At 39.3% G+C, this 72089-nt stretch overlaps 1 protein-coding gene across 1 annotated transcript; it reads left to right on the top strand.

The window, feature by feature from the left end:
• The first annotated feature begins 46492 nt into the window (after positions 1 to 46492).
• On the top strand, positions 46493 to 57027 carry LOC133805277 (protein PSK SIMULATOR 2). Its single transcript, XM_062243411.1, has 13 exons — positions 46493 to 46912; positions 47085 to 47376; positions 52810 to 53132; positions 53255 to 53347; positions 53430 to 53520; positions 53841 to 53934; positions 54458 to 54555; positions 54981 to 55050; positions 55523 to 55623; positions 55732 to 55848; positions 56020 to 56096; positions 56205 to 56249; positions 56358 to 57027. Exons 2-13 carry the CDS (start codon positions 47131 to 47133, stop codon positions 56848 to 56850), a joined length of 1848 nt encoding a protein of 615 aa, XP_062099395.1. The 5' UTR covers positions 46493 to 46912; positions 47085 to 47130; the 3' UTR covers positions 56851 to 57027.
• The last annotated feature ends 15062 nt before the right edge of the window (positions 57028 to 72089 follow it).

The following is a 72089-nucleotide window of genomic DNA, read 5'->3' as shown; positions in this document are numbered from 1 at the left end:
ATGATCCCCTAACCACAAGCTTTCCAAATCCCAATCCCAAGCCTTCAATTCTTTGGTTTCTAGCCAAAATCCTTCTCAATTCTTCAAAGACTAGCTTAGGGAAGCTTAGAGAGAGTGAGTCGGTTCAGTGAGGAGTGTTTTTGTGTATGTCTTTTGTTTACTAAGGTTAAGTTTCACTTTAGTTAATCCCGAAGCTCGGGGTACCAAAAACATCCCCAAGGGAAAAATGGTCAAATTCCCTGATATTCCCTCCTAAACTCACTAACTCCAAATATATCCTCAAATATTCAATCCCATTACTTGGTAACCCAACTAAATGCCAAATATCCAAAATACCCCTTGACTTGCCCTGAGTCAGGTATTGGGTCCCGTTGTGACTTTCCCGCTAACTTGTTCGCTAGGATCGTCTCGTGCCGAGTAACTTAAATAAACCCATATAATAATGTGGTATCACACATATATTACATATATGCACATATATATACAATTATGCCCATAATAGGCCAAGTTACGAAAGTTATCATTCTAATAAGAAACGGGCCCACATGCATATTTAATATCCCTAAACATGCACCACTAGTTATATTATCATATAACTCACATAATCACAAACAAATATATCAAATAAACATATAACTCCATATATTGCCATCCTAGCCCCCTAGTCAAGGCCCTAAGCCTTATTAGGTAATTTTGGGACGTTACACAGATGGTGTAGGTTCTGTTAAGATCTCGATGCTGCTCGATTGTGGCTCGATATATGGTGCTCGATAGGAGCTTGATGAAATGTTTGGTTAGGGTTATGTTCAGTTTAAAACTTGTTGCTCGATGTAGGATCGATAGAAGCTCGATAGGAGCTCGATGTACGCTCGATTACAACTCGATAGATTTATTTTTAAGACCTGAAAAAAAATTATAATTTTTTTAACAATTTCTTGGTTTTTTTTTCATCACATGTTCCATTGTTTATGTTTTTGTATCTTACAATGGTGTTTGGGAAATAGAAAGGAGGAGGTAGATTTTTAAGGATGCTCAATGCATGGATACCGATGGAGAATGACATGACGTACTTGCAACTTCTTGACATATTGCACAAAGAACTTCGTGTTGAAAAACAGATGTATGGGTTAAAATTGGAGGTTCCTTACACATGCGGCGACCAACCGTTTACACTCGTTCATGTTGAAAGTGATCTTGGTGTCCATGCATTCGTAGGAGTAATAGCAAAAGAAATGATTGTCTTGTGTGTCACTCATGTTAAGAAGATTGTCAATTCAAATCCATATTCCACTCCCAGTCCCAGTGTTAATAAAGTTCGTAGTGAGGTGGACATTTTTGTTCTAGAAAGAGATCTTGTGGGAGATCATGTGGGTACTGTTGGTGTTGATCCTGTGGGTACTGTTGGACCTGAGGGAGATCCTGAGGGACAACCAATATGAATACGACCCCTATGTGAATAACGATCAAATAGCTAAATTTAATGAGGGGTCGAGGTACGATTCAGCGGCATATTATAGTTTAGAAGTGTCGATTGACAGGTCTGATAATTTGTAAGTCGAACAAGTACAAGAACAGGCAGTACATCCTATTGCACGGGCGAACCTACCAAGTCAAGGACTCGAGACACTTGGGACCAGCTCTAGTCATCCTGGTGGAACAGAATATAACATTATAGGGAATGTTCCAATATTTTCAATAGAAGATCACAGAAGATGGAGTGCTTCCATGTTTACGAAAGAATATATTATGGCCTCTGGTCGATCACATACCTCCTCTTCCGGTGCATCGATGGGAGAAATACACCTTGGGAATACTTTTGAGAACAAGATGGATTTGAAAACCAAAGCGACTCTATTCACAATGATGAATAATTTTGGGTTTGTGGTGAAGAAGTCTGGTACTGATGTGTGGTATATCACATGCAAGGATCCTGACTGTGGTTGGAGATTAAGGGGGAAAAAGTAGTGCGGTCTTCCATGTTTAAGATCACAGTTTACAATAGTGTACATATGTGCTCACTAGAAGTGCGACAGAAAGACCACTATCAAGCAGCACCTTGGGTCATTGGACACCTTATCAAGAACAAATATGCTACTAATGGCACTAGCTACGTGGAAAACAACATAAATGAGGATATGAAGAAATCTATTGGGATCGATATGAGTTATATGAAGGCATGGAGATGCGGAGAGAAGGCACTCAGTTATGTCAAGGGGACACCTGAAGAATCCTACTCCAAGTTACCTTCTTACTTTCACAAGTTGCAACAAAAGAATCCAGGTACAATAATCAATTTTGTCACAAAGGATGATCACTGTCTTTACTACTTCTTCTTAATTGGATTTTGTTGAAGGGGATTTACATCATGTCATCCTGTGATATGTGTGGATGAGACTTTCTTAAAGACGAGGTATGGTGGCCATATGCTGTGTGTTGTTGCATTGGATGCGAATAGCCACATTTATCCAATTGCGTTCATGTTGGTGGACAATGAGAATCACAATTCTTGGAAGTATTTCATGATGAAATTGAAGGAAGCCATTGGAGTTGTTGATAATCTAGCTTTTGTATCAGATAGGCATGCTAGCTATAATGCCATGGATAGCCAAGACCATTACACTATGTATTTAAATAGTGTTAGACTTGCTAATCGAGTCATTTGGCTATAAACGTGCAACTAAATGTGATTAACAACTTAGGGTTAAAAAATTTGGACGAAAGGATTAGACATTTTATTAAAACGTTAAGTTCGTACATGAGATCCCATAATAAACAATTACAAAGTCGTTTACAGTTCCAAAAGGGTAATTACAACTTAAAAGTCACAAACAGTCGACCTAAGCGGAAAAATATGGTTTGACCCTAGTTCCTTTGAGAAACCCCGGCCGTGGTGGTCGAGCAGTCGTATATGTACATGTCGCCACCGAAGTTCTCCAACTCATGGCTGGTCCAGCTTCTCTTTCCCCTTACCTGTACCACGTAGCACCCGTGAGCCAAGGCTCAGCAAGAAAACTTAAACATGCTCATAAGCAATTCATAACATATTACAGAATCATAATAAGCATGCCTAGCAGTAATAACTCTACTCATGCATGCACTCTATGCAAATAAGTGACTACACTGTGACACAGGGGCTTGCTGCCTTAAATAAATAACTAATAAATCATACCGCGGGTCATGTGCCCTAGGATATGGGACTAATAAGTCACCCTGGGGCCCGTTTCCCTATCCTCTGTATAACCAGCCTTGGAGCTGACCCAGCGTACCTGACACTTTAATTTTCTACGACCATTGGGTCGGACAAGCTGTTTATCCATAAATCAGTTGCTGATGACGTGGCAAGGATTTTTGACACGTGGCGAACACGTAGCAGAGATACGGCTCGCCTATCGACCAGCATTATTTCCACACGAAAAGATCAAGTTTTATATACGACCAGCTTGGTCGTATATTTCGTTTATTTATGTAAAGATCTGTATAGTTGTGATGATATCCGAGAATATCTCTTCATTATGACCTGCAGATCCGATCATTAAGGATATATATTATTTCCTAATTCATGTAACTCTTCCTGAGCCTATTAATACACAGGAAATAGCTCAAGGAAGGGGATGGGTCTTTTTCTTTCAGAATTATATTACTATTATCCATCATTGTATTGTTTTCTTCTTCTAAGGTCTGTGAAACTCAGGAACCCTAATTCTTTGATCACACCTTGGGAGCTTAATACTAATAATAGTATCAAGTAGACGTAGGTCATTACCAATCACTGGGGCCAAACCACAATAAATCTCTGTGTTCTTTATCTTTCCATTAGATCATTTTCTCAAGCTCTTTATTACTTTCTTGTCGTTTTCTAGACTCCGTGTCGTTGACCAAAATCAGGGTCAACATTCTGGTGCTTTCATTGAGAGACTTGAATCCAAGAAAATCTAATGGTAAAGACTACCAAGAGAATTGGACAGGCTGCTGCTGCACCATCCCAGCCTCCTCCCTCAAATATGGCTGAAGACGAACCTCATTTGGAGTTCGATGAGGAGGAAGTGGACTCTGAGGCCCTGAAGACAACACTGGGGGTGCTGCAAGATGAGTGGGCCACTCTGAGGGCCAATCAGGAGAGTGTCGCCGAGATAATGGTGTCACAACAGAGGGATATAGAGCGCCAGCGCCAAGAGCTGAGCGAGAGACAAGCGGAGATGGACCATCTTCAGAGGGATGCCATGGCAGCCCTTGAAGCAGCCGTCCAGTTGGCTAGGAATCAGGCTGCACCTGCCTCGCAGCCTGATCAACCCCCAAGTGGGCAACCTCAAAGAGGTCCCAATCTTAGCCCTCCGCTCCAGCCAACAAGCCCTCAAAGGCCGGAGCAGCCACCGATGCCTCAGGATGATATCCCACCTAGGGACCCTGAGACGCAACCTCCGTCCCAGGCTGGTCGAGGCAATCCCCTGCGCCAAAGGCAGAATAGGGCCGGGCAACAGCCCCGCAGCCCTAGACGCCCAGGGGGTGAAGAGCCGCACCCACCGAGCAGGGGGCAGCGTCCTTCTGCCAACAGAAGGAACTCAGAGACAGGCTCTGCGGTCAGGGGCCCTCCACGGCATGACAATGCACGGGGACCTACCGACCAACGCAGGCCTCCCCCTAACACTCGGGAAGTTCCAGCCCAAGGAGGCAATAGAGTAAACAGTCAGTCCCACCATATCCAGTCAAGGTTCAGAGATGGCCATGGCTACAATGAGGCCGACTCAGGCAGAGGGAATGCTGGTCGAAGGAACGAGAAGAGAGGTGGAGGCAGAAGCCCCCCACCTAGAGAAGACCGACAAGCAGGTCATAATGCTGAGGGGCAGCCCAGAAAAAATAATGTCTTTAGCTGGCTCGGAGCCAGCGAGCAGCGGCGTAGAGACGATGACTTGAGAGATGTACTCAACGACCGCCAAGAAAGGCACGATGAGTACTGTTATCCAAAAAATAGGCATGGATGACGTGGTAGGCGATTTCTGAACACGTGGCTGACACCTGGCAGAGTTCTGTTAAAGTATCGACCAGTAAGACATTATAGGCGCGGCGGTTGAGTTTTTCTTACGACCAGCATGGTCGTACACTCCGCATATTTCAAAATGATCTTGGGTGAATCAAAGTCAATCCCAAGATTATCTCCTATGATTCCTGATTATCCGATTAATTAGGAGAGAATATCTGTAACAAATTCATGTAATCCTCCTTGAGCCTATAAATAGAAAAAGATAGCTCAAGGAAGGGACTTTTGGCTATTAGATGAATGATTGTACTGTTTATCTCTCTCAGGTCTGTGAAACTCGAAGAACCCTAGTTCTTTGACCACTCCTTTGAGATCTCATATCAATAATAGCTCAAGTGGACGTAGGTTATTACCAGTTTCTGGGGCCGAACCACTATAAATTCTTGTGTGCTTTACTGTTTTTGTCATTATATTCATTCAAACATATCTATCCACATCAAGCATTTTGACTTCGTGTCAGTTGACCAAAACAAGGGTCAACATTCTGGTGCTTTCATTGAGAGCTTGATACGATATTGTTGAAGCATAAATGGCGAAAACAACAAAGAAGACTGGGCAGGCGATTGGCGCTGCACCATCTCAACCGCCTCCTCCTCCAAACGTGACCAAAGATGAGCCACATTTGGAATTTGATGAGGAAGAACTGGATTCCAAGACGCTAAGGAATACCCTGAAGGGTATTGCAGGATGAACTGGCCAATCTGAGGGCCAGCCAAGAAAGTGCTGCTGATATTATGGCGCGACAGCAACAAGAGATTGAGCGATAGCGCCAGGAATTGAGTGAAAGACAGGCGGAGATGGACCGTTGTCAGAGGGAGGCCATGGCAGCCCTCTGAAGCAGCCCTACAGTTGGCTAGGAATCAGGTTGCACCTGCCTCACAGCCTAATGAACCTTCAAATGGGCCACCCCAAAGGGGCCTCAATCCTAGCCCGCCGATCCAGCCCTCGAGCCCCCAGAGGCCCGAGCAGCCACCAATACCTCAGGAGGATGTCCCACCAAGGGATTCTGAAGCGCAGCCTCCATCCCAAGCTGGTCGAGACATTCCCCCGCAGCCAAGGTAGACTAAGGCCGGATAGTAGCCCCGTAGTCCTAGACGCCATAGGGGCGAAGAGCCAAACCCCCCGAGCAGAGGGCAGTGTCCTTTTGGCAACAGAAGGAACTCAGAGATAAGTTATGCGGTTCGGGGCCCCCCACAGCATGATAATGCATGAGGACCTACCAACCAACGCAGGCCACCTTCTAACGCTCGGGAAGTTCCAGCCCGAGGAGGCAACCGAGGGGACAGTCGATCCCACCATAGCCAGTCGAGGTTCAGAGATGGCCATGGCTACAATGAGGCCGACTCAGGCAGAGGAAATGTCGGTCGGAGAAATGGAGAGAGAGGTGGGGGCAGAAGCCTGCCACCTAGGGAAGACCAACCCGAGAGACGTGACGCTGGGGGGCAACCCAGGCAAAATAACGTCTTTAACCAGCTCGAAGCAAGCGAGCAACGGCGAAGAGACGAGGATTTAAGAGATGTACTCAACGATCGGCGGGAACGACATGACGAGTACATTCCCCCAGCACCAGAGGCCTCGGCGATTCCCGACACCGTGCAAGCCCAAATAGATGCCCTGAACCAGGCAGTACAACAGCTGGTCGGGGGAAGAACGTCTCATATCGAGTACGACTGGAGAAGGGGCACTCCTTTCGTTCAGAGGATAGCTGTGGCAGAAACTCCCAGCAAGTTTAAGATGCCCACGCTTCCGAACTTTGACGGGTATGGTGACCTGTTATCTCACGTCAACAAGTTTGAGATACAGATGGACATTCAGAAAGTGTCCGAAGACGCTCGGTGCAAGATCTTTCCTGCAACACTTTCTGATGCTGCATAGGAGTGGTTTTTCAAATTCCCTCCTACAAGAATTGTTTCTTGGGAGATGTTCGTAAAAGAATTTTATGGGCAATTCTACGCGGGTCGTGTGCACCCAACTGAGGCGAACCAGCTGGTGGAGATACGCTAGCAAGAAGGAGAGCCACTAAAGGATTACGTCCAGCGCTTCATGCGAGCAGCAGCTGGAGACAAAACAGTGGGAGATGAGGGCAAGATGATGGCCCTAACTGCAGGAGTTAGGCGTTGTGCACCTTTGTGGAGTAGCCTCAGGAAGCACGGAGTTAGGACTACCCAAGAATTTTTGGATAGAGCTGATCGGTACATCAAGCTCGAAGATGCCATCGCCGGTGAAGGAAAACCCCCAGGCAAGGATAAGGGGACTGCCGATCCCGCCAAAGCTGCCAATGGGTCAAAACCCAACGGCAACGGCAAAGGTAACGGGAACAACAATGGCAATGGTAAGAATGGGGGGAAACGGCCGCATAATGAGCCTTCCACCTCTGAGAATAAACGCGCCAAGGGCAATCGTTATGAACCGTGGTTCACTAACTACACTGCCCTTATTGAGTCTCGGGGAGAGGTGTATCAGGTCACGAGTTCTAGTGTGCCTTATAAAAAACCCGCTCCCATTCGAAAAGATATTTCGAAGAGAGATACTACCAAGTTCTGTCGTTATCATAACGACTACGGACATGATACAAATGAATGCAACCAGCTGAAGGATGAAATCGAGTTCCTTATCAGACAATGACACTTGAGAAGATACGTACGGGCCTCGAGAAATTCCCAACGAGAGGCTCCAGGTGGCAACGAGCAGGCGCCCGCACGCCAACGCTCGCCACCTTTGCAGCTTGACCCCGTAGCTGGCACTTTACTCACCATCTGTGGAGGCCCGCACCTCGCGGGAAGCAGTGGAAAGGCAAGGGAACGATATGCTCGGACCCTACGTCACGACCAGGACATCGAGATGATGACTGTGGAGGACAGGGCATCAAAGAAGGCTCGATAAGAGGATTGTGAAATAACCTTCTCTGATAGGGACGCCCAGCATGTCCGGTTCCCACATTCCGATCCGCTGGTCGTGGACGTTCAAATCGCCAACATGATGGTGAAGAGAGTATTGGTTGATACAGGAAGTTCAGTGAACATCCTGTACAAATCTTCGCTGGAATGCATGAAGTTGTCCGTCAAGGAATTGGAGCCCTGCAACCAAACAATTTACGGCTTCTCTGGTGAGGGACTCGCCCCAACGGGGTCAATCAGACTTCCAGTAACAGCGGGTACATCGCCTGCTACCAGGACATTACTCACTACTTTCATAGAAGTCGATTGTCCTTCGGTGTACAATGCTGTAATTGGAAGGCCCATACTGGTTGACCTTCGGGCCATCACCTCAATATGGCTTCTGGCCATGAAATTCCCAACAGACACAGGGGTAGGACGCATGTTGCGAAATCAGAGAGAAGCAAGAGAGTGCTACAATGCCTCGATCACGAAGGCAAAGAAAGGAACGGTGAAGAGCACTCCCCTAGAAAGGTTGTAGATGGCCATTGATACACAAGCCCAATCCGGTGATAGAGTCGCCAAATAGGGTGTTGCCCAAAGTGAGGATAGAGATTTAGATCCTCGCTTTGGGGATTTTGAGGAAGATTTTGGACCCATCGAGGAACTTGAAGAGGTGCAACTTGACGAAAAAGACCCGACCAGAGTTGTAAAGGTCGAGAAAAATTTAGAAGCAACAACGAAGCATGCACTGGTGGAATTGTTTAGAAAGAACCAGGAAATTTTTGCCTGGTCACACAAAGACATGGCTGGGATAGATCCTGCAGTTATCAGCCATGTCCTGAACGTTGACAAGAGTTTTCCACCCGTGCAACAGAAAAGAAGGCTGCTCGATAAGGATAGATCGAAAGCCTTAAAAGAGGAAGTTGAAAGACTGAAGGAGAATGGGTTCATCAGGGTGGCTTTTTATCCATCGTGGGTCTCTAATCCAGTACTATTTCCCAAGCCTAATGGAAAATGGCGAACCTGTGTGGATTTCACAGACCTTAATAAAGCCTGCCCAAAAGATTGCTTCCCACTCCCAAGGATCGACCAGCTGGTCGATGCAACTGCAGGACATGAGATCCTCTCTTTCATGGATGCATACTCAGGATACAATCAGATCAGTATGCATCCCCCTGACGAGGATCATACTAGCTTTTGGACCGATACAGGGTTATACTGTTATAAAGTAATGCCCTTCGGACTGAAAAACGCTGGTGCGACTTACCAGCGATTGGTTAACCACATGTTTAAGGAGTTGATCGGAGTAAACATGGAGGTGTACGTGGATGACATGCTGGTAAAGTCAAAAAAGGCCGAAGGACATGTAAAGGATTTACAAGAGTGTTTCAATGTTCTGAACAAATATCAGATGAAGTTAAATCCTCTCAAATGTTCCTTCGGAGTAGGATCAGGGAAATTTTTGGGGTTCATTGTTAATTCAAGAGGAATCAAGGCCAACCCCGAAAAGATCAAAGCCCTGATCGACATGAAATCGCCGGTGAAAATCAAGGATGTGCAAAGTTTAACTGGAAGGATTGCCGCACTAAGTAGATTCATTTCCAAGTCGACAGATAAATGCGTCCCTTTCTTTAATCTACTTAGAGGCAACAAAAAGTTCGAATGGACCGGAGACTGCGAACAGGCCTTCCAAGCCTTAAAAGCCCACATGGCACAGCCTCCTGTTTTATCAAAACCCATAGATGGAGAAACTTTGGTCATTTACCTGGCGATCACCGAATTTGCTACTAGTGCAGTACTAGTACGAGAAGAAGAAGGTGTATAAAGGGCGGTTTACTATGTTAGCCAGAGGTTAATCGGGGCCGAATTGAGGTATCCTCCCATCGAAAGATTATCCTATTGCTTAATTTTGGCCTCAAGGAAGTTACGTCCTTACTTCCAAGCCCATCCCATCACAGTCTTAACCGACCAGCCCATTCGGCAAGTTCTACAAATGCCAGAGGCGGCTAGGCGCTTATTGAAATGGGCAGTCGAACTCGGGCAGTTTGATATCACATATTCACCGCGAGCAGCATTAAAAGGACAAGTCTTGGCTGATCTTATCGCTGAATTCACTGAGCTCCCAAATGATGAGCAGTGCGAAAAACCTAGCACGCCTGAGCCCCAAATTGAAGCTCCTTCGTGGAAGTTGCTCATGGACGGATCGTCCAACGAATCTCACACCAGAGCAGGAGTGATATTGACAATGCCAGAAGGGCATCGATTTCACTGCGCTATTAGGTTCGATTTCGCCGCATCAAACAATGAGGCTGAATATGAAGCACTACTCGCTGGACTAAGGTTGTCCAAAGACATGAGTATAAAAGTGCTTGATATTTATAGTGATTCACAGCTGGTAGTGAATCAGGTCTTAGGGGAGTATCAAGCACGGGGCTTGAAGATGATGGCCTATCTTAATAAAACCAAAGATCTGTTGGCGCAATTCGAGAAGTATACCCTCCAGCAAATACCTCGAGATCAGAATTCAAACGCAGATGCCTTAGCCAAACTCGCGAGTGCGAAAGATGCTGACACTTTAAATATAGTGCCAGTGGAACGACTACGCGAGCCAAGCATACGAGCAAATGAAACTAGTATGGAAATTCAGATAAAAGATACGTGGATGGCACCGTACTTGGAGTATCTCACGAATGGTGTACTACCAACAGATAGAAACAAAGCCAGGACTTTTCAGAGATAGGCTGCTTGGTACATATTGGTCGATGGTATTCTATACCGAAGAGGATACTCCATGCCACTGCTCAGATGTATTACACCAGAAAAGGCTAAAGAGCTGATGAGGGAAGTACATGAAGGTTTTTGTGGGGATCACGCTGGGGGGCAGAGCTTGTCGAAAAAGATTCTGAGGCAGGGTTATTTCTGGCTAACTATGAACGAAGACTCAATGGAGTTTGTGCGAAAATGCGATAAGTGTCAGAGATTTTCCAAGATCCCACGCGCAGCTCCCGACGAGTTAAAGCAGATGTAAAGTCTGTGGCCCTTCGTAGTGTGGGGTATCGATTTAATTGGATCCTTGCCCACGGGAAAGGGTGGAGTAAAATACGCAGTTGTAACAGTCGACTACTTCACCAAATGGGCTGAAGCTGAGCCGCTTGCTACCATAACGACAAAGAAAGTTCTTGACTTTGTCATCAAGAACATTGTTTGCCGATATGGTTTGCCTCGAAAAATTGTCTCAGACAACGGCACCCAATTTGACAATGACTTATTCACAGACTTTTGCGAAAGGCATGGAATCGTCAAAAGCTTTTCTTCAGTTGCGCATCCACAAGAAAATCGGCAAGTCGAAGCAGTGAATAAAACACTTAAAGATACCCTAAAGAAAAGGCTCGAAGACGCTAAAGGAGCATGGCCAGAACAGCTGCTTGAAGTACTCTGGTCATATAGAACTTCTCATCGAACAGCGACAGGTCATACCCCGTTTTCCTTAGCATACGGGTATGAAGCTATGTTGCCAGTCGAGTTAGATCCGCCCTCACATAGAAGAATCACATACGACCAGGACCAGAATAGCCAACTGTTGATGGAGTCCCTAGACTCGCTTGAGGAGAAACGAGAAAAAGCCCAACTCTGAGTAGCTGCGTACCAGCAAAAAGTCGCCCGGTATTTTAACTCAAAAGTGAAAGAAAGAAAGTTCAACGTCGGAGACCTAGTACTTCGACGAATTTTCTTAAACACCCACGACCCAACTGCTGGAGTACTCAGACCAAACTGGGAAGGACCCTACCAGATTGAAGAAGTCCTTCATCCAGGCACCTACAAACTTGCACGCTCAAATGGAGATCTCATTCCACGCTATTGGAACGGAGAACACCTGCACAAGTATTATCAATAAACAGTCCTTTCTAAAGGACTGGCTTGTATTAATTTTTACTTTTTACAAGTTTTGAAAAAGGGTTAGCCATGTTAAATGGCTAATCGCTTATAAGTGTAAGATCTTTTTAAGATCACTCGTAAAGACATATTTAGTCCATTTTAATACGAGAATTATAACGGACTGTGCGCAGCCAGTCATTCTTGCCAACCTTTGTAAATTTTTTTACAAGTATTTGTTTATTATGTGTGTTGTTTTGCGGTATTATAAGTGTTGCATTTCCTACCGAGCAGTAATGTTCGTACAGGTCGTGGTCAAGGCAAGTGACCCAGGACCTAAAGCTCCTCAGTCACTTGGGGGGCATATAAGGTACATCGATAACAAAGCATACCAAGAGGTATGTAAACACATGAACAAAATAAGTGAAAGCATGCTACGGTACTTAGAGTATTTTTCAAAATTTATATTTTGTTAAATCAAGCCAAAGTACTATGCTAAGTTCGGTCATGCGAACAGATGTTATAATAAGCAGAAATATTATAATATCAAAAGGAATTCTCTTACACCGCAAGCAGTACTGCTTGGATGTAATTGTTCAAAGTAAAACGAAAATATGCTGCCCATGCAGCAAAATTAAAAATAAAATTTAGTCTTTACATCACGACCCGTGGGTCGTGTAATTAAAGAAAAGTAAAAGAATAAAAACTTCAAGGAGCATTAGAAGTAGGAGGATCTTGTTCAGCACTCTGATCGACTACGTCCCCAGCAACTTCTCCTCCCTCCGCTCCGGCAGCTGGCTGAATGCTTGGGGAAGCAGGAACTCTAGTTCTCTCTTTAGCAGTCAATCGAGTAGTACAGCGGGCTAGCTCGGCATTCCTGACGTCTTCTAGGAGGTAACTGAAATCGGCACTTTGGTTGTGTTTCCAAAAATCGTAGAAACACCGAAGTGTCGCGTTCTTATACCTCTCCAGGTCCTTGGCATTAGTGAGCTTAAGCTGTTCCACTTGGCTTTTGAGAACAGCAATGGTCGCGTCCTTAGCGAGATGCTCCTCCTTAAGTTTCTTGACTTCACGCCATTGGATTTGGCTAGACTCCAGGTAATCATCCCTCTGCTTCCTCAGAGTTTCCTGAGAAGCTTGCTTCTCAGCCAGTTCTGCCAGCAAAGCATCCTTCTACTGGGTGACCACCTCAAACTCCCCAGCATGCCTAGCCTCTGCAGCCCGAAGCTCCTCGATGACCTTCGCCCAAGACTGCTCGATGCTAGCGCTAGCATGAGTATGAGCAGCGGTCATTGTCAGCATGGCCTGCAGTCAAAGAATAAAAGTTAGGCTATACTACAAGAAGGAAAGATAAAAACCAAGAGAAAGAGTACTTACACTAGCCACTTCGTTAAGAGCTCTGTTAAGGATCTGATCGACCCCCATGTTCTCAGCCTCAGCCATTGCTTCCCTACAACGGTCATGCTTCAGGATGTGAGCAAGACGATCTTTAGCTGATCGCAGGGAACGGCTCGAGAGTTTGGTCCCAAGAAGTTCGGCTTGTTAAGCCTATTCTTTCTGAGCCGCTAGCGGAAGGTTGGTGGCGACAGGTGGGGCCTCCTTCTCAGCAGAGGAAGGTGTTTGAGTAGAAGGTTGGCCAGAGGGCCCATCCTGGGGAGGACCAGCTGCTCAACCCTTCTTGGCCAAGGGTGCTTGGCTAGATTCGCCATCGTGTCTCCTGGCCGATTTCTTCCGTCGAACCAGGGGGACCTCCTCTTCCTCTTGAGTCTGGTATAAGTCGAAAACATTGGGAGAAGCCATCTCTGCGGAAAAATATAAGCATGCACGGCAAAGATAAAAAAAAGCATAAAGTTTCTAAAACTTACCAGAAGCAAAGGTCGTGGAGATTTGGAAGAGCTTCAAGCGAAGACGAACGGACAGCTGGTTCTTGAAACGCTGAAAGATGGTCTTCAGAGAGATTGAAGGTTCTGGTTTTAGGGTTTCTTGAAGGAGAAATAACTTGCGTAAAAAGGAAAAGAAGACTATGAGAAGGCTATATATATTTTTTGTCCGTGGCATGAAAGAGGAAGTAATCATCAGTTTCCTCTTTTCGAAGCGTGGGGAAGGGTGATAGCCGTCAATAGGTTGCTTGGGAACCGAAATGCCGTGATTGGACAGGGGTAGGTTACTTTTCCCAAGGATGCACGAACTCCTCTGACAGATCTGGTGGGGTAATCGAAGGGTCGTTTCCTTAAAAGTTTATTTATTGTTGGTCATAATAAATAATCTTGGGGGCAAATGTTATCCAAAAAATAGGCACGGATGACGTGGCAGGCAATTTCTGAACACGTGGCTGACACCTAGCAAAGTTCTGTTAGAGTATCGACCAGTAAGACATTACAGGCGTGGCAGTTGAGTTTTTCTTACGACCAGCATGGTCGTACACTCCGCATATTTCAAAATGATCTTGGGTGAATCAAAGTCAATCCCGAGATTATCTCCTATGATTCCTGATTATCCGATTAATTAGGAGAGAATATCTGTAACAAATTCATATAATCCTCCTTGAGCCTATAAATAGAAAAAGATAACTCAAGGAAGGGACTTTTGGCTATTAGATGAACGATTGTACTGTTTATCTCACTCAGGTCTGTGAAACTCGAAGAACCCTAGTTCTTAGATCACTCCTTTGAGATCTCATATCAATAATAGCTCAAGTGGACGTAGGTTATTACCAGTTTCTGGGGCCAAACCACTATAAATTCTTGTGTACTTTACTGTTTTTGTCATTATATTCATTCCAACATATCTATCCACATCAAGCATTTTGACTCCGTGTCAGTTGACCAAAACAAGGGTCAACAAGTACATCCCCCCAGCGCCAGAGGCCCCAGCAATTCTTGAAGCTGTTCAGGCTCAAATCGATGCCCTGAACCAGGTTGTACAGCAGCTGGTCGGGGACGGACATCGCATATTGAGTACGATCGGAGGAGAGGCACCCCTTTCGTACAAAGGATTGCTGTGGCAGAAACCCCCAGCAAGTTCAAGATGCCGACTCTGCCAAACTTTGACGGGTATGGAGACCCGGTATCTCATGTAAACAAATTTGAGATACAGATGGACATTCAGAAAGTCTCTGAAGATGCTCACTGCAGGATCTTCCCAGCGACCCTCTCTGATGCCGCTCAGGAGTGGTTCTTTAAGTTCCATCCTGCAAGTATAGTATCCTGGGAAATGTTCGTGAAGGAGTTTTACGGACAGTTCTATGCGGGTCGTGTGCACCCCACCAAGGCAAACCAACTGGTCGAGATATGCCAGAAAGAAGGGGAGCCTTTGAAGGAGAACGTTCAGCTCTTCATGCGAGCCGCAGCAGGAGCCAAGTCTGTGGGCGATGAAGGCAAGATGATGGCCCTAACCGCTGGGGTTAGGCGCCATTCTCCTCTCTGGAGTAGCCTTAGGAAGCATGGGGTTAACACTACCCAGGATTTTTTAGATCGAGCTAATCGATACATCAAGCTTGAGGACGCGATTGCCAACGAAGGCAAATCGCCAGCAAAGGACAAGGGGCCCAAAGAAGAACCCGCCAAAGCCGCCAACGGGTCTAAGCCCAATGGCAACGGCAAAGGCAATGGGAATGGCAACAGAAAAAATGGTGGAAAGCGGGCGAGTGGCGAGCCCTCAACCTCCGAGAGTAAACGCCCCAAAAATAATCGGTATGACCCGAAATTCACCAATTACACCGCCCTTGTTGACAGCCGAGCGGAGGTTTTCCAAGCGACCAGCTCGAGCGTGCCCTACAGACGACCCGCACCCATAAGAAAAGATATCTCCAAGAGAGATTCAACAAAGTTCTGTCGTTACCATAACGACTACAGGCACGACACCAATGAGTGTAACTAGCTGAAGGACGAGATTGAATTCCTGATAAGACAGGGACACTTAAGAAGATATGTCTGAGCTATGGGAGGTTCTCAGCGAGAGGCTCAAGGTGGCAACGAGTCGGCACTTGCACGCCAGCGCTTGCCACATTTACAGCCAACTCCCGTGGCAGGTACCCTACTCACCATCTGCGGAGGCCCACATCTTGCAGGAGATAGTGGAAAAGCGAGGGAACGATATGCTCGAACCCTATGCCACGACCAGGACATCGAGATGATGAGTGTCGAGGATCGTGCACCAAAAAAGGCTCGAACAGAGGAGGAACTGATCACCTTCTCTGACGACGACGCCCAGCATGTGTGATTCCCACACTCCGATCCGCTGGTCGTGGATGTCCAAATTGCAAATATGATGGTAAAAAGGGTGTTGGTCGATATAGGAATTTCGGTCAACATCTTATATAAGTCCTCGCTGGAAAGGATGAAATTGTCCATTAAGGATCTAGAGCCATGCAACCAAACCATTTATGGTTTTTCCGGAGAAGGGCTCGCCCCAGTGGGGTCAATTAGACTCCCAGTCACAGCAGGTGCTGCGCCTACTAATAGGACATTACTCACTACTTTTATAGTAGTTGATTGTCCTTCGGTGTATATTGCCGTAATAGGGAGACCAATTCTGGTTGACCTTCGAGCCGTCACTTCTGTATGGCACCTCGCCATGAAATTCCCAACAGACGCAGGAGTAGGATGCGTGTTGGGAAACTAGCGGGAGGCGAGAGAATGCTACAATGCCTCGATCACCAAGGCAAAAAAGGGTGTATCGAGGGATGCTGCCGGGAAAGAGTTGCAAATGGCATCTGATGTTCAAGCCCGCTCAGGTGATAATCTCACCAAATAAGGTGTTGCCCAAAGTGAGGATAGAGACTTAGATCCTCGCTTTGGGGATTTCGAAGAAGAAGTAGGCCCATCGAGGACCTTGAAGAGGTCCAACTCGATGAGGGAAATCCGACCAGGGTTGTGAAAGTCGGTAAAAACTTAGAGACAACAACAAAACAAGCCCTGGTGGAGTTCTTAAAGAGGAACCAGGACGTCTTTGCCTAGTCACATAAAGACATGGTTGGGATAGATCCTGCAATCATCAGCCATGTCCTAAACATTGACAAAAGCTTTCCACCTGTGCAACAAAAAAGGAGGCTGCTCGACAAAGACCGATCGAAAGCTTTGAAGGAAAAAGTCGAGAAGCTGAAGGAGAATGGGTTCATCAGGGTGGCATTTTATCCATCGTGGGTCTCCAATCCCATACTCGTGCCCAAGCCGAATGGCAAGTGGCGTACGTGCGTGGATTTTACAGACCTCAATAAAGCCTGCCCCAAAGACTGTTTCCCACTCCCGAGGATCGACCAGCTGGTTAATGCCACTGCAGGACATGAGATCCTCTCATTCATGGATGCATAATCTGGGTATAATCAGATTAGTATGCATCCCCCTGATGAGGATCACACTAGCTTTCGAACCGATACAGGGCTCTACTGTTACAAGGTGATGCCCTTTGGTTTGAAAAACGCTGGTGCGACTTACCAGAGACTCATAAACCACATGTTTAAGGAGATGATCGGGGCAAACATGGAGGTTTATGTCGACGACATGCTGGTTAAGTCGAAGAAGGCAGAAGGACATGTAAGGGATTTGCAGGAATGCTTCAACGTCCTTAATAAATATAGGATGAAGCTAAATCCCCTTAAATGTTCCTTCGGAGTTGGATCAGGGAAGTTCTTTGGATTCATAGTTAACTCAAGAGGAATTGAAGCTAATCCCGAGAAGATAAAAGCCCTGATCGAGATGAAGTCGCCAGTGAAGATTAAGGATGTCCAAAGTCTGACTGGGAGAATTGTCGCTCTTAGTAGATTTATTTCAAAATCAATGGACAAGTGTGTCCCGTTTTTCAATCTACTCAGAGGCAATGAGAAATTTGAATGGACAGATGAGTGCGAACAGGCCTTTGAAGCACTAAAAACGCATATGGCGCAACCACCCATCCTGTCGAAGCCGGTCGATAAAGAAACTTTGTTCATCTACCTGGCAATCACGGATTATGCTACTAGTGCTGTTCTGGTGAGAGAAGAAGAAGGTGTGCAGAAGGTTGTCTATTATGTAAGCAAAAGGTTGATCAGAGCAGAATTGAGATATCCCCCCATTGAAAGGTTAGCCTACTGCTTAGTATTGGCCTCTAGGAAGCTGCGACCTTACTTCCAAGCCCATCCGATTACGGTATTGTTGACCCAGATTTTGGTCAACTGACACGGAGTCAGAATATGCTTGATGTGAATAAATGCGTTGAAAAGAGTCGAATGACAAAAGTAATAAGAACACGATATTTTATAGTGGTTCAGCCCCAGGATCTGGTAATAACCTACGTCCACTTAGATTGTTATTGATGTGTGAATCAAAGGAGTGATCAAAGAACAAGGGTTCAATGAGTTTCACTAACCTCTGAAGAACAATACAATATTTCGGGTGGAATTACTCTAGTCTCAAATAATTCAAAAGCCAAAAAGTCCCTTCCTTGAGCTATATCTCTCTATTTATAGGCTCAAGGGGGATTACATGCGTTTGTTACAGATATTCTCTCCTAAATAATCGGATATCTAGAAGATTGTGTGAGTTAATTTCAGGATTTACAAAGATCTTCATTGTAACAGTATGTTGTATGCGGAACCATCGACCAGACTGGTCGCAAGAAACACTGGGCCGCCTACCGCTTATAGTACGCCTTTCTGGTCGATACCCTAGCAGAATTCTTCTAGGTGTCAGCCACGTATCTGGGAACCACTTGCCACGTCATCATGTCAATTTTTTGGATAACAGGTATTGACCGACCAGCCTCTTCGGCAAGTGCTGCAAAAGCCAGAGACTGCCGGAAGATTACTAAAGTGGGCAGTCGAACTCAGGCAGTTCGACATATCTTACCTACCGCGAGCAGCGATAAAGGGACAAGCCTTAGCTATCTTCATTGCCGAGTTCACAGAGTCCGCGGGTGGCGAGCAGATCGAAGAGCCTAGCGAACCCGAATGTCAAATCCAAGCACCCTCGTGGAAATTGTTCACAGACGGTTCATCTAACGAATCCCACGCAGGAGCAGGGGTGATATTGATAATGCCAGAAGGGCATCGATTTCACTATGCAATAAGATTTGACTTCACTGCCTCTAACAATGAGGCTGAATATGAAGCACTGCTCGCTGGACTGCGACTAGCCAAGGATATGAACATAAAAGAGCTTGATGTCTATAGTGATTCTCAACTAGTAGTGAATCAAATCCTTGGAGAGTATCAGGCGCAAGGATTGAAGATGGTCGCCTATCTCAACAAATCAAAGGATCTGTTAGCCCATTTTGACAGATACACTCTTCAGCAAGTGTCTCGTGATCAGAATTCCAACCCAGGCGCTTTGGAAAAGTTGGCAAGTGCAAAAGATGCTGATACTCTGAACATAGTGCCAGTCGAGCGACTATCCGTTCCCAGCATCCAAGGAACAGAAACCACTTTGGTCATCCAGATGACGGATACATGGATGGCGCCATATGTAGAGTATCTATCAAGCGGCGTGCTACCAGCGGACAGAAACAAAGCTAGGACCCTTCAGCGGCAAGCTGCTAGGTATATCCTGGTCGATGGAATCCTGTACCGAAGGGCATACTCACTGCCATTTCTCAGGTGTATTACAAAGGAGAAAGCCAAAGAGTTGATGAAGGAGGTACACGAAGGTTTTTGTGGGGACCACGCTGGGGGGCAAAGCTTGTCAAAAAAGATCCTAAGGCAGGGATATTTCTGGCCAACCATGAATGAAGACTCCATGGAGTTCGTGCGAAAATGTGACAAGTGTCAAGGGTTCTCAAAAATCCCGCGAGCAGCTCCCAATGAGTTAAAGAAGATGCAGAGTCCATGGCCCTTTGTAGTTTGGGGAATAAATCTAATCGGATCTTTGCCTACAGGGAAAGGTGGTATAAAATATGCAGTGGTTGCCGTCGACTACTTCACCAAATGGGCCAAAGCCGAGCCACTCGCGACCATAACGACGAAGAAAGTGCTTGACTTCATAGTCAAAAACATCATTTGTCGCTATGGATTACCAAAGAATATAGTCTCAAATACCGACACCCAGTTTGACAGTGATCTATTCACAAACTTCTGCAAACGTCACGATTTTATCAAAAGTTTTTCTTCAGTCGCTCATTCCCAGGCGAAGGGGCAAGTCGAGGCAGTTAACAAAACGCTGAAGGATACACTAAAGAAAAGACTTGAAGAAGCTAAGGGAGCATGGCCAGAACAGTTGCCTGAAGTCCTCTGGTCGTACAGAACTTCCCACCAAACAGCAACAGGTCATACCCCATTTTCCTTGGCATACGGGTATGAGGCCATGTTGCCTGTCGAGTTGGATCCACCCTCTCACCGCAGATTAACATACGACCAAGATTCTAACAGCCAGCTACTGATGGAATCCTTGGACTCAATTGATGAAAGGCGTGAACAAGCCCATCTCCGAGTAGCTGCATACCAGCAAGAAGTCGCCCGGTATTTCAACTCTAAAGTACGAGAAAGAAAATTCAATGTTGGAGACCTCGTACTCCGAAGAGTTTCCCTTAACACCCGCGACCAATCTGCTGGAGTACTTGGGCCAAATTGGGAAGGGCCTTACCAGATTGATGAAGTCCTTCACCCAGGCACTTATAAACTTGCACGCTTAAATGGAAATCTCGTTCCTCAATATTGGAATGGAGAACACATGCGCAAGTATTATCAATGAACAATTCTTCTTAAAGAATTGGCTTGTATAAATTTTACTTTTTACAAGTTTTGTGTAAGATCTTAATGATCACTCGTAAAGACATGTTTAGTCCATTTACTACGAGAATAAAAGGGACTGTGCTCAACTAGTCATGTCTTGCCAACTATTGTATTTATTACAAGTATTTGCTCATTACGTGTGTTGTTTTGCTGTATTATAATTCTAATCGCATTGTTACGAGCAGTAACGTTCGGGCAGGTTCTAGTCAAGGCAAGTGACCAAGGACCTAAAGCTCCCCGATCACTTGGGGGGCATACAAGGTACAAGTAAGCAAAGCATATCGTTGAAAGGTATGTAAACACATGAGCAAAATAAGTGAAAGTATGCTAGGGCACTTAGAGTATTTTTCAAAATTTTGATATTTTGTTAAATCAAACCAAAGTGCTATGCTAAGTTCGGTCATGCGAACAAATAGATGTTATAATAATATGCAAATATATTATAATATCAAAGTGATCCTTTTACACCTTGAGCAGTAACTGCTTGGATGTAATTGTTCAAAATAAAAGTAAGAGCTGCCCATGCAGCAAAACCAAAGAAAAATTATATTGTCTTTACATTACGACCCGTAGGTCGTGTAGTTAAAAAATAAAGAAATATAAAAAGAAAAGACTAAGGAGCTTGAGGAGCTGGAGGATCCTGGGGAAGATTCTGGTCGACAGCTTCGTTGTTTGCACCCTCCATCCCGGCAGCTAGTGAGATTTCGGGGGAAGTAGGGACCCTCGATCTTTCTTCTTCAGCTAACTGAGCCGCGCAGCGAGCCAGCTCAGCTTCCCTCACATTCTCAGGAAGGTAATCAAAGTTGGCACCCTGATTATGCTTCCAGAAATCGTAGAAGCACCTCAAGGTGGCATTTTTGTACCTCTCCAAGTTGGCGGCATTGGTCTTCTCCAAGTCCTCAACCCGACCCTCCAAATCTCTGGTTTCTTGCCTGCTCGCGATCAAGTCTAGCTCGAGCTGCTTAGCTACTTTGAAGTTAGAGCGGTTGGACTCCTTGTATTGGTCCCTCTACTCGCGGGATTTTTCCAGAGACTTCAGCTTCTCCTCCAACTCCTTAGCCAGTTGGGCCTTTTTCGCAGTCACCGCCGCCAGCTGATCAGCATGTCTGGCCTCAACAGCTTTGAGTTCATCCTCGTGCCGTTGCTTCGAGGTCCTGGCCTGCTCGGTGACTGCACCTAGGCGGATGCGGCCGGCTGTAAGGGTTAGCATGGCCTGCAGTCAGAACAAAAATTAGACAAACAGTAAACTAACGAAGACCTGTTTTCACAAAAGGAGATGACTTACACTGGTGAACTCGTTCAGGGCACGGTTCAGAATTGGGTCAACACCCATCGTCTCTGTAGACGCCATTGCTTCTCGGCAGCATTCGTGCTTCGCGATTTTGGTGACCCTCTCCTTGATCTGCTTGAAGGCGCGACCAACCATCAAGTTCCTGGGTGAGGCAGGATCCTCCTACTGAGGTTGGTTAGATGGGGCGTCGGGAGAAGGAGTCGACCCGGCCCCAGCAGATGGAGTCTACTGCTCGCAGGGAGAAGGCGGAGTCGCAGTGGCAGAGGGCCTGTCCTCCGAAGGGCCTACGTTCCGGGCCTTCTTCGCCTGAGGCTCTTTGCTGCTCGCCCCAGTATATCTCTTACTGGTTTTCTTCTTGCTTGGAGGGGCAGTAGCAGCCTCTAGGGTGCTGTAAATATCAAACACGTTGGTGGAGTCCATGCCTGAAAAACAAGAACAAAGTCAAACAGTGAGATAGCATGAATAGCCAAACACATTACATCAGAAAAAGAAACAAAAAAAGGATTGCAAATTCCAATACCCAAGCTATTATTACTGGTCTCTACACTACAGACTCTACTAGTCTTACACTCATTCTTTGACACGAAGAAGTCTGGCCCTAAGTGTGGAGCATATTTAAAATTGTCGTCCCCGTCGAATAGATGACAGGGAATTGGCAAATTGTATAAAAGCGAAATTACTATACCGTTGTCATCCGACGAGTCGTCAAAGAGGTCGGCAGGCTCGGTGGCCTTCTGCTTTCCTTTCCCTTAGGGGGCCGAGGGCCTCTCTGCTCGAGGAGTGCCAGTAGGTTCCCTAATCGTGACCCCAGTCGGTCTCCTCTGTGGAGGTGACGCTTGAGGTTGCTGCTCGGGTTCCTCTTCGGCGCGGGCACTCCCTGCCGAAGGCCCCCTCGTATCCGATTGAGGGGCCCAGAGGCCAGCCAACCTAAGGTTAGCCTCTGCAACCAGATTCTTGACACTCTTTTCAGCATCCGACATGCTGGCTAAGAGTGTCGATCTTGACTCCATTCCCGGAGTTGGGTTTAGTCGCAGCCACGGGCCTGGAAGACATCAAAAGTTTAAGACATTGTGGAGGAAAACACTAAGTGAAGAAGTGAGCCAGCGATATGAAAGTTTTACCTCCTCGTGCGAAAGCCAGGTTGTCCGCGACTAGGTCAGCCGTAAGGAAGTACTCTTGGTAATACCTCCCCACGTTTGAGATGTGGGTCGTGTCAGTCAGGAAAGTGCGCCTAGTTTCCTGATGACAAAGGTGGAAGAACCCCGTGCCTTCATGGTTGGGGTTAGATTTGAGGTCGAACAGGTAGTTGACCTCATGAGGCGATGGCACGGGCCATTTTTTCTGGCTATACAGGATATAGAGTGCAGCAAGCATCCTATATCCATTCGGGGTTATCTGAAAGGGGGCAACTCCAAAATAGTTGGCCACCCCCTGAAAGAATGGGTGAAGAGGCAAGGTGGCCCCTGCCTCAATATGAAACCGCGACCAGGCGCTATAGGCGCCTCCAGGCAGATTAGCCCTTTGGTCTGGGTTGGGCTTGACTAGGGTCACCCCTGGCAGACCGTATTTCCTTAAGTACTTGGCGATCATTCTCACTGTCACCCTACTTTCAGAGACTACATGCCACTCAACATCCGGCTGAATAGCGTGTCGAGGGCGAGCATGTCTTTGGATGTTTGGGTCGGGAGCATTTTCATCTCGACCACTGGTCGAGGGACCATTAGCCGTAGCAGCAGGCTGATGGGAAGTGTCAGAGGTTTTTCTTTTATGGGCCTTAGTTTTGGTGCGAGCCATGTTTCGGGTCAAGACTGGGGAAGTGTTTTGATTGATACGAGAAAAGGGAATATCGGGTATCAACGTCGAGGGTTGTTCTTCGTCCTCGAGTAGTTGGGCTAACAAATCGTCATCGATGGGTCTTTCAACTCCCCACGGATCTTGCATATAAACTACAAACAAACAAAGGAGGAGATAAAACGCACAACCTAGGAGCTTATGTTGAAAGTTGGAATAACGTTGCTCGCGTCTACGACCAGCAGCATTCTAACCGAAACACTAAGTTTTATGTGAGCAGTTTGAAAAAGGGATCAAAAAGTGAAAGTAAAAAGTTTTTTTGAAAAAAGCTTTTTCAACTCCAAAGGGGTGGGAAAAACCCAGTTTTTCAGCTAGCCTAAAAATCAAATTTTTACTTCGATTTTACGCCCTAAACCCATGATCCTGACTATCAAACTGATTCTTAACTTATATAGAGCAAAACTACACTACCCTATCAAGCATCAAACGGTATATACAAAATCTTCACAAATTTCTACCCAAGAACACAAAAAGTTTCAGAGCACAGAAGCAGCATGCATGGCATCTCAAAGGGTTAAACGTCAAAGAAAATTTACCTGAATGGAGATTGGAGATTCTGAAAAGGAGTAGCTTTGGGTTTGCAGGCGAAAGATCCTTAGCAAAGCGACTGAAAACTTTGAAGTTCTGGGCTCTGGAATATAATTCTTGAGAGTTCTTGGCAAAGAGATGGCGTGTAAAGAGTTAAAAGAAGAATGTGGGGATTATTTATAGAAGTTGAGGTGTGCCGAAAAGGGGTAATCATGAGACACCTTTTTCAAGGCATGGGGGAGTGTAACAGTTGTCGGAAAGGTTTCTTGAAAACTAAAAAGGCATGATTGGATGTGATTAGGTCATAGTTTTCAAGAACACACGAGAGCCCTGACAGATTTCGTGGGGCACACGAAAAGTTAGTTTCCTAAGTTTACTTATTGCTGGTCGCAATAAATAAACTTGGGGGAAAATGTTTATCCATAAATCAGTTGCGGATGACGTGGCAAGGATTTTCGACACGTGGCAGACACGTAGCAGAGATATGGCTCGCCTATCAACCAGCATTATTTCCACACGAAAAGATCAAGTTTTATATACGACCAGCTTGGTCGTATATTTCGTTTATTTATGTAAAGATCTGTACAGTTGTGATGATATTCGAGAATATCTCTTCATTATGACCTGTAGATCCAATCATTAAGGATAGATATTATTTCCTAATTCATGTAACTCTTCCTGAGCCCCTATAAATACACAGGAAATAGCTCAAGGAAGGGGATGGATCTTTTTCTTTCAGAATTATATTACTATTATCCATCATTGTATTGTTTTCTTCTTCTAAGGTCTGTGAAACTCAGGAACCCTAGTTCTTTGATCACACCTTGGGAGCTCAATATTAATAATAGTATCAAGTGGACGTAGGTCATTACCAATCACTGGGGCCGAACCACAATAAATCTCTGTGTTCTTTATCTTTCCATTAGATCATTTTCTCAAGCTCTTTATTACTTTCTTGTTGTTTTCTAGACTCCGTGTCGTTGACCAAAATCAGGGTCAACACAAGCGTATAATGCACTCTTGATTAGGCCTAACCATATCAACCAGCGCTCAGCGTGCTATTGTCGCCCTTGACTTATAAGTCAAGCCTTTCTCAATCAGACAATGCAACACAGACATACATTATATAACAATTATCTTGATACAGGGCATTCAACATGCTTAATCAAACAATCACAAGCACAATCATAATCGTGCTCATTTACAGGGGGCCCAAGCCCTAATCAAATCTATATTTAACAACTGGGTCAAGCCTTAATCACATACATCATGTATTGGGTGCAGTCTTCTTACCTTTGGTCAAAGCACCAGATAGATAAAACGACCCTCGAGCACGATCTTGCCCGAGCCCTAGCAGTAACTTAGTCACAACCTTAAGTAATAACATCATTAAGATTCAATCCCAAAAACAAACTCTGGGACCACTCTCGTGCTCTCGGGACTTCCAACCCCACCCAATGGGGTGGTGGAACCATCCTCCGAGCCCTCAAAGCCTTCAAAAGCTCAAAAATGGGGCTTGCTGAAGTTGGTATAGGGCAGGGGTGCCCAACCAAGTCAGAGAGCCCCCTAGCACTTCCCCTGCATAGCACAGGGGCGCCGACACAAGGGCAGGGGCACCCTAACCCAAATAGGGAGCCCCAAGTCCTCCTCTATATAGCGCAAGGGCGCCCAACCACAAGGGCAGGGGCGCTACCCTGCGAACCCAGAAATTATGGGTTTTCCACCTACGTTTCTCTAAATTCAAACCACCAAAATCCACTCCAATTGCCAACCCCAACTAGAAATGAGTTACAAAAGTAGTATAATTCAACCTAAGCAACATAGGGACACCAAAAACTCACCCAAACTTCCACTAAAACTCAAAACCCATACTTGAGCTTCAAATATCAAGAACACTTCAAGAACATAAACAATTCACAGCAAAACTCATAGAATTCTTACCTCAAAATATTAGGTTGAAATCCTAAGCTGCCCCTTAGCCCAAATTCTAGCTTCAACCTTCCAATTTTGAGCTTTCCTTCCTCCAAAAATCCATGGCCGCCTCCTCCTCCCCATAAAACTCCTCAAGATCTTGGCTAAGCCCGAGATACAAGGGAACATCTGCCAGAGTCCAGGAGTAGTAATAATCGACCTCTGATGGTCAGTGCTTCAACAATGGAAGGACGATCAACTGCAAACAACATAAAACATTGATTTAACTCAAATAATCATAAAAGATAAACATAACTGCTTAACGTCAATCAAATATAACTTACAGTGCTCTTCAATAACATCGGTGAGAGGACAGACTTTGTGAAATCCTTATTCTTTCGGTGCGACCAAATAAGCATCCTCGGGACTATATTTCCCAAGCTCACAACAAACTCCGTCGCAAGCTGCTGAATGACCTTATATGCCCAATACTGTAACGTCGGGGCATAACCATAAAAATTGTACTTTGATTCTTGTTGCACCTTCGCATCCTTCTTCTTTTCATAGTAAGCCTTCTAGTGTTGCATGCCCTTCTTACAAGAATTTAAAAGCCTCTTGTAAGAGAACTTCCCCCATGGATAGCTGAAGAAGTAGTCTATTTCCTCAACCATCTTCAATATAACTCGTCATATATTCAACTTTCCCTCTATGGCATTTAGAACCCCCTCAACCAACAAACAGAAACCCAGCTTGTACACATCTTCGACAACAGTGCAAGTTTTGAAAGCATTCTCCAACTGTAGGAGCTTTACTTTCTCAGCATCATTGAAATACTCATTTATCAAGCGGTCACTGGCCAGACGCTCATCCAACTCTGCTTGTGACGGTGCAGAATTGAAATTCAACCCCGTCACCAAAACAAACTCTCCCACGCCGAATCTACATGACTTCGAGCCCAAAAAGAAATGCACCTCATCTTCTTTTTGACTTGTTATTTTCCTCAACATCAACTCATGTACCAAAACTCTTGAGAAATGAAACTCTGAAGCCAAGAAGAACTACTTGAAAGCTGATTCCTTAGCCCTTTCTATCAGGCCGAGCTCCACAAACCTTTTCTTAATATCAACCAAAGTCCTACCACCCCTATATATGACTCGCCCAGAAAACTTGAAACGGAACAAGCAACTTCGACATCTGCATCGATACATGAAAACAATTGGTAAGAAAATAGAATGTTAAAAAGAATCGGACAAAAATTAATAAAAAAATCATAAGAAAACTGAAGTAAACACTGTCATCGAGCTTTATTGAGCTACAACATAACCCTATCTAGAAACTATTGAGCCTATCGAGAAAATCATTGTAATGTCCTGAATAGACAGAACCGTTACACCGTGTGTTAAAAATAGTGTTTAACTCGACAAGCGAGTCATTTGGACTTAAAAGTGTAATTAGGGTTAAACGACAGTTCAAGTATCAAAAGTTTTGGTCAAAAGTTGGACTTTTCATTTAAAAGGTTAAGTAATTATAGGGGATCCCAAAAGTTTCTAATAAAATACAAGTTTATCCAAAAATACAGACTTAGCCGACCTAAGCGGCAAATTTTCAACTAAAGACTCATGTTCCCCAAATATCTCGACTGTGGCGGCCAAGCAGGCTAAGTATGTACACACCGCCCCTACAACTCTTCAACTCATGACTGGTCCAGCTTCCCTTTGCCTTTTCCTGCACCACAAAGCACCCATGAGCCAAGGCCCAGCCAGAAAACCCAAACAAATCATACAGATATCCAGATAAACATTAACATGTATTGCATACTCTATAATCACAATTGGTTCACATAGATTTTCCAAACAACATACGACTCATGCCGAGTAGATGGACATTCCATCTTCATAATGGCCCCACCACTGTAGCGGATACCGTATCCGCGTTATGGCCCCGCCACTACGGCATACATTACACATGTAATGCCGTTAATGGTCTCCCGAACAAGAAATCAATACCAACAAGTATATCAGCATAAATTCACACACAACAGACATTCAACTATAAATAGTTTCATGACATGGTCATTCCTGTGCCCTATCATTGGGGCGCATGCGCCTACATATGTGCAAGAGACAATTTTCTTACCTTGAGTCCTCTACGATAGGGTAAGGTGACAACGAGCATAATCCTTTCCTTCCCAAGCCTTGCGGTACTGATAACTCTACAAAACAGAGTTATTTTACCACTTTTTATGTGTTAATTGTTGCTTAATTCTTGAGTTTTTAAGTAATTTATTAAGTTTTTAAGTAATTTTGAATTTATTAGGTTTATTTTAATTTTATAGATTTTTGTGTATTTTTATAGTTATTTTGTTGTAAAATGTTGTAGTTAATTAGTTGAATTATTATTATTTAGTTTGAGGTAAAAAAAATGTTGTATTATTGAACTTAAATGTTAAATATAAATTAAGTTATAATTAATATTTTCAAAGAATTAAATTGATTTATTTGATAGTTGAAAATATTTTATTATAATTTATTTTATATTTATTTTGTAGGGAATTTATAGCATTTTTGCTCTTGAAAAGAAAGAAAAATGAAGGACAATATGGCATTTTCAAGAAAGAAAGACAAGGAAAAAATGTGGCATTCTTGCCTTCTCTCTTCAGCCTAGGCCGGGCCCGTGCCTCCTCTGCCCAGCTTTTGGGCCCGCCTACTACAGCACCCTTCGGCCCAACACAGAAGACTCCCAACAGCCTTCCTGCGCCAGCTGCCTCCCGAAGCCACTCGCTGCCCACCGAAGCACTCCAGCCTCCCCAGCTCACGCCCAGCACTCCACCACGGCAGTACCCAGCAGTTGAAGCTTCCCAGCCGCCTGATGCACCCATCATCTTGCCAGGCCCAATGCCAATCTTCTCACCTTCCAGCAGGCCCATGAGTCCAAGCTTTTCTTCCCCCACGCCTCTGCCCACTGCCACCCCAACCTTCACACAGCCACCAAAAGCCACAAAGCAATTTTTTCTTGAGCCCATAAAAATGCCACAATGTACTCTTGTCCCCTATGTTCAAAAATGCCACTTTTTACCCCACTTTCTACACATTTTACCCCAAAACATCATTATTATACCCTATAATTTACCCCTATTTTCCATATTATAATTAATTAAATTAATTTAATCAATTTAATTAATTTAAATTGATTATTTTAATTCTCATTTTTGGCTATAAATAAGGGAGTTTAGTGTCAAAATTTGGGAAAGGAGGTTACCATACCACAAATTCTACACATTTCAAAACCTCTCCATTCTCTTCATCTTCTTCTTCTTTTTGGTTATTTTTCTATGTATTTTTAGAGGAACAATTTGGGGGTTTCTCCTCCAAATTTTCCTATCTATGTTTGTAATTTTTTTGTTTGTATTTTCTATTCTACTTATGAGTTTCTAATCTTTTTAAGATTATTAAGGTGATGATGAAACAATATGTAACTAGATAGTATTTATTTTGTATGTTGATTTCCCATTTTGTGCAACAAAGTTTATGGATTTTTCTTCTTCAAATATCTTCTTTCATCTTAAATATCATGTATTTTGGATTGTTAGCTCATATTTACACTTTGTTCTTCATTAGTGCAAAATCATAATATTCTTTGTGTAAGATGTGTCATTAAATTGTACACATCCATGCTTAGAACAAAAATATTATGTTTTGCCTTATAAATAATATTCATTGATTTATTTGTTATTTCATTAGATTGATTTACAGTAAATGTTTTGAAATTATAAATTTTAAAAGTGAAGGTAAATCCTATATTTTTATGAAAACTTGTGCTTAAATAGAATATCTAGTTTGAATAAGTGATGGTTTGATTAATTTCTACTATTACTAAAACTTGGGAATCAATGTACTTTTAAATATTATTGAACTTATATTTTTGTGGATTCTGTTATCTTAATAATCTTTCTTTTACCATCTTGATTATTATTAATTTATGTTATATATATTGTCTTTAATATCTTTTATTTTATTTTTATTGTTACAAATTCTCATTAATCTTTAGAGCTAGGTTAGAATTTATTAATTTTGGTTTAAAATAGTTTTCTTTTCGATTTTAGACAACTCCTTTGGGTTCGATCCCGTGCTTACACGAACACTATATTCCATATACGATTCGTGCGCTTGCGAGTTATAAATATTTAAAACATACCTGTTTTGGGTCCATCAGGTACCCCTCAACCGTGAATTCACGACCCTGAGTTGCTCCTAATCCCATTCCTAGCTCCCACCTTCAATTTCCCATGCCAAACTCCTCCAAAAATTCAAAGAACCCAACAAGCTAAAAGGGAGGGAGAGAAAACGAGAGAGGGAGAAAGAGAGAGAGAGAGAGAATGAGGGCTGAGCTGAGAGAGTGTTTTGTTTTGGGTTTCCTTGTGCTGAAGCAATATAGTGACTAAGTCACTCTTTGGAATGAAAAGACCAAAATGCCCCTACCTATTTCCGTGATCTCTAATGCCCTTAAGGGCAATTTAGTATTTTGCCACATTTCCCGCTAAACCTCAAATTCCATTTAAAATCCCGAATTAATCCCGCTAGTCTTCCAAACACTAGTATTTTCCCCCAACTTTAGCCCATACTCTAATATCCCTGATAACTTACCAAATTACTAAAATACCCCTAGGCTCACCCCAAGTCGGGTATTAATCCCCGATGTGACTTTTTCGCCAAATTGCTCACTAGGATTGTCTCGTGCCACACATATCAAATATATTCACATAATAATATGGTCTCACTCACAAAGCACATATAATTTATATTTACACCCTCAACAGGTTAAAATTACGAAAATGCCATTTTTGACCAAAACCGGCCCACAATCACATTTAATGTTCATAAGCATGCATAAATAGTCATATTATCATACAACTCATATATTTCACATAATCACACATATATTCAATTAATTTCGCCTATTAATCCATTTATGCCCTCTCGACACGCTTGTAACGCCCTGGTTAGTCAAGATCATTACTAAGTGTATTTTAAATAATGCTTAACTCGCTAAACGAGTCATTAGGCCATAAACGTGCATCCAAGTTTGATTAGTGGTCCAGGTTTAAAAATTTCGGTTAAAAGGAATGGATGTTTCATTAAAACATTAAACTGTACATGGGATCCCATAATAACGTTTACAAAGTTGTTTACAGTTTCAAAATGGTCATTACAACTCAAAAGTTACAACCCGCCAACCTAAGCAGCAAAAATAGGGTTAAACCCTAGTTCCTCTGAGAAACCTTGGTCGTGGTGGTCAAGTGGCCGCATATGTACACATCACCACCTAAGCTCTCCAACTCATTGCTGGTCCATCTTTCCTTTCCCTTTACCTGCACCACGTAGCACTCGTGAGCCAAGGCCCAGCAAGAAAACTTAATACAAGTGTATGAACAATATATACAGATTCATATGTATATCTAGCATCCCCAACATCAATAACCTACTCATGCATGCATACAGGTACAAATAAATGATTATGGAATCATTCTGGGGCTCGCAGCCCTAATCATATGACCATAGAGTCAATCTGGGGTCCTTTGCCCTGAATATATGACCATAAATTCAACATGGGGTCCTTTGCCCTGAATAGATGACCATAAAGTCACCCTGGGGTCCTTTTCTCTAGCCATGTGACCATAAAGTCACCCTATCTCTGAGTAACTAGCCATAGAGCTAGTCAAGCGCTTTGGTTTTCTACAACCATTGGGTCGAACGAGCGTGTAACGCTCTCCTGATTAGATCTAATCATATCGACCAGCGCTCAACGCGCTATTGCCGCCCTTGACTCATAAGTCAATGCTTTACGACCAGCGCTCAACACTCAGCGCTATTTCCATCCTTGACTGTTAAGTCAATGCTTTTCTCAAATATATAATGTGAACAAGCATTCTTCATATAACAAATATTCATAAATAGAGAACTCAACATGCTTCATCAATAATCACCAACATAATCATAATCATGTGCATTTACAGGGGCCAATGCCCAATCAAAACTTTATTCAACATTCGGGCCAAGCCCTAATCAAGTACATCACGTAATGGGTGTAGTTTTCTTACCTCAAGTCCAAGTGTAATAAAAAATAAGAGCGACCCTCGAGCATGATCCTAATCCTAAGCCCCTAGCGATAACCTAGTCACAACCAATTATAGAATCCAGTCAATAATGAGTAAATAAAGGTTTCCGGATCGAGTCCTAGCCTCCGGGACGTCAAATTCTACCAAATCGGGTAGTAGGATCGATACTGAGCCTTTAGGTTTAAGTTCCCATCACTAAAAACTCATTTTGGTCATTTTCCCCTTTTGGGCCGTGGACCCAAAAACCTGAGTCGCGACCTACTTAAAAATAGGGGCTAACCCCTTCTCTGTCTGCGCCGCGGCGGCCCGCCTAAACGGTGCCGCAGCCCAAGGTGCCCCCAGCAGCCAAATCCCTATTTTTTTTTCAAGCCTGGGCCGCGACACACAAGAAAAAGGCCGCGACCCAATCACGGACACAACCCAAAAACTCTGTTTTTCCCATTTTAAATCCTTCCAAAATCCTATCTAAACATACCAAAATCTCAAAAACAAAGTTCCCAATCATCTTAATGGCACAAAATCCTCAAAAACCAAGCTTCAAATCATTCAAAAACTCCTTAAACGTTAAATCCAAATTCAAAACTTAAGAAATTTTAGAAAATGGAAACTCAGAAATTCAAAGCTTAAATTACCTCTGCTTATGTCGTTTCTCGCTAAATCCTCCGATTAATAAGCTTCTAATATTTCCTAGAATCGTTATGACTCGATCCTTGCTTGAATCCGAGTCCTAAAACTCGAGTTTCCTTCGAAAAATTTGACGAACGGTAAAAAGGGATAATGGGAAAGAGAGAAACAATGTTTTGAACATATATCTATTTCTGTTAGGTTACTTCGAGCTTAAGTAATTTTAAGTAAGACTCAAGGCTTGGGGTCCCAAAAACGTCCCCGGGGTAAAATAGTCAAAATTCCCATAATTTCCTCTTGATCTCCCTAACTCCTAATATATCATCAAATATTTATTCCTATTACCCAATATTCCAGTAATGTAGTAAATACCCAACATACCCATTGACTCACCCTGAGTCAAGTATTGGTCCCATTGTGACTTTCCTGCTAACTTGCTCCCTAGGATCGCCTCGTGCTGAGTAACCCAAATATATCCACATAATAATGTGGTCCTACACATATATCACATATATGCCAAATATACCCATAACGAGTCAAATTACAAAAATTGCCCTTCTAATAAGAAACAGGCCCACATGCTTAATGAATACACCTAAACATGCATATCAAGTTATATAATAATATAACTCACATAATCACATAATTACACACATATAAAATACATAAACATGTAGTTTCCATAATTTTCCATCCTAACCCCCTAATCAAGGCCCTAAGCCTTATTAGGTAATTTTGGACGTTACAACGCTAATCAAGACACTAAGCCTTATTAGCAAATTTGGGACGTTACAATCATAATCTATCTACATAAAGAACCATCGAGCTACAATCGAGCCTATTGAGCAACATCATCCATAAAACTATCGAGCCACTGTCGAGCCTATCGAGAAAAGCATAATCTGTCTACATAAAGAATCATCGAGCATGCATCGAGTTACAATCGAGCCTATCGAGCAACATTATCCCTAAAACTATCGAGACTATCGAGCTCCTATCAAGCCAGTTTTATCTAATACCACAGACCTATCGAGCAATTTACACTCATCCTATTGAGCTCATATCGAGCACCTATCGAACCATTCATACTGCCCTATCGAGCCTACTATCGAACCAGTATCAAACCTACCGAGCCACTGGTTCAAACCCAGAAAAAAATCCCACAATATCGACGAACCCATTCCACAGATCACAAATTCAACATGCATTTCGATTAAGTATGGAGTTGGGTTCGAGATCTAACCTTTGATTGCCGTCGTGGGAGGAAATCGGCGTCGTCGGTCTCGGGTTCAAAAGGAATGTGTTGCTATGGGTCTCGGGTAGATGGAGGTCAACGGAGTTTGGTGAGATGGGGGTTGGGCTCAACGGAGGTTGGGGCTCGACGAGGGTTGGGTTCGACGGGAATTTGGGTTTTTTGTGAGAGTGAGAGAGAGAGAGAAACCAAGAGTGTAGAGAGAAATGAGATGTAAAAATTTTCTTGGTAGAAAAATGGGAGAAGTATTTTGGGTAGATGGAGAATCTTTAGCATCAAAATGAAATAGTTAATAGTGGTGATATTTTTTTTGTAATAATAAAAACTATTATGCATAAAGAGTGAAATTTCCTATTTAAAATACCATACAATTTTTTGTTTTTTGCTTTGATTTCTAAACAGGTTGAAAATTTTGAACTAGCAATAGATTATAGGGAATTTTTCATAAATATGGCTTTTTAGCCATAATTGTGCAAAAATATGGGAATCAATCTTTTTATAATATGTATGGAAGATTTTATATAAGAAAAACTTAGATTATGGGAAAAATAAGTACATACCACAATTGAAATTTAAACAACAACACATCAGCACAAAACAGGGGTATAAATGTAATTACCAATTCAATTCTCCTCTGTTCATCTGCTCATGCCTGAAACACGATCAAACTTTTCTCCAAAAACCACGTACTATCTGCAGATTCCTTCCATCTCCGGTGATAGCTTTCTTCTCCGGCAACAACTCGTATCTCCGGAGATCACCACAAAAATCGACCAACTCTAGCAAAGGTTTGACCTCAGCTTCTGCCAAAAAAATTTAAGAAAAATCTGATCACTAAAGCACTGGTCCCTTTCTGCAGAAATAAAAAAAATTCCAACATTCTTCCAATCATAGGAGCTGCAATCTTTGAAGATTCCGGCGACCTGCATATCCACTACACGATCAAGAAACAAGGTTTGCAAGAAACAGTATCCTCTATCAACTCTGTTCTATTATCATTTTTTTTTTTGCAAACTATCTTAAATCTTCTACATAAAACTATATTATTTGCGTACAAAATCAAAAATTATAGATGAACTATTATCTTGATTATAATGAAAATGATCATGATCATAATGTGCTTGCTGAAAAACACAAACAATTTATAAATTAAAAAATTGAAAAAAATTATCCAAGCTCACTTGTTTGTGTACATTGATTAACCAAAAAAAAAAACAAGAGACAAGAACTCTGAAATTTTTACATCCTAATTTGTCTTTACAATAAAAAGAATAATTTGATATTAGTGGGAATTTTAACAGCCAAAACATTCAGAAACATTAGGACAACCAGTTACTTGGAAAAACAATCAATAAATTCAACTAAATGTTTCAGTAGGGTATGGGACTACAAATTAAGGGAACCAGTTACCTTCCCACTGGTTTGTGTACATTGATTAACAAAAAAAAATAGACAAGAAACAAGAACTCTAAAAATTTTACGTTCTAATTTGTCTTTACAATAAAAAAAAAAATTATTTGATGTAGTTGTGAAGATTTACTGCAATAGGGTAACCAGTTACCTTGAAAAATAGCCAATATATAAAACTAAGAGGAAATTACAACCATATAAAACTAAGTGTAAAAATAGGCAATATATGATTCAATATTAAGGCAACCAGTTACCCTGCAAAAAAAAATGTCAATGTGTAAAACTGAGTGTAACAAGTTACCCTGCAACAACAGTCAATATATATAACTAATTGGAAAAACAAAAAATATATAAAACTCAGTGTGACCAGTTACCCTACGAAAGCTAAATGTTTCAGAAGAAGATGTGATTAAATATTAAGTTAACCAGTTACCTAGCCCATTTAGAACCAACTAACTGCTTAAAAAATTGCCAAATTTTACAGATATGGACAATATTACTTCTTTGGTTCAATATGGAGGCAATTGGAATGAAAACAACGAGTACCAAGGGTACACAATGACTAGGATATTAATACCACCAAATTGTTCTCTTGACAACTTGGTGAATTTGATAAAAAAGGAGATAAAGGAAAAAACAGCAACTATTGAAGTTTCTTATCAAGTAGAAAAAGGAACACCACCAATGAAGGTTGTAACAGAAAATTCAGTGTTGTTCTTTCTGGAAATAAAGAAAAAAGTTGCTGCTAAAATAACAGACTTACCATTGTGTGTCACTATAGTTCAAGAATCAAGCAATGAAAATGACCTTCTTCTATTAGCAAATCAGAAAGCTACAACAGAAGAAATGGAGGTGGGGACATTATTAATGCAAGCAAATCAAGCTTCCATCAATGAACAAATGTTACTTGAAGAAGGAATGTCAAGCACAACAAATGAGGGCATAAATGTGTCATACATACCTCATTTTGCTGAAGAAGTAGCTGATTTCATAATTGAGGACAATAAAAAAAGAAAAAAGAAGTTGGATGAAATCCAACTAGTAATATCTGATTACAGAGTGAACACAATAAAGCAAGGGCAAATTTACAAGGATAAGAACACAGTCAAATCAGCTCTTAGCTACTATGCAATGCTGCATAACTTCCAGTTCAAAACAAAAAGATAAGAACCTAGAGAGTATCTAGTTACTTGGGCAGATGAAACATGCAAATGGTTGGTGAGAGCATTTAAGTACAGAAATCAAGATATATTCAAGGTACGGAAATGCAATCCAAATCACACTTGCTCTGTTGAAATTGTTTTGGGAGACCATAGGCAAGCAAAAAGCATCGTAGTTGGGGAATTAATAAAGAATAAGTACAAGTCAATCAAAAGAAATTACACTCCAAATGACATCATGAATGATATGAATGATGACTTCGGAGTAACTATGGGATACACAAAAGCATGGAGATCAAGAGAGAAAGCTTTGCGTCTAGTAAGAGGAAACCCCGATGATTCATATCAAAAGATGCCAATATATCTTTACATGTTGAAGCAAGCAAATCCAGGAACAATAACACACCTACTCACAGACAAGGAAGATAGATTCAAATACCTATACATAGCTTTCTCTAACTCAATCAAGGGTTGGAGATACTTGAGGCTTATAATTGTTGTTGATGGAGCTTTCTTGAAAAATGCACATGGTGGTACCCTATTTTCAGTATCAACGTTAGATTCAAACAACAACATTTTCGTGTTGGCTTTTGGAATAGCAGACTCTGAAAATGATAACTCATGGCTTTGGTTCTTCTCCAAACTGAGAGACACCTATGGAGAACCCGAAGGTATGATAGCTTCAACGATAAATTCTTGTTTACAAACAAATAGGAACATTTTACCAAAACAAAATACCCAAATACATGTTATTTCTTTTAGAATCTGAACAAAGTAATTGGTTACCTTCACCAAAATAAAAAATAAAAATTGAAAAATACTTAATTTTTGTTTTTTTATTTTAAAATATTTGTACTCCACATGATTGCTATAGTTTCTGACAGACATAAGAGCATAGACAATGCAGTACATATGGTGTACCCAAATGCTTTCCATGGAGCTTGCATGTTTCACTTACTCAATAATTTGAAAGGCAAGTATGGGAGCCATGGAGAAGAGCTACAAATGAAATTCATTACAGCAGCAAAAGCATACACAAAGACAGAATGTGAACACTACATGAGAGGCCTTGATAGAATTGATAGACGCATTAGGCCCTATTTAGAAAAGGCCAAGTATGAAACTTGGGCAAGATCATACTCGCCAACAAAAATATACACCATGATGACATCCAACATCGCAGAATCACTCAATGCTGCAAGAAATCTCCCCATTGATATCTTGGTTGAATGCCTTAGAAGTTTGGTTCAAAAGTGGGTTTGGAACAACTCAAATAATGCAAATTGAACATTCACAAAAGTCTCTACAGCAACAGAGAATGAATTGAGACATGACATTGTTTCAAAAATGAAGTATGAGGTATGCAACTAAACTTATTCTTACAAATCATTTTTCTGTCAATAGATGGTAACCAGTTACCTTCCATAAGAACAGGAAATTTTTTTTTTACACAGAAGCATAACTAGTTACTTTAAATCTTAAGTCTAGTTAAAATGTTTATTATCTGATTCTATTTCATGAAAAAACTATTTTTAGGTCTTGCCTTTCAACACAATAGAATAACAAGTTCGTGATCAAAAGGGGATAAATTTCACAGTAAATATACATAATAGAACATGTACTTGCAATAGGTTCCAAGAAGATGAAATACCTTGTGGCCATGCAGTAGCTGTCATTGCAAAGAGAAACTTGAGTGTGTATGATTATTGTGCAAAATTCTACAGAACAGAAACGTTGAAAGCATTGTATCAAGAAAATGTTCATCCGTTGTCCCATAAAGATGAATGGAATCTCCCACAACACTTGGACATAATAGTGCTGCCTCCAAATGCAACAATCCCTGCAGGAAGACCAAGAAAGAAACGAATAAGATCAAGAGGGGAAAATAAAGTAATAATCACCTGTGGGAAATGTGCACAACCAGGACATAACAGGAAGACTTGCAGGAATCCTCCATTTGAGAAGCCAAACAAACAGAGAAAGCCAAAGACATAGATTCATATTCTACAGCAAAACAAACATTTCATAGCTTTACTCATTGAAAGAGAGACTTTCATATTCATCAAGTATCATTCAGTATTTTAATAAGATTGTTTCAAAATGAAACACATTGATTGATTATGCAAACTTATAAAATCCTTTCAAAATAATTTCTTGGATTTGTTTGCTTCTTATTTTTCAATGCTACCATCACTATAAATAAACCATGACGAAAAAAAAATGATCGTACCCAGTTACCAAAAATTAACAACAAAAACAACGATATAACTGGTTACCCTGAAGTTTCAATACAAGATAAATTACCCCACTATAACAATCTAAAAGCCAAAAAAAAAAATTAAAACCTTTACTTTCTTCTATCACAAACTCCTCTATATATAATATTAAAGTTACTTTAATATTAACTTAATAAACTGGTTGCATAACTATAAAAAAGACAAGCTTAGGGGAAAAATCTAAAAAAAAACACTTAAGTAACCAGTTACCCTCGGTATATTAGGAAACAAACAACCTGAGTACCTGGTTACTCTCAAAATCATTCTTGCTCGAATATCACCAATAAAATTAGTTAAACAACCCAACTGGGAACTAGTTTCCCTCAAATTATTCCATAAAACAGTGGAAAAAAATACAAAAACAAACAGAAAACTAGCTACCTATTTTAAAGTGTTATCTAAAATATATATTAATAATTGCAATTAACAAACAACAAACCAATAGGGAAATTTAAAAAAAATAAAAATTAAGTAACTAGTTACCCTCAGTATGTTAGCAAATAAACAACCTGGGTACCTGGTTACCCTCTAAATCATTCTTCCAAACGCTTACAACAAAAGAATTAACAAAACGATATACTAATATGTATATATAAAATGACCTTAAGAATCCCAATGTTTTACATAAGCAGAAATTTAAAAAAGCTAATTGTTAAATTAGAAATTGATTCATCATTTAATTACAGTTGTAGCAAAAATAAAAAAACCAAAAGAAATATAATATCACTAAAAGCCTATGCAACAATTTTCATTCTCTTCTGTCTCCTCTCCAGATGCTTTTCAATGAACTCATCGCTAGTTAAGTATCTCTCAAGTTCTTTGTTCTTTCCATGATAGTACAAGCTGACAGCAATATCTTTGCGAAGGAGACGAACATCAATATATTTAGGCATCTCATTCTCCTTCCCAAGAATTATTTGCTCAGCAAAATAAGTAGAAAACACCCCACAATCACTGCATAATAAAAAAAAGTAAAAAAAAAAATAACTAAGAACATTTAAACAAACAAGAACACAAAAAAAAAAAAAAAACTAAAATCAAATAAACAAATTAACCAATCAGTTTGTTGAGAAATGCCTTTAGCAATGCTCAACTTCAAAGCCTCATTCTCTGCCACATCATACGGGCTAACATCAAGATTAATATCTTTACGAACATAGAAATCAATCATCTCCAATAGAAGAGGAATGAAAACAGCAAATGCCTCAACGACAGGTAAAGTCTAATTTTCATGCTTTGCACCAGACATTAAATCATACACCGTAAGAGATCTCTACTGTACATTAAAGTGCAACAAAATCCAGTGCATAAGACCCTTCACATTAATAGGCATGACAACATCATCAAGCAAATTCCAATGAGTTGCACAAAACATGGATTCCCCATCATTATCTTCAAAGCAACGCAGCTCTCATCTATTTTAAATGCACCACTACCTTTTTTCTTAAAATCTTCATACATAAACACTATGTTTTGCCCAAAACAAGTGTCCGTCGTAGATACTCTCCTCTTCAAATCTCTAGACAATTTAACCTTTCTCCTCAAGTAATACATCATCACATCAATATGCTGCATAATAAAAAATACATGATTATAAAATGATATGGGTAGAAACAAATTTACTATGACAGTCAAGAAAACTTTGTCACACAAGGGTAACTGATGACCATCATCAACACAAAACCAGTTACAATGTTTGGGTAACCAGTTACCCAATGAACTACAACAAAGCAAACAGTAAGGGAATTGGTTACCCAATAACATCATAATATATAGCATAAATAGATCACTAGACTTATTACCTTGTAAAAAAAAAAGAGAAAAAGCTCCAACATGAAAAACTAGATAAATTAAAAGGGACTTTACAATAATATACCACTATAACAAAATAATTACAAATTTGTTATAAGAAAAAGAATATACCCAAATGGACTATATATTATTAAATATAACAAATTTTATATTCATAACAAATATCTCCCATAACTAATTCATATCCTCATTCATTATTAATAACATATTCCAAAACATTTAACACTCATTAAAACAATTATTAAATATAATAAAATATTCCTTATTAATCGTTTTAAAGTGGAAATACGTTATCACATTATAAAATATATCATGTAATTATATATTATAGTATGATATTATGTAGTTTTTGATTGCATACTATACACAATAGCAAGTTATTTAAGAGATTCCAATTAGTTCCAAATTGCATATGACACCAATGGATATCATACAAATATTGTATGCCAACTCATAACAAATTATTTTGGATACCAATTAGTACCGAATGGCATAAGATACCAATAAATATCATATTGTATACTAACTGATCATAACAAGTTATTTTGGATACCAACTAGTATATATACCAAAGTGCATAACAATTAATACACAATTACATATGATACCAATAAGTATCAGATTGCATATTAGCTCATAACAAGTTATTTTGGATACCAATTAGTACCAAATTACATATGATATCAACAAATATCCGATTGTATATACTAGCTTGTATATGATATCTCCAATAAGTAGTTAAATATGGTAGCATATATTATTCGATAAGATTCTAAATAGTAAATGTTTTATAAGATACAAACAAACAGATTCTATAAGATACTAAATAGTATTGTGTTTATTAATTATGTAGTAGTATACTACAACACAAAGTAAATGGAGAAATAGAATAATAATGATTATAAAGTAACTATTATTTTGATACTATTTAGTGGTTTATGTGATTTTTTTAGGAGCTAAACTAATAAATGATAACAAAATAAAATATAGAATACCAAATAGTATCCAAATAAATCAATTCTTAATATTGAAGTAAACATGGAACATTTTTCATTCAAAATAAAAATTTACTACTTATAAATTGTTTAAAAAAACATAGAACTCAAAAATTAGGGATTGAAAACTCAGTCGTAAAAAGCAAAGAAAATAAGGAAAAAATTGATTTAGTCATAATTAGCAAAGCAATTAATTAAGGAAATGTAATAAATTAATATTTCCAATTGGGTATATTATACACGTAATTATTGAATTAATAAATTAGTTCATATTAAAAAAGTAGTGGGTATACTAAATAAGTAAATAAAACTTGAATATTTGTTATTTAAGTTAATAAATATTATAATATGGGTATATTCAAATATCAATAACAAATTAGTAATTATTTACAATATAAAGTGTGTGAGTGTAAATTATTGCCCAGAGAAATAAAGGCTATGAAACCAAGTCTTCTCAGAAATATGAACAAAAGTGAAGTTAATTGGTGGGTCCACATAATTATCATCATATTTTTTGAACCTGAACAATACATTAAAAAACAAAATAAAAAAGTTAACAAATTAATCATACATATTACACATATAACAAACTTTAAAACAAATAATGATTGTACATACTTGTTCATTTTCTTCAAATCACGATTAATCCAAGAGTCAAACTCAGACAGTTGTTCTTTAGTGTGATTATCACCAAGTTCATTGGAAAATGGACAAATATTATCCAATATCGTCCTCTTTCTTTTTTGTTTCACTCCAACTTCAGAAGATCCAAATTTTGTTAAGAAATGAGATTTTACAACAGCGCTCGGCTTCGCTTGCCTTTTCCTTCCCAAAATCACTCCAGTATCAACTGCTTGTGCATCATCATACATCACAATTGACCACTTACTTTTATCCTCCAAAGAACTACTCTCTTTAAGTGGCCTCTCAATCGAATCATTAATAACTCTCCATATTGCATTAGAGACATGAAATGTGGGAGATCGAGGACTTGAGCATACACTTGAGTCAACTTTAATTGGCTCCTAAAAAAGAAATAAAAATATACAACCAATACTTCATTACAAACAAGAAAACAATGAGGAAATAAACCAATTGCTTAAAAAAATAAAAGGAAAATAAGATCTTACTTTAACAGTAGTAAAAAATTGTGAAGCAATCTGAACGGAATGCTCCAAATCAGCCCCCAACTCCTCACAAATATCAACATTTTGGTAACCCCCAGAGGAATGGCCATAAAAAAAAAATCCTAAAATTAAAAAACCAGCAATTTTTAAACAAAGTAGAACCAAATTAGACATCATAAAAGGGAAACACACAAACAATAGAAACCAGTTACCTCAGAAGAAGCCTCAGCATGCATAGGTTCTTCAAACTCTCCACCAACATTATAATTACCCGTTGCCATAGATGCCTTAATACCATCCAACAAAGATATAACAGAAGCAAAATCAGATGCAAAGGATGCCTTCAATTCAGAAATTGCAAGCAATATAGACTTCTGGGAATCTTGCACTTCAACCAATTTTGATTGAATGGCAATAAGATCCTGATGCATATCTGATGAACTAGCAGCATCGTCATCAGGTGGATTTGTTGGCAAAAACTTGCTTTCAAAAGACAACCCTCTCAGAATAGGCAGTCTCATTTCTTCAGTAGTAGGCATTATGACATTAACATCATACTGCAAGAATCAATTTTTTTTTTAAACAGACGACACAAAATAACTGTAGCAAAGTAACTAGTTACCCAACTATAAAACAAACATAATAAAAAATAGAAAGAGAATGACAAAAAAAAAAAAACAAACAAACAAAATCATTACCTCTTCCTCCAACAAAACGTTATCAACCAAATACTGATATGACACACTTCCCCTGGTTGTCCAATTCAGAATCCTTGGAAACAAACAATTAACCCGTCTACACAACGCTTGAGAACAAGAAGGAATTGTCTCATATATCCATATAAGGAAAGCAATAGGGAAACCATAGCACTTATAACTATAGTTATCCAGTGACCCATCAGCTTTCCTAGGAACATAATCATACATGGCGTTCCTATCTTTCAAAACTGCTCGCATCACACACCTAGTTCTTTGCCACAACACTTTCCCAAAAGCAAACTTCTTCATCTCAGCGAAATTAGTATCAACCATGGCAAAGAAGGAGTTGTCAACACGAGTCTCAGTTTGTGTCCCGAACAAAAAATTGGCTAACAAATGAACAATAGCCAACTTAACGACAACCTCATCACCTTTCTTCTTCAAGTTTTTATCATTAAACGCACATGCAACCTCCTCTTTCCTAAGTTTTTCTTCCTTCTTGGGTTTACCTTCGTACAACGGAAAAAGAGATTTCCTAAGCCCTAAATCAGCCTCTTTGAACATGCCAAAGTCAACACTGCCCACACATTTCAAACCAGTAATGAGCGCAAACTCACTGATTGAGAACCTAACTAATGTGCCACCCAAGTTAAACCAAAACTCGGATTCTTCGTTTTTTTGATAAACCTCGAGGAGCAAAACACTATGAAATAACTGTGCCTGAAATGTAATATCAGACATATCCAAAAAGTGATCGAATGGAGTTCTTCGAAACATTGCTTTTTGTTTCGAACTTAAAACTACCTTAATCTCACTAATAACAGAAGGCTTATTCCACTGTTGGACTTTACTACCAAAACACCTATCATGTTTAATTCTGAAATGCGCATCCTAAAAACAAACATTGGAATCAATTACACACTGATAACATAACACTAAATAGAATAAACAAACTGTGAATAATATGAAGGGGGGGGGGGGGGGGAAACAAACAAGGTAACTAGGTACCTATTATAAAACAATAAACATAAACAATTAACTCGGTACCTATAAATCCAACAAAAAATTATAAAAAATAAAATAAAAAGAAAAGTGGAAAACATACAGAACAATGAAAAGTTAACATTAAAATAACAAAAAATTATAAAAGAAAATCAACACAAAAGTAACTAAGGACCACATGATAACCCATTACAAAACACTAAAACTTAAGAAACATAATAATACGATTAAACCATAAAAAGTAAACAGGAACCACAAAAAGAAAAGCAATGCCAAACACATATAAACTATGAACTTTAAAAAAAAAAAAACACTAAACATCAACAACTAACTAGGAACCTAAAAAGGCAAAAAAAAATTATAAAAAAAGAAAAAGAAAAGTGCATAACATACAGAACAGGGAAACTTAAAACATTAAAATAACAACAAATGATAAAAGTAAATCAATTGAAAAGAAACTAGGGACCACATGAGAACACATGACAAAAAAACTAAACATAATAAACATAATCATACACTTAAACCATATCAAAGAAACAAGGGACCACAAAAAGAAAACAATACCTGTAGAATGCACTTTGAACTTTGTTTATATATATGTTTTCCTAGTTACCTAGTTACTTTGAACTTTGTTAAATGTCGAACTGTGAATGTATGAAATCAGTAGTATACGTCAAGGAGTATGAGCAAGTTTTATCATTATTTCATTGACAAAACCACACACAAACACACATTTAGATATTTATATATATATATATATATAAATACATGCTCTAAACTTGAAGTTACAGCAAGCCAGAGCCAGTTTCATTATAATCTGATATCAAGATGAAGGCATATGATGTTAATCAAATATGTGGGAATTACATATATCATATAAGATTGCCCTCAAGGGAAAGATGCAGCAAAAAGGAAAAACATACATATACACATCGAAAACAAAAATCAAGGTAACTAGGTACCTTAACTCTACTCTGACGATCTTTCTTTGTCCCAGCAGCAGTTCTCTTGATCCTTGATGAATCCTTAACTTGAGGGGAAGAACGCAAACCGCCATCAACACTTGTTGATGAAGAACCAACATTACCTCCCTTAAATAACATAAACATAAATACAAAAAATGAAAATATTAACAATGAAAACAACATACAAAGAAATATACGATTCTAACTCAAATAAACAAAAATCAAACTAACAACCAAACCAAAACACTGAAAGAAACCAGATACCTTAACGTTAGGTCCTGCATTGTCGGTAGGAACTGTCGGAGTTCGAGGAGAACGACGCATACCGACGGCGTTCAAGACCGTTAGCCAAAATTTCTGAAAATTCCAGTCGACCAAATTTCTATTCAACAACTCCGATGACCAAAAACAACTCCGATCACCCCAAAATACTCATCAACAACACAGATCACCAAACCCAAATGGATGCAAAAAACTGAAAAAAAGAAAGAACACTCGGGAACAAAAGAAAAAAACTGAACGGAAAAAAAGTAAGTAAAAGTAAAACTGAAAAATTAAATAAAAGAAAATTACATAACTACATCTAGATTTAAAAAAAAAAATTATTAGAAATAAACATATGGCAAAATAAGACATCTTAACAAAAATATAGGAAAAAAAACCACAAAAGTGATTAAAAAGTATAAAAAGCCATCAAAAGATTAAGTTGAAAAAAAAGACATTTTTTAAAATATCATTTAAAAGTCTATATAAATGTAATTTCCACTTGATTATAGCACGAGGCTAACTCCTTTTACCATTTTTGACCAGCACAAAATAATAGCGTACGTACGTCTTACGCAAGATTAAGCGGCGGGGGCAATATGGTAAAAGCAAAGGAGAATGGAATTTGAGACGACGACGTTTTAAGTCGAAAACGAGAGAGGGATTTTGATCATTCCCTCGCTCTGGTGTTCAGTTCATACAAAGAAAAGAAGTCTTCTTTCTTCTTCTCTGTTTGGCGTATCCCAAAATATAATTCTCATTCAATGCAATTCTTCGGTCAAATTCCTAAGGCCACGAGATTTTCGTTGTCGTAATAACGCGTTATTTTTCTCCTCTTCCAACCTACCAAATCATATATTAGTATTCACCAAACCAATTTCATTTTTAGTTCAATTAAAATATTTATATTTGTAATTATTCAAATTAACTCCAACACAAACCAATTGCATTCCCTCTCTAAACCCTTCTCTTTTTCTACACCTTAACTATCTTGCTTTCTTCATCTTTTGTCAAAACCTTATCTCTAATCACTTGTTTATAATATATATTTATACATATATATAATTTTTTTTTTCTAGCAAGAAGAGTATTTCTATAATTTTCTTGCGCGCTCTTCGATTTTCTATGCAATTAGCAAAACAGGTTAGCTGATGTTCTTGATGTATTTCTGTTGTATATGTTTAATCTTTAAGCCTTGTTTGTTTCCTGAGAAAGTCTAGGGATATATATTTTTTGAATTACGTATTCCATACTTGTTTTTACATTTTGGAACAGGAATTGAATATTTGTCTGGTGTTTATACCTGGTTAATTAGGTGTAGATTAGAACAGTATTTGAAGTTGAAGCATTCAGGAAAAAAAATGGGAGGGGTTTGTTCAGGAGGTACTACTAAGCGAAGCATAAAACCTGAAGGAAATAGTACTTTGGGATTTTCTGGGAAACTGAAGAAAACGAACAGCGCTGTTAAGCCGAAAGAGAAGTCGTATTCATACTCTGATGCATATAATTCCGGTAAAACACAGCAGACTTACGGTCCCGACGATCGACGATTGTCGTTTTCTAGCGAATTAAAGCCGTCAACACCGGCCAGAACGGGAGTTACCAAGGTATGTTATTGTTATGGGTATATCTGTTTTTGATTTCGAACTTTACCAATGGGGCAATTTTGATGAGAAGAAACACCTTATTGAAGGATATTGTTGTTCTTCGTTCTCAAGAGAAGAATGATCTGAGCGTTATGCAAGGAGTGAATTTCTTTTACGAACAAGAAACCGAAAACCTCTTTAAGTTGAAACTAGTGGCTTGCCATCTTAATTTGGAACGCAAAATTTTTCTGTCATGTGAAGAATTTTCAAGTGCTTTCGATCTGCATACATGATCATCAAAATAAACAAGGGTGGAACTGAACTATGTTTCCTAGTTAGTGTTAGAATGTAATATGATTTAAATCTTCTTAGACTGACAATTTCCATTTGATTTGAGGCGAATAAATGGAAATTTGAACTAGAAAACAAAGGTTATCTAAATTTCGTTATGAATAATCTTACTTGTTTTCTTGAGTGTTTTAGTTCTCTTACTGTAAACAATGGTGAAGAGAATAATTGTCTTATTTTTTTAATTGAGAAAATAGCATATATTTATACACAACTTAGAAAAGCTATTCTAGGAAATTAAGAGAATAAAAGAAACTAATTAGCCTAATTTCTAGCTAACATATTAGAGCTAATATACATATCTAACACTCCCCTCAAGTTGGAGCATATATGTTAATCATGCCCAGTTTGTTACAAAAATAATCAACCCACACCCCATTAAAAGGTTTTGTGAAGATGTCCCCTAGTTGCTCTCCAGTCTTCACATACCTTGTAAAAATTAAACCTTGTTGAATCTTCTCACGAACAAAATGGCAATCAATTTCGATGTGTTTAGTCTGCTCATGAAACACAAGATTAGATGCAATATGAAGAGCAGCCTGGTTATCACACCACAACTTTGCTGGTACTGAAGTTTTGAGTCCTACTTCAGTCAATAGCTGATATATCCATATTATCTCACACACAGATTGTGCCATAACTCTATATTCTGACTCTGCACTGGATTGTGTCACAACATTATGCTTCTTACTTTTCCAAGAGACCAAATTTTCTCAAACAAAAATGCAGTAACCTGAAGTGGATCTTCTATCTTCCTTGGAACTTGCCTAATCTGCATATGAGAAACACTCAATATCAGTGTGCCCATGATCTATGTACATGATGCCTCGTCCTGGTGCTCCATTCAAGTAACACAAAATTTGCTCTAATGCTGCCCAATGATGAATTGTTGGAGATGACATAAACTGACTGACCACACTAACAGAGAATGCAATATCTGGACGAGTCACAATAAGATAATTCAACTTTCCAACCAACCTGCGATACTTTTCAGGGTCTTCAAATGGTTCCCCATCTCTTGTAAGGTGCACAACAGTATTCATTGGAGTACTACAAGACTTTGCTCCCAACTTTCCTGTCTTAGTCAGCAAATTAAGTATATACTTTCTTTGAGATAGAAAAATACCTTGTCTACTACGAGTGACTTCAACTCCCAAGAAATGCCTGAGCACCCCCAAATCTTTCGTGTGAAATTGAGTATGAATGTAAGATTTAAGAGATGAGATTCCTCTAGTATCATTTCCAGCTTTAACAATGTCATCCACATATACAACTTACCGAATGATACCAACAGATGATCGCTTATAGAACATAGAATGGTCTGACTTACTCTTCAACATTCCAAATTTCTCAACAACATGACTAAATATACCAAACCAAGCACGAGGACTTTGTTCAAACCATATAAAGATTTTCGAAGACGACATACTCTCCTTGACTCCCCTTAGCAACAAAACCATGAGGTTGCTCCATATATACCTCCTCCTGAAGATCACCATGAAGAAAAACATTTTTGATATCTAACTGATGTAAATGCCAATGGTGAGTAGCGGCCATAGAAATAAACAACCGAACAAATGTCAACTTAGTAACAGGAGAAAAAGTATCACAATAGTCCACTCCATAGGTTTGAGCATAACCCTTAGCAACAAGACGGGCCTTTAAGTGAGCAATTGAGCCATCTGGATTAACCTTAACAGTGAATACCCATTTGCACCCTATGGTCTGTTTTCCGGAAGGTAAATCAACCAAGTTCCAAGTACTATTTTCATCTAAAGCGTTCATCTCTTCTACCATTGCATTATGCCAACCAAGATGAGATATGACTTCACGAATAATTTTAGGAATCAAGATAGAATCAAGGGAAGCAATAAAAGAGAAAGAAGAAGATGACAAGTGATTATAAGAAACGAAAGAAGAAATACGATAAGTGTACTGATGTTTACCTTTTTGTAATGCAATGGGAAGATCATCGCTCGAGTCTGGATTAGATGACGAAGAAGCAGGTGCAGGACATGAAACAGGAGGTGGACGCCTGGAGTACACTTTAATAGAAGGCGGAGGAATGTCAGGAGTTGTAGCAGAGGCAGGTTGAGGATTAGGAGAGTTGTTGTGTGTTGAGTCTGAGATAGGTGGAGAAATAGGAGACTCATTAGAACATGTGTCTGGGTCGGAAGATGTGGTAGAATACACCAGCAAATCATCGTTCTCCCCCCGATGAGGAGTAGATGAAGACGAAAAATATGGTGTATTTTGCATGAAGGTAATATCAATGGAGACAAGATATTTATTAAGATCGGGACAGTAACTCCGATATCCTTTTTGAAGACGAGAATAACCGAGAAAGACAAACTTTAATGATTTAGGATTTAATTTGGGGACATGTGGACGAACATCTCGAACAAACACAAACACTACCAAATATCCTAGGGTCAACAGGAAACAATGACTTGCCAGGAAAAAGAATTTTATATGGGATCTCACCATTAAGAACAGAAGATGACATGCGATTAATAAGAACATGCGGTGGAAACGACATCGGCCCAAAAAGGTTTAGGAACATGCATTTGAAACAAGAGGCTCGTGCAGTTTCAAGTAGAAGTCTGTTTTTATATTCTGCTACACCATTTTGAGATGCAGTATCAACGCAAGAAGTTTCATGAAGCATGCCACTAGAGACCATATAAGACTGAAAAAGAGCATATGTATATTCTTTGGCATTATCACTTCGCAAAGTACGAACAGAAACATTAAATTGATTTTTGATCTCAACACAAAATGCACAAAATATAGAAAACAACCCAGAACGATTTTTAATTAAATATAACCAAGTTACACGAGAATAATCATCCACAAAAGTAACAAGATACCTGAATCCAAGTTTAGATAAAATAGGAGAAGGACCCTAAACATCAGAATAAACTAATTCAAAAGGAACACTAGCACGTTTATTGACTCGAGGACTCGAACTAAGACGATGATGTTTAGCAAACTAACACGACTTGCAATCTAATGAAGACATTTTGCTAAATTGGGGACAAAGTTTCTTGAACAAAGGAAGGGATGGATGGCCCAACCGACAATGAGCCTCAAAAGTGGAAGCGACACTCGAACAAGCAATAGAAGTTGGTGGCAGTGGATCAAGAACATATAAGTCGCCAGATTCATGTTCTTTACCAATAATCTTCTTCGTCATAAGATCCTGAAATAAACAATGATTGAGAAAGAATGAGATGCAACAATTTAGATTTCGAGTGAGTTGGCTAACAGAAAGCAAATTAAAGGATAAATTAAGTAAGTGTAAGACTGATGACAAAGTAAGCAGAGGTCTAGGAGTAATGGTGCTAGATCCACGAACAGAGGATGATGATCCATTAGCTAAGGTAACAGTAGAAATGAGATTGAGATTGAAAAGTAGAAAAGAGATTGGAATTTCTGTAGCACCAGAATCAATGACCCATTTTGAGGATGTGGAAAGAAGGCATGCATTTGAGTTACCTGAATCAGCAATAGCGGTGACAGAAGGAGATGAAGACTTAAGTGATCCCTGGTACCGTGAGTACTTGGCAAATTCATCAGTAGAAATAACGATCGATTTGTCAGATGCATCACTAGTGCTTGCAACATTAGCGAACTTTCTTTGCTGATTTTTAAATTGCAACTTTCTACACTCAAATTTGGTGTGACTAGGCTTTTTACAATAGTTGCAAAAAATGCCTCCAGAATCTGATGTTCGATTGTCAGACCCTTGTGGATATCCCCATTTCTGTCCACTTGAGGTAGAAGATCTCCCAGGCGCATTACTATTACTGCCACTTACCAAAGCACTAGTAAGCGGAGCAGATGGAGTAGTTTGAGTGCGGAGAACACGACTAAAGACATCTTGCAAAGATGAGATGTCAGACCTAGAAAGAACTTGTGTTTTCGCAGAATCAAATTCAGGGGAGAGCCCCGCTAGAAAGCTCATGATAGCCATCTGCTCCCGCTGACGTTGTTGAACCTTCACATCAGGACTAAAGGGCAACAACGTATTAAGTTCCTCATATGTCTTCTTGAATGCCATAAAATAGTTTATGAGGGATTGATTTTGTTATCCGCATGATAAAATGCTTTGCACACGTCATACATACGGGAGAGATTTCCTTTTCAAGAGTACAAATTTTTTAAATAATCCATTAGTTCTTTAACAAATTCACAGTGATTGATCAAACCAATTACCTCATTGTCAATAGAATTTCGAATCTGAAAGAATAAGCGAACATCATCCCCAAGTCATGTCACTTCGAATATGATTTTGGAGGATCACTAGTCAAGTGATCATCTTTGTCAATACTCCATAGATAGAGGCGAATAATCTTGCTCCAATCCAAATAGTTTGAACCATTGAGTTTATGGTCGGTAATTTTAGACATTACCGGCACCATATTCGTCACAATAGCTGACTTATTTTCTGCTATAATCCTAAAACAGCGAAGTAAGAACAAAGAGATAAAGAAGGAAGAATCACACCAAAGGATGACAAACAAACCTCAACGATCACAAAAGAAGAAAGCGATGGTAGAAACGAATGCACCACAGGGTCAGAAACACCAAAAAAGTCAACTGGCAGAGAAACGGCTGGAAAAAGGGATCTCACGCATGCTCACGCATCGGCGCATGGGTGTTGTCGCAGAAACTTCAGGCGACGCGTGTGGCTCACGCGCTACGATTCCGGCCACCAAACTCCAGGGTTCTGCAGATCGGCGGCTGGGCAGTCCGTTGGTGCCGGCGGTGAGAGTTCACAAGCTCTCTAAATGTGTTTTATGAAAAATGAACCCTAAGGAGGATGAAGAACAAACCCTAATTGCAAATCCCAATTTTGTGATAAACCCTAATTTCGAATTTTACTCTGATACCATGTAAACAATAGTGAAGAGAATAATTGTCTTGTTTATTTCATTGAGAAAATAACATATATTTATACACAACTTAGGAAAGCTATCTTAGGAAATTAAGAGAATTAAGGAAACTAATTAGCCTAATTTCTAGCTAATTTTACCGCTAACATATTACAGCCAATATACATATCTAACACTTACCATCTTAATGTTGCATTTCTTTTTTTAGGTAGCACAAAAGAGCTCAGTCATAGGAAGAGCTGGCATTGTTGGACTGGAGAGGGCAGTAGAAGTATTAGATACACTTGGAAGTAGCATGTCGAATTTGAATGCCAGTGGTGGCTTTATCAGTGGCGTGACAAGGGGGAATAGAATATCGATTTTGGCATTTGAAGTGGCTAATACAATTGCTAAGGGTGCAAATTTATTTCAATCACTTTCAGAAGAAAATGTCCAGTTACTGAAGAAAGATATTTTAAATTCTCAAGGAGTTCAACTATTAGTTTCCACAGACATGAAGGAGTTGCTAAGTATCGCCGCATCTGATAAAAGGTGGTTATTTGTTTTAGAGAGTGATTTAGTTTTCTATTCCTTTTATGTCAGAGAAATTAAATTAGCTTGCAGCAATTTTCAAATTATACTTTCTGAATGCATATTTCATGTGTATTTAACAGGGAAGAGCTTGATGTTTTTTCACGGGAAGTGATTAGATTTGGAGATCTATGTAAAGATCCACAGTGGCACAACCTCCATCGCTTCTTTTCCGGGTAATTTTCCTGATATGATTTATTATGGGATGATCTCTCTACAGACAATGTGAATGATAGTTGAATCATTTTAATGTTTCAGATTAGATTCAGAGAATTCGATTCACACACAGCAAAGAGCAGGGGCAGAAATGGCGATGCGGGAGTTAACTGTTCTTGCTCAACACACTTCCGTAAGTGAAATTTTGAATTTTTATATTGATTTAAGCTTAGTATTGATAGATGGTGTCAGCTTCTGTATAATTCTGTTGGAGTTTCTTTAATTTTATGAATTTTAGAATAAATGTTTTGATGCTTTTTGTTGAACATGTAGAGTGGCTGCAAGATTTCGGCTTCTTTTTTTTCTTTTTTAGTTTTTATTTATATACATTTTATGACAGCTAACCTAAAAATATGTTTTCAATGCATGATAAATGGGTGCAATTGACCGCTTTGTTTTACAACATATACCTACTTTGACCGTTGAAGAAGCTAATTCCTTTTTAATGTGTAGGAACTATACCATGAATTTAATTCTTTGGACAGATTTGAACAAGATTACCAGCAAAAGGTTGAGGAAGTGGAAGCCTTGAATCTCCAACGAAGAGGTTGGACGCAGGAATTATTTTTCATTTTCTCATGTCCAGTTTTCCTTATTTCTTGAGTTTAAACTGTAGATTTGATGACATCTTTAGGAAGTTTTTGTCTTTTTATGGTTTATACACCTTTATTGGTGCTTGAGTCGGTTTTTCATTCTGGTTAAATGCACTTATACATTCTTAATAGACATCGATTGCATTTGCATGTCATGCTTAAGTAATACTACTTAAATAGTAGCCTGTTTGATTATATAAGAGAACCTAAAAATTTCCTTTATCCCGAGTTCTGGTATTCTCTTTTAATCTTTACATGAAATGATTGACATAGACCCTTTTTGTGCCTGTGGGTAATTTAAAAAAAATAATTATCAAAAAACACACTTGTGCTGCATACGCTTCATCTATGATCTAATTTTGGTTTCATGTCCAACAGTCTAATTGTTTTTCATCACCAATTTGATGTCAGAATGTGATTCGCAGATGAACTCTGAACCCGAGGGTACTGATTTTGTTAATTTCTTTCTACTTGTAGGAGAGAGTCTTAAGATTTTACACAGTGAGTTAAAACAACAAAGAAAGCTTGTAAAGACCTTGAAAAAGAAATCTCTTTGGTCTAGAAATTTGGAGGAGGTATACTGTTTTATCCACCACTTATTACATTGCTAAAACACTTCACTGTGGTATTTGGAAATCCTTTTGGGAATAATTAATTTTTTTTATCTTATCTATGTGCTGGAAGCTATTTTTAAATTGTGATTTTCATTGCTGCTGTTGTCATCGTTGCTTGCATTTTATTATTTTGAAATTATATTGTTTTTACTTCATTGAGTGATATAGATGATAGTTGAAATGAAACTGCTTCGGATGCGTGTATGTCCAAAAAAGTGAAAAACACACATCCACCTATGATATATAAAATTCAAATACAACCATGGTCATGAAAATTTACCCAAACTTCAGAATTATTTACCTTCAAAGTACACACATTACTTGTTTGTTTCCTTTTTTTTAAAAAAAAAAATAAGTTGATCTCAAATTTATTTTCCTCTTTGCAGATTGTGGAGAAGCTTGTAGACATTGTTACTCATACACATCAAGCAATCTCTGAAGCTTTTGGCAATAATGGTACAAAATAATTCTTAAGTTGATTGATAAGTGGGTTTAAATAATAAGCAATAGTATGGTGCATATCAGTTTGAAAATTTGCTCTTAGCATTTTAATCGATTCAATTAGTTGTGCTCAAAGTTTGTTGACCATCGACTTGAAACTTGTTCCATTGGCCCCTCAGTACTCAGTATTATGCAAAAGAGTTGTAAGACAGCTTTCAGTTCCCTTGTTTTGTTTGGCGATGAACATATCATCACTAAGTAATATACAAACTTGAAATATATACTAACATGCATTACTGATTATCTTCCCAGCATATGCCACACACGTTAAGGACTTAGAGTTTGTGGCTTTGATAACTTATACTTCAAATGATACTCTATATTATTAAGATTTTATATGTATATTAACATATATATACTTCAGATCTTTTCTAATATTAAATTTTTGGATGGTAGTTTTGGTTCTTAAAAGTTTCTTTCATGGCAGGTCTGGTGTTTAGTGCCAATCAAAGGAAAGATCCTTCAAGGCTGGGTATCGCTGGTCTTGCATTACACTATGCCAATGTCATCAATCAGATAGATAACATTGTAATTTTAATTCTGATCTTTTCCTCCCTTGGTTGCTTGATTCATATAATTACCATGCATTTTGCCAATCTGTAGTTTGCTTAATACATGAAAATTGTTCTGCTTTAGGCATCTCGACCCACCTCCCTCCCTCCAAATATGAGGGACACATTATACAATGGGTTGCCAAACAGTGTCAAGACAGCTTTACGATCCCGATTGCAGGCTCTTGATGCAAAAGAACAGGTACGTATCTGTGTAAAGGTGAATAATGGGGTTTTTATATTATACAGGAGTGTGCGTCATTTCTTGTATTATCAACACATTCCTTCCAATGTAATAAACGAATTTTTCTTATTTATATTTCAATGACAATTGATGTTGTTTATGTAATTGCTCCACGTTTTGTTTCTGTAGCTTTCAGTTTCTCAGATTAAGGCTGAAATGGAAAAAACTCTTCACTGGCTGGTTCCAGTTGCTACCAATACTAACAAGTGCGTTAGTTGAAGTATTTTCAAAATTTTGTAAATAGTTTCCTATCTTTTTTTATATCGCTTTCACTCTTGCAATGTACTTAATACTTTTTTTACTATTGGTGGCAGAGCACATCAGGGTTTTGGATGGGTTGGAGAATGGGCAAATTCTGGGTACGTAGGCAACCACTATCCATCTGTTTGGGTCTTTTATTCAATTGAAAAGCATAAGAAGTATCTTCGCTTATTATGTAATTTTGGCATGTTTACTTCATATAACAGTCCGGAATTCGGCAAGAGCACAAATGCGCACAACAGCATGATTCGTCTTCAGTCACTTTATCATGCTGATAAGCAGAAAACAGATCTATACATCCTCGAACTGGTCACATTGCTTCACCAACTAATTTTCATAGTTAGACATAAAGACAATGGATCAAAGCTTCCACCTGCAAGGTCTCCAACTCGGAAGGGAGTGAATTTACCGGGCAGAATGCAAAGGCTTCTATCCTTGGATTTTGGTATTAAATCTCACAAAGCTCAACTGTCACAGGAAGATAGAAATTTGTTGGATGATGTGACGGGGAGGAGGAAAGGGATCTTAGGAGTGAGCAAAAGTCAGGAGTTTATTATTGTGAAGAAGAGAGATAACAGGTTTTGGGCTTTGAGTAGGAGCACAGGGAGTTCACCTAATAGGGAGATGGCTGCGAGACGAAACTCGGAGCATTGCAACAATGTTTTGGATGTTATGGATGGATTAGATACGACATTTTGAGAGCCTAAAACACCACATTCATGGTTCATTATTTTTCTTGTCAATTATACCAAAGTTTCGTTGTAAATATATCTGAATGTGAGCGAGTTCTCATCTTGTATATAACTTTTATACATGGTGCTTTAGTATTATACTATAATATATTTTTTAATAAAAAAAATTAGACTATTAAAATTAGGGATCAGATGGCTCAAATAGGTGCCCAATGTCGTAACAGGCTCCGGGACAGCACGCATCTCGCATCATTGCAAGCACTGACCACTTATACACATCCCGTTTCTGCCTGAAGGATCAGTATTTGTAAACATTAACATCTTTTTTATATTCTCATCGTATACATTAGCATCTTTCAATTGTCAATGTGGTATTCGTTAGATTTCACATCAACAAATAGCTCACCAGTATCGTGTTTTATTCAAGGCAATGGAAAATAGTTGAGATAGTACCCCCTTAGACGATTGAAAGATATGTAAATATAGTGTTATATTTGGCACAAAAAGTCAATAATTAATATATTCGGTACAACTTTTACAGTTGTACTCTAATGCACAATTATCAAATATAACTTGTTTTTATTAATGTTTATTTAATATTTATTGAAAATATGAAAAAAATTCATTTATTTTATTATTATCTAAAAATTTAATTATATAAAAAGTCTTCATTTACAAAGTAATAAAAAGTATTAAAAATGTCATAAAAGTAAATAAAAAACTAATAAATTGATGTTGCTTTAAATATACATCATGCTATATTTTGTACCAAATTTGACATAATTTTTAGCATGTGCTAAATTTGGTACAACTTTTGGATACATCATTGAAGCAATGTTTTTGTAGAGTGCTATATTTTGGTACATCACTAATTTGACACTTCATTAAAGATGCTCTAAGTTTGACGTAGTTGCTCCATTAGCCATCTTGATCCCCTTTGATCTCACAAATTTCTACAACACAAGAAGAAAACACAAAAGAGGAACAAAAGTGTAAACGATTCACAATACCACCACATTACACCTTTAGCACTCATGCACTTGTGTTATTACATGCTATTCCACCCTATAGGGATAGAATTGGGCTTATTGGGCATATGTCATTAATTGGTGGACTATAGCTTAATGGGGCAACTAATAGTCATTATGGTGCATCCATGTGCCCAAAGTTCAATTATCAAGTGGTGAAGTCAACAATTGCTGAGATGATCGTTCGTAAGCACTAACAACCTACATAACAAAGAAAAAGGACCGTAAAAGCCTTGGACATCAGAGTGGAACCAACCATAGGGATTCCAATAATCAAGCCAATAAACAATTCGATATGTTATAATAAAGATAACAAAATGAATACCACCTATCTTCGTTGTGTTGGTTTTTGATTGCATGTGTATGAGTACAGCAGAAGCGTGATATCTCATTTCTTTATAAAAATAGAAAATAAACATTTCATTTTTACATGAGATAAATTTTACTGTAGCAACCATAACTAAAATGAGATCTTCTCATGCACATGGATCTAATGAAAAATAACAAAGAGCATGGATAGAGGAAAATACCTCAATAGGACATGAGGTGAATATCAAACTTTTGCTACACGTATCACCTATTTCAAACTATATATTGCACCAGCAAAGAGGATATGTGTTCTCTTTTTTTCAATTGTGAATTTTAATGCACACATTGGTATCTCAACCCATGAGAGTGTGTATGCTTATGTGAGATGTAAAAATTAACTCACAAAGCTTTCTTGCTCTTATACTTGAGCATGAGCTATAGGGAGAGTAAAAGAGAAATTTGCTTGGTGAAAAAGTTAGTCCTTCTCTTCTGATGTGTGTCGTATACCGTACCAAATTTAATAATTATTTTATTTAAGATTATACCAACTATTTTATATAATGGTAGTAATAGTTGATCCCACCAGAACTATTAGTTCAATTTATCATTCAAGAATCAAGAAGTTAATGAAAATGAGGTTTTGAGAATTTAAGAATTAAAAAGAAACAAGAAAAAACACAAAAAAGAATTCAGTATTAGAAGATAGTTAAGATGTCATTCTCCACCACTAAACATTCATTAAAGTATTTAATAACAACATATATTGATCTATATTCTCTATCAAATTACCAACTGTAGATAACACGAAACCGTCATCACCCCAAAGGAAAACACTATTAATTAATTCTATTCACTAAACAACCTAAATAAAAACACAAAATATTTAATTTAATAAAAACATTAAGTTCAATAGAGATAAGTTGATCTAAGTAATAAATCCATAAGCATGAAATTCATTTAATCTATGTTATATTCTTCATCATAATTAAAAGAAACTGTGACATGACTCTTAATTACAGTTTATCACACTAACCTAGAATTCTAAACGATTAGGTGAATAGAAATTCTAAGATGATAGTATATTGAAGCGAAACCCTATTTAGAGACCCTCTAAACAGGATTAAAACAACAATCATGAAATTAAGCACAAAAGAATATAATTGTTGACACTGTTTTTCGTCAACTTAACATAAGAGCATGGATTCAAGAATAGAGATATAATCAAATAAATAACACCATATTTTATAGTGGTTCGGCCCCAAAAAGATGACCTATGTCCACTTAGTCACTTTTATTAATATTTAAGCTTGAAGAACCATAGTTGTCGGCGAACTTGCATCGCCGGTTGTTCTATAGTCCTCATTCGCTTTACATTACATAAGGACTGTGTTTACAAGAAAGATCATTTGGCATTATCAATTGCCCCCCTATTTCTATCCCATCTCCTCTTATTTATAGTGAGGAGTTTAGGATTACAATTAGATCATGGGCTTAAGTTATTAGGCTTGGCCCGCAAATAATACATTACAACAGAAATACAGTTATATTTTGATAAATGACAAGTTTGTACTCCTTTGCTAACTCTGTTAGCGTGGATGTTGTGTGTTGAACGAACATGATCCTCCTGTTAGCGTGTAATGGTTTGCCTTGTGCGAACAGAGGTGAAATAACTTGCCTTGTGCGAACAGAGGTTGAGGAATGCGGCTGCGCGACCAAATCCCTCCTGTTAGCGATTGGTAGTCTGCTTTGTACTCTGTGAGAACATGAACCATTTTGCACTTCGTGAGAACATGAACTACTTTGCACTTCGTGAGAACATGAGCCATTTTGCACTGCGTGAGAACATGAACTATTTTGCACTACGTGAGAACAAGAACTACTTTGCACTTCGTGAGAACATGAACTACTTTGCACTTCGTGAGAATAGGAAGGCAAAGTGTTCTCTTCGTCATCCCTTCATAATTGCTATTTATTTTTATTTTTTAAATGTCATAAATGTTCAAAAAATGGGTATAACGTTTGCCCCCCAAGTCAGTTTTTGTGCTTTGCGCAATTCTGACTTAGTTATGCGAACAATTTCCCCATTCATTTTTGGTTATATACTTATATGACATTTAAATAAAATATCATTTTCAAGATCACTTCTCTAATCGTTCCAAAGACATTTTATTTTGACAGCAACTTGTTGGGCTTGTACTCTGTTGCACTCCTAAAATGAATTATAGGCCCATTAGGTTATAGGACCCTTAGGCCCGTTGCTTTGAAAACCCTAAGCCCATTGGTTCGGGTCTTGCGGTTCTCTTAGAGAAGCAATAGCAAACAGCCGCCGACCCTTTATGTGTTGAGAATATCGACGCCGTGAGAGGAGAAGGGTCGACCTGCTGCTCAACGCCGACGTCTCCGGAGAAAAAGAAGCATCGCCGAGGATCACCACCATCTAGCTTATTTTCTTCATCGGGTATGCACTCCTACTTTATGCACTTGATTGTAATTTCGGCCCTCTTATCCTCTTCAAAATTTTAAAATATTCTGCCTAAGCCTCCAATACTTTGCTTTTGGGGGGCCACACATTCAAGTTCCTTGGAGGTCTCGGGCTTACCTTGCTGCCTCATTTCCATTAATAGTCCCTTATAAATGTATATGCATGAACAGAGATTTCTTTATACTTGTTCACGAACGAATAGAGATTTTTTCTTTTTATGTAAAGCTAATGAACAGATCCTTCACTTCTGATCGCTTCTTGTGTATTGAAGTCGTGAGGTAAAGACGACCAAGAGACTATGTTCCTTCTTTGGCTCTTTGCCATTAGCCTTGAACGAACTAATTTCAATAAGAAGTCCATAGAAGAACATAAACCTGTCTTTGACTTAACCATTACACCTGTTAGAACAAGTAAGTCCCATGTCCATTGATATAGGCCCATAAACGAACAAGTATTTCAGTTCGTCTACACCCATATGATTACAGTCCATTAGTTTCTGATACAAGCGAACATGATTCTTGTGATTGATATGAATATGTTTGTTCTCTATAAGCTTTTGTATACCAATAACTTGCGAACAGGTACATACCAAGTGACCTTGTTTTGCTCTCTACATATGCGAATGGAGTTTCTGTCTTGATACAAGTTATACTAACAACCATCATCCTTTTTTGCCTCGTAAAAGCATTCAAACGAACAGGCTATCCTTACGAATTCTAATCGCTCTTCGTGTGTTCTGTTCATAGGTAGTAGCTTTATAAAACTTCCTCAAATTTCTGTGTTCCAATGAATGACCCTAGGTGAAAACTAAATTTCTTGTTCGCCGACCATAGAGTATTACGAACAAGCAAGAAATTTTCATTTGTAGTTTCTCATGTTATATCTCTTCTACTTCTTGCCTTCTGTACTATACGCGATCAACCACTTTTTGTTACAAACATAGATGAACTGCTAGCCTCCATGTTCGCCTCTTGCACAGGATAAACATGACGGAACATGAAGATTTTTTTTTATATAGACAAAGCAAACGAACATAATTTTTTTTGATCACCTTTGTTCCTCTGTGTACGAGCATAGGCGAACAAAGCATTTCACCATGCTTGGGTTTACCTCACTTCAGTTTCATAGGGATGTAAACGAACAATTAGTCTCTGTTCATTCCCTACATAAAAATTAAAATCTCAACTGGTATGTGTGGGTAGGCCTAGCGCGAAAAGGATCCTAGGTAGCTCCACGTTGTCTTATGCGAATAGGTTCTCACAACCCATGCGATTCATTGCTTGTTCGCCCAATCATTGAACGATTCAAAATACAAACAAGATCCTATGATTCACAACCTCAACCTCTTGCCAATGAATGTAAGCACACACTTAGCAATTTTTCTTAACTACCCGAACAGTCATCACACGTATTTTCCTTAAGTCGAAGTTTCTAGTGTCTTGTAAACAGAGTGTTTGAATCAACCCATAAACGAACAGGATGCTTGAACTAGCCTTTAAACGAGCAGGTTTCTTGAACTAACCCATAAACGAACAGGATGCTTGAACTAGCCTTTAAACGAACAGGATGCTTGAACTAGCCTTTAAACGAACAGGATGCCTGAACTAACCCATTAAACGAACAGGTTGCTTGAACTAGCCTTTAAACGAACAGGATGCCTGAACTAACCCATTAAACGAACAGGTTGCTTGAACTCCTTTTATGAGCGAGTTTCCTTGTTCTCCCCAAGTATAGATTCTTTTGCAAGCTAGCTTATTCATGTGTTTTAGTACCTTTTCAGTTCTGTTCACCCTAGCTATACACTTATGGGCGAACAAGCCTCATATTGTGTATGTGCGAACATAATCTCACTTTTTCCTCTCATTTTCAGGTACTGGTTTTGCTTGGTCTTTGAGGAGTCCGGTTTCTTTTACAATCCAGTTAGGCCTCTTTCTTTGAAGTGTATAGGGATCTGTTCGTCCCTATTTGCTTCTGATCTAGTACCAAGTCCATGCCTCCCAAGAAATCAAGAGCGTTAAGGAAGAGGAAAAAAGTTGATTATACCGAAAAAGAGCTTGGAGAAATCTTTAGCTCGGATGGTTTTGTGACACCGAGATCCGCCTTTTCTACAAGTGACTTTTCCCATTTAATAGATAAATATGGACTCATTGTCGAGCTTGGGCTTAGAGTCCCTACTAATGACGAGCATGCAGGCTCCCCACCCGACCCCACCCGACATGTATATCGCTTGGAGTCCCATGCATTGCCAAGCAGGGGCTTTCCTTCCACTTCATTCATACTTTGTGGAAATATGTGACTATTTTTTAATAGCCCCATTTCAACTAACGCCGAACAACTACAAACTATTGGTACTGTTGCGTATTCTGTATAGAGTGCTAGATGGGCCTCCCCCTAATGCTTTGGAGGTTCACTTCTTGTTCAATCTCAAGTCCAATCGTGTATCGGGTTATGAAGGATTCTACCACTTGTGTAGCTATTCTGGTGGGGAAGTCCTTAGGAGTGGTGTTTCCAACCCTGGTCGCTACTTTAATCAATACTTTTTTACCAATGCCTTCCATTTTGAGCATAGGTAATTTCGTGATATTGGTAAGTATCTGATCATTTCCCTTTCAATAGTTTTATGTTCGCTTCCTTCACGTTAAGCTTATTTTGCTCGCCTAACTTGTTGTTTTAGGTCGTTATAGGCGACCGACTCCAACCTCTGAGATGCGAGAGCGTCTTTCTTAGTTACGTCGATTGGAGAGCAAGTATATGAATGTGTCTTTCCTTATCAATGATGACCATTTATGATTGATAGGTCTACTTGAGCCACACCAGCCATTGGATCATCTATCGCCGCCTCCGGAGTTTGACTACGTTCCCTTTTCTGAAGTTCGAGAGTCTATACAAGAGAGGCGATCAGAAGAGGTTTTTGTTGTACGTGACGAGCCTGAGTCAGTTCACTTCAAGGTTTCATCTGCTTGCTCTTCCCCAAGAAGTCTTTGTTCTAGGTTGCCCAACTGTTCAGAGTTTGACTTATCGCAAGTGCCTCTCCCTTCTGAAACTTTTAGTGACGTGGGAGGTCTTGGTCTATCTCCTAGAAATGAGGAACTATTCCTCCCTCATTGGTTAAATGAACACTTTCCAGAGGAAACTTGTACTGACAGTCCTTTTGGTATACTTTTTTTTCTTGACCGCATTATGACATATATACGTTTTGTATCTTATCTGGCCATTTTTCTTCTGGCAGGAGACATGAATGCTCGAGCTTTGTTTGGTGGCCCTGAGGTTGTAGGTGCAAGGACTAACAAGAGGAGGAAACAGTTAGCAAACAAGAATAAGGGGACCCTTGCAGAGTCTTCTTCTGTTCGTTCAGGCCAGGGTCGGCCTCCAGCTGGGGTTACACCGCCAGCTTCAAATGGTGGTACCTAGATTTGAAGAGGTCATCCAGAGTGACCAAATACGGGCAAAATGGTCTTTCTTCGGAGTTTGCATCCCCAGTGAGATCGTTCGCCATTCTATTGCCAACACTGTTCAGGTATGGTTATTCTCTTATTATCGTACTTGTTATCTTTCCGCTTGATTTTCTGTATTGATCTATTTTTATCCTTCGCAGACAATGATCACCTTGACCAACCTATTTGCCAACACTGTTCAGGTATGGTTCTTCTCTTATTATCGTACTTGTTATCTTTCCGCTTGATTTTCTGTATTGATCTATTTTATCCTTCGCAGACAATGATCACCTTGACCAACCTATCTGAATCTATTGAGCAGTTGAAGAAGGATAAGGAAGACACATGTTGTGCCCTCATGTCTGAGATAGACACTGTTCGTAATGAGAGGAACAGTTGTAATACTGAGCTCGAGCAACTCAAAAGTTCTTCTTGTACCGAGATCAATCAACTAAAGGCCAAGATTGACCGTCTTCAAAAGTCTCATGCTGTTGAGGTTGAGCAACTTAAAGCTGATACGGAAGCTGATCGTCTTCAAGCCCTTGAAGAAGAAGGAGAGATCCTAAATAACATGTTTTTTGAGGTCTGGAGACACAACCGCAGTATTGATTTAACATTTCTGAATAGCGGAGAGAAGTCCCTACTAGAGGCTTGCGAATAGAGACTTGTTGATGAAGAAAACTCCTCTGTTCGTACCACCTTAGCACAACCGGGGAATGGTGATGTTTCAAGGCCTAAAGATCTTGTTACTCGCACTTCTGCTGACCCCTTAGCCACCTCGAGAGACCAGACCCTTGAGCTAGAGTCCTGATAGCTTAGTCTCTAGAGCGCCTTATGTTGGAGTATTTTATACTTGCATACTCTTGACTCGTTGTTTTCTTTTGTAGTCTGTACTTGCATGTCAACGAACAAACCGTTTTGCCCTTTTCTCTTAGTGCGAACAGATTAGTCACCTTAAGTGCTTGTTATGAACAGACTAGTTCGCCTTTTATGAATGGTACGTACTGCTTGTGTATTTTTATCTACTTTCTCTCTTTTCATGGCTTGTGTTTGTCTCACCTTTAGGCATAGGCGAGTAGACACAATTTCGCCTTTGTGGGTAGAACAAACAGGATACTTTTTTGGCAAAAACAAAAAGTTTCTTATCTTGCATGTTCTTACACCCCATATGCCCCCCAAGTGATTGAGGAGTCTTGGTCCTTTATCACTTGATAGCAGAATTTATTTTGTCACCATAGGCCAACATAATCATTCTATTTGTTTCATGTAAATAAACATAGTCGAACATGCCATGTTATGCGATCAGGTCACTAAAAGTTACTCCTCAAACTGGTAGGCGACCAGAATTGGAGGTTGTCCATTAATGGTGATCGATCGTGGTTTAAAAGTTGTCCTCTTTCCTAACAATGATTAGGTTCTGAGGTTATCTTTCAAACTAGCAGAATTTGAAGTTATCCTTGATCAAAGTTCAAGGTTATCTTCTCTTTTGAAAATGCTTCCGAGTTCGTGCATCACTCGGTTCGAACCTGGTTTAGCCAGGTTTAAATATTTGCTTAATAACTATCTGTTAATATTCAGGCCTTATTCTTGGTTAGGACCAGTATTTTATAACTTTGATTTTTCATGTTAGTTTATTAAGTTTTATTTGGAATCATCTTTGACAATCCGAGCTAATGTTCCAGCTCGGTTTTTATTTCCAAATTTCACTTTTATACTAACCTGAAACGTCAAAGTTTGATTGCATTATTTAAACTTTCAAGTATGTCTACTTGTTTCATTTATTGTCACAATCACTATGCATACTTATTTAAACATATAAGTACGATGAGCTTATAATTGCTCGAAACTCATACTTCTTTATCCATAGACGCATGATAGGTTAGAATATTACTCAAAATTTTGTTGCACAAAAAAATTGTAATATTTTTCCTTTTATGCTTGGTCATCTCTATACTACTACCTTTTTCCAAAAGTTTGAGACAACTTTTTCATTTAAAAGATGTATAGATTTCTTCCAAGCTCGTGGTATGGTTATACCCAACAATTCTCAGCTCTATTTAGAGCTATTTTTTATATAACAATGTTAATCTTTGATGCATACAATCTTTTGGCTCAAAAATCTTTTATGCATTTGATTTTACTTTCAGCTTTTTGTTTTAATATTATGCTTTATATTTCGGGGTCGAAATATTTTGAGCATGTTATATTAAAAAATTGCTTTTATATTTGTTCATCCGTACAAATACATATATTGGATTTAAGCTCGAGTTTCAATGCATTCATGCACAGTTTACCCGATATATCCATGTCCGATCTCGTTATTTGTCAAGGTCGGACCTTACTTTCACCATGCACTCAAAAGTACTTATATGGCATGTAAGTTTAGTAGTTTAGTTATATCTTGCTTTTCTAGTCACTTTTCCTCTTCCTTGAGTAGTTCCCCCAGGTTGTGAGGTTGAAACTATCTTTTTGCAAAATATTCCAGCATCGGACTCGACTTAACTCGAAGTAGGTTTATTTACATTCCAACTTTTCGTCGATCAGTTTTAGCTGGTTTGTTCCAAACTTATTTGGCTTGTGTTTGGTTTGTAATCCATCCACTTGTAAATTTTTGCAATCTAGTTAAGTCTAGACAGCTTTTGTAACACCCCACGTCACTATGGCTGCTTTCTGGAATGACGACTGGCCCTACAAACCAACATGAGTCTTTCCAGCGTGTTTGGTCCTCACTTGCACACTTCTTGGGAAAACTTCCCAGGAGGTCACCCATCTTGAGATTACTCCAGGTCAAGCACGCTTAACTTTGGAGTTCTCAAGTGATGGGCTACCGAAAAGAAGATGCATCTTGTTGATATAGGTAGTACCCATCAATCCATTTAAGCTCTCTTCAACTGTGTAGTCCCATACCTACACAGTCTTAGAATCATCACACTTGACCTTCCCCAGGCGGTGTGGGATTGCACAACTTACCCGGTCTTTCCCCTTATGGATCATGGGATTCTGACTGTCACAGCTTTAGCTCGTGTGTTTGGTTATTACTCCATACACTTTTAGCATTTATGTCGGGTTAGGTCCAGACATCTATATGCCCCCCAAGTAACCAAGTTACAAGCCTTGAATTACTTTCTCCTCGGGTTTGGGCTGATTTTATAGTGTGAAATTCAAAGTTATCCTCTTTTGAGGTTATCTTCTTTTCTCAACGATCAGAATTCGAAGTTGTCCTCTTTCATGATTAATCTGAATTCGAGGTTATCCTCCTTTTTGATAATGATCAAAATTCGAAGTTGTCCTCTTTCATGATTACAATCGGGATTCAAGGTTATCTTCTTTCCTGACCGTGATCACTTTATAAAGCAACCTTTAACAGTGTTTCCTTTGAGAAGAATCTTTGTTCATAATCCTTGCAGGTTTGGTTACATTGGGTAGGCGACCAGAATACCCCTTAAGGAATGTCTTCAGTGTTGGGCGAACAGGCTCATCTTTGGGTTGGTGTGGCCATGACTTCGAAGTGAGCCCTAAAATCCTTTCTCCTTGCTCCAACCTGCTTGTGTGTGAACAGTTAGTGTTCTGTTCGTGTAGTCTCGTTAATCTAGTTATTTCTTGCTTAGTGATAGTAACTTTTCCTCATCCTCGAGTATGCTCTCAAGGTTGCGAGGTTGAAACTATTTTGCAAAAAATTCCAACTATATCGATTTATGAATATCGTTGGTTAATATAGAATTCTAACTTTATCTTTATATCGATTTATTTAAGTTGGTTAATCTAGATTCGTTACATAGTCAAGCTCGTGTTAACAGGCTCGTCCTGTTTGTTCCACATGTTAGCATATCATGTACAAGTTATTCGAATATAACTTATTCAAGTTAGCTCGGAAGTTATCTTGATAATGTGTATCGCTAAGCTTGAAAACTCATCAGCAGATATCATATGCTTTTCCTCAGAATGCCTTCGATATATCCTGTTCGCCCCATGTGTGGATGCATGGGCGAACAGATTTCATTCAAGGATCAAACGAACAGGCAAAATTTTGAGATGTCTCCAACTCTTTTTTGACCCCGAACTGGTTCGAGGATAATCTTTCGAGATGTGCTCCCTTATTCCTTTTCGCCCCTTGTAAGAATGCAAGGGCGAACATGTTTCATTAAAGGGTTATGTTAAGCTGTCCCTTATGTGTACGAGCAGAGTTTTGTAGTGACCTTGAAATGGTCTCGAGCCTTATACTTCGAGCTCAGTTCCCTTATCGTAGCGCAGCATGAGCTTTTTAATGAACGGATAGGACCTCAAAATCCAAGTCATCTCGAATAATCCACGGAATTGCTAGTTTGATCACTGTCTCGAAAATAAGTACGGTTGATCACAGAAATTTATGTTGTAGTTTCAGCTCGGGTGATTACTGTCTCGGAGATGAACTTTGTCCCCAACTTGGTTGCAAACAATGGATTAGCTTGGAGACGGACTCTGTTTATGGGTCGAATGACTTTTGTGGAGTGATGACCAGCTCGGGTGTGAGTACCGGATACCGATCACATAGCTTGCACAGAAGGGTGATTAGCGCGAACGACTTATATGAGTTGGCTTGAGGGGTACTTATAAGTCAACTTCGAAGATAAATTCTATCTATAGCTCGAATGTCTCCGACCTCAAAATTTTCACTAATGATTTCGAAGCTCTGTTCACTCCTAACAGTTTTAAAGGCTTATAAGCGAGCTGATTGACCCTTTTTGCCATGATAGCGCGAATTTGACCTCGGGTGTTATGAAGCTTACGAGTTAATGTCCTTGATAGCTCGTATTCGTCATCTTGGAATTGCCTGTGATATAGGGTGAACATAATTCTTGTACATAGGCATGAGAACATGATTCTCTTAGGCATGAGAAAAAAATTCTCTCAAGCGTGAAAACAGAGCTCCCTTAGGTGTGAGAACATGATTCTCTTAAGTGTGGGAACAGATTGAGAACAAAGCTCCCTTAGGTGCGAGAACAGGATTCTTTTAAGTGTGAGAACAGAGCTCCCTTAGGTTTAGGTGCGAGAATAGGATTCTCTTAAGCATGAGAACAGAGCTCCCTTAGGTGTGAGAACATGATTCTCTTAATAGCTTGGAAGAATTTTAAACATATCTTTACATTCCCGTTCGCCTAGTATAGGCTACAATGGGCAAACAGGTTCTCTTTCCGTGTGGAAACATAGAAATGAATAGGTTCTTTACATGCTTCTGGCGTGTTATTCCAATCCTTCTGTGGTTGCTCTCGCCCCTAATAAAAACATAAAAGCAAGTAAAATTCCACACACTAGCCTTGTGAGGTTTTCGAGCCCTCTTAACTTCCTGTTCTCATGTGTTGTATACAAGTGAATGAACAAGAGTTCTTTTCTAGGTTTTCAAGCTTCGTTGTGGTATCCATCGATTCCAAAAATGCATAAATGCAAATAGGGTTACAAGCAATGGTTTTATCACTGTTCATAGCTTGAACAAGCCGCCGCCATAAGTGGATCTATCCTTGAGTCGCCATGATTGCTCCACCTTGTAACTCATAATCACTGGATTTTTAATTTCAACATTGTGACCTAATTTGGACGCAATTAAGTGCAATTATTTTTCACATAGATCCATGATTTGTCTCGACAAATATGGTGTTTTCTAACAACTTGCCATTTCTCTGCAAGTGGCCTGGATAAAAATGAACAGGTGGCTGTTCTGGCCCTTGACGATGTGTGGAGTCTTCTGGGGATGATTTCATCAAAGTCTTTAGTCATAGACTTCGTTAGATCGAACTTCTTTATCTTGAATCTGCTCTCTCAATGGAAGCACCAAACCGTTGACGCTGTTTTTTGTCAACTTGAGAACATAGGAGCATGGATTCAAGAATAGAGATATAATAAAATAAATAACACCATATTTTATAGTGGTTTGGCCCCAAAAAGATGACCTACGTCCACTTAGTCACTTTTATTAATATTTAAGCTTGAAGAACCATAGTTTTCGGTGAACTTGCGTCGCCGGTTGTTCTATAGTCCTCCTTCGCTTTACATTACATAAGGACTGTGTTTACAAGAATGATCATTTGGCATTATCAATTGCCCCCCTATTTCTATCCCATCTCCTCTTATTTATAGTGAGGAGTTTAGGGTTGCAATTAGATCATGGGCTTAAGTTATTGGGCTTGACCTGCAAATAATACATTACAACAAAAATACATTTATATTTTGATAAATTACAAGTCTGTACTCCTTTGCTAACTCTGTTAGCGTGGATGTTGTGTGTTGAATGAACATGATCCTCCTGTTAGCGTGTAATGGTTTGCCTTGTGCGAACATAAGTGAAATAACTTGCCTTGTGCAAACAGAGGTTGAGGAATGCGGCTACATGACCAAATCCCTTCTGTTAGCGCTTGTTAGTCTGCTTTTTACTCTGTGAGAACATGAGCCATTTTGCACTTCGTGAGAATAGGAACCATTTTGCATTGCGTGAGAACAAGAACCATTTTGCACTGCGTGAGAATAGGAACTACTTTGCACTTCGTGAGAACAGGAACCATTTTGCATTGCATGAGAACAGGTACAATTTTGCACTGCGTGAGAACAAGAACTACTTTGCACTTCGTGAGAACATGAACTACTTTTCACTTCGTGAGAAAATGAACTACTTTGCACTTCGTGAGAATAGGAAGGCAAAGTGTTCTCTTCATCATCCCTTCATAATTGCTATTTATTTTTATTTTTTAAATGTCATAAATGTCCAAAAAATGGGTATAACAATAATCAATTTGATAATTGAGAATATGAGAACAATGTATATTATTAAAAACTCAAAATCATGTTTTATGGGTTTGAAATTGCCCTTAACCTAATAAAAGTATACTATATAGAAACTACAAACTTTAATTCAATAAACATTATAGCAATATGTAGATTAAAGAAAGAAAGTAAAGGAAAGAAAAACTCGGTGATCAATTGCGTAGTTCAATCTTCACTTCGACTTGTGATCCTCTTGATTCTCTGTTTTGTAGCCTCTGCAAAGTGCTTCTCTCTATTTTTTGTTTTCTAGCCTCTAAAAATTGTCTAAGATGTGTCAAAGTCATTCCTATGATGTTCTATTTATAATTCCACTCAAACTAGGTCAAAAATCTCATTTAAATTTGAATTTCGTGTAACAACCAAAAAATACTAACACCAATTTTGCGGAAATAAAACCATTTTATAAATTAAATAGTTCTCAAAAATCCATATAAAATAACTTTTAAACATAATGTGTGCACACACTAAAAATATTAAACTTTAAGTATTTACATAAAAAATGTTTAAACATAACAATAAAAAATAACATTTCAAAAGTCCAGACTTCCCAGAGGTTGGGCACATGTTCATCTTCGCAAGCTGTTGACGCAGTTTTTTGCCAATAGTGGATTAAGAAATCCGATAATAGAAAATATCACAAGCACTCACACTTTTACGTGGTTCAGTGGTTAAAATTCACATGTCCATTCCCCTAGTATTTATAGAGGATTCTCCTGGACATCTTTGGGTAACAACATAAATAAATATGGTAAATAATAAATTTGGGTAACTTCTCATTTACATAAGGATATGATTGCCTATAAAATTTATATCCGTTATCTCGGGTAATAAATGTGTAATAAAATCTGGGCCTTTATGAGGCGTATAAAGAATCTCCGAGTCTTTTGGGATCCTTCATTGTGCGTCATGACCAGGCTTCCACGAGATGAACACTTCCTTCAAGCTGGATGTTGAAGAACTAACCCATCTTGACTCAGGCCAAGTTCAGAGTTTCTAGAAGGCGATCTAGCCATCCCGCATCTCGAACTATCTGGTTGTCGTAAGCTGTCAAGTTTGACTTGAGCTGCACACTTCAGAGTTAGCTAGAAGTTCTATCTGCATGCTTTCTTCATGCGCTTGTCTGCCAGATGTACCCTGTGTTGAGTAATTCAGCTCGTATTTATTTTGGGGTACAACATTTTCCCCCCAAGCTCTTGCTCGT

This window comes from Humulus lupulus, chromosome X (assembly GCF_963169125.1).
Source record: "Humulus lupulus chromosome X, drHumLupu1.1, whole genome shotgun sequence".
NCBI lineage: Eukaryota > Viridiplantae > Streptophyta > Magnoliopsida > Rosales > Cannabaceae > Humulus > Humulus lupulus.
The sequence above is the reverse complement of the archived record's forward strand: the minus strand, read 5'-3'. Positions and strand labels throughout refer to the sequence as shown.

Bases quoted from the DNA above. Each gene is read 5' to 3' on its own strand.
- LOC133805277 (XM_062243411.1), top strand. From the start codon at position 47,131: ATGGGAGGGGTTTGTTCAGGAGGTACTACTAAGCGAAGCATAAAACCT. The intron at 53,133-53,254 runs GTGGTTATTTGT...TGTATTTAACAG, and splicing joins ATCGCCGCATCTGATAAAAG to GGAAGAGCTTGATGTTTTTT. The intron at 53,521-53,840 runs GTAAGTGAAATT...TTTAATGTGTAG, and splicing joins TTCTTGCTCAACACACTTCC to GAACTATACCATGAATTTAA.